General features: G+C 38.4%; 1 pseudogene; it reads left to right on the forward strand.

The window, feature by feature from the left end:
• Window positions 1–11212: 11212 nt before the first annotated feature.
• Window positions 11213–40990, forward strand: LOC128314364 (RNA-binding protein EWS-like; annotated as a pseudogene).
• Window positions 40991–72089: the final 31099 nt, after the last annotated feature.

Genomic DNA, 72089 nt, shown 5'->3' on the forward strand with positions numbered 1-72089 from the left:
CCGAATGGGGAAATAAAGACTCAGAGTGAATCATGAAGATGCTGTTATAATACTTTAGGAAAGATTCAAGCTAAAGTAGAGGCTATCTTAATTGGAGAGGAGGAGAATGAATTTAAAAGATAATTGTCCATAGTGGAAAATGTAAACAAAGTGTTGAAACTTAAAAATGCCAATCAGTATGACTGAGGTTCCTTGAAGTTATCTCCAAAAAGTTTCTGTGCCTTTTTTTAAAGTGTATTTATTTATTTTGAGAGAGAGAGAGAGAGAATGAGGGAGAGAGAGAAAAAGAGCGAAAGAGGGAGCAGGAGTAGAGGAAGGGGAGAGAGAGAGAGAGAGAGAGGGAGAATCCCAAGTAGGCTCCCCACTGCTAGCACACAGCCTCATGCGGGGCCCAAGCTCAGGAACCGTGAGATCATGACCTGAGTTGAAATCAAGAGTCAGATTCTCAGTCAACTGAGCCACCCAGATGCCCTGTTTCTGTCTTTTTATATGGCCTTTAGATTCATGTTCTGTGAATGCTTTGGAGACACTAAATCAGATTTGTTTTGGGAACAAAACTGAAAACTCTTTCCGAGATTCAGTTGACACTGACGCAGCTTTCTGTAGCCACTTCTCCCCCCGGGAACTGGGAAACAAAACACATTGGTAAGAATCAGTTTGACAGAGTGGCAGCTGGGGCAGTAAATAAGGGCCCCCTCCAGGCACTTACTTTCTGAACCAGTCAACTTTTTTATTATTCTGTATTCTCACATTTTAGGTTTTTTAGGGGCATTTGTTTGTTTGTTTTGGGTTTTGCCTGTCTCTTCTTCCTGGTTAACTGGGAATAATCCCATCCTGTGTGAGCTAACCCCTAAGTTACATAATATGTTTTCTGTCCTTATGGCATATGCCTTCCATGTCAGGGATGACTCCAGAGGAAGCAGTAAAAACACAACCTGGTTTTGCTTTTCCACACTTGCATTCTAGCATTCTATCAGCCTTGGGCACTTTGGCCTCGCCAGTGTCCGTCTGGTGTTTTAATAATTGAGAAAACAATAGAAATAAGAAGAAAGGGCATTGTGAAAATCACTTTCCAAACTGACTTGTACTGAAATGGCTTCAAATCTGAGTCATGGAAAATAATAATGATTAGGATAATGTGGCACATTGCATTCAGTGACAGTTAATCCTCTTATTAACTTCATGGTAATACTTTGCTTCTTTGTCAGATCGGAGGAATTGTGTGAGAATGTTGTGGCTCCTCTCTTCCTCTGTTCATCGGGCACATTGGGAAAATAGCTGTAAAAATAGAAGAGTTCCAGATTGAAATGCATTTGAGGCTGACTTTTCCCTCTGGAGATGTGTGTTTCCCTCATGTACTTCATCCATGCTTTGAGTTTGGGTATCCATTCTTTGAGGCCTCATCATCTTCCCTTCAGAGGGTTTCCTTTTCACCTGAGCAATCATCAGTCAGGGAAAAGTCAGTGGGGTGGTTCAGCTGTGCGGTATGTTGCTTTGCCAAATGGAGACAGAGCATCGCTCAGGCCCTGTGAGCCGGAGCAGCCTACAAAGCATTTCTGGCAGTAAGCCAAAGAGGTGATCCCTGCTCCAGGAAAAAAAAAAAATCAAAACACAATGACTCTGAGATTACAGCTCTGCATCCCTTGGCTGGGCTGATTCATACGGCAGCATTGACATTGAATCTCCGGAGAACTGTTCTGTTCCTAGTCCAGCTAAAAATATCTGAATTTAGATTTATAATGACAGGAGCTGATAAATTTGCTGGGAAAATGCAAGCAGTGTCATTGTCTTGCTAGGAAACCTGCTCTGATAAATTGATGAGGAGAAAGAAGTTGCCCAACATGGCATAGGCCCCTAGTATCACTCCCCCCGGGTCTGGGAAGCAAAATGAACCTGTTTTCCTCGTCCTCAAAGTTCCCTTTCTTAAACATGGTGGAAAGTAGAAGGCACTAGATTAAACAAGAATACAGAAAGTATCTATTTGATCAAATGGATGATGTGACAAAACACCAAATCTTATCTTCTGTAAAATATTTTGGCTTTTCTGTCCAGAAAGGAGCTCTCTTTTAAAATACTCCTTTACTCAGATAAAATTCCACTTAAATAGCCCTGCATTTCAGTGGTGACCTGTGATTCAACCAGGATCTATTAATTTTTGGATTCAGTGAGGAATAGCCTGTTGTTGCAATTTTGTTTGGAGTTCCAGAGTCCAGGCTCTTACTACTGTCTGCCTCTGAGCTGCACTTTTTGTCTTTAGTTGGTCAACAGATTCTCAGAAGGAGTCCCAGAGAATGCCTCCTTTATACCACTGGCACAAAAGGATTTCGCAGGTCTTTAATTTACTCACCAGTCCTTGAGCACCTACTAGGAGTCGAATATCCTGATTGGCATTTTCTAAAATGAAGAAGGTGCAGTGTACTAACGATGGAGCAGACATCTGTGTAATGAACTCATTATAAGTCAGATCATAAATGTAACTGACATGAACAACTACTGTGAGGAATGAATGGAGGATATGCTTCTGGTGGGAAGGACTAGGAAGCAAGAAGCAACCTTTGTTGCTTTGGTTGATACAGTAGATGGGCACTTTTGCCAAGGAGGGAGTATTTCTAACACGTAAAACAGCATGGCACTGAGATAGGAAAACTATCTGACATTGGGACTTAAGATTATTTGAAGGGTATACACACATTTTCCCCCCTTCACTTGATTTTTAGCTTTGCCAAACAACTTGCAAACAACTGCTACATTTGCTATAATTATTTTAGATCATTAACTCTGAAAATTACTGTTTGTATTATTTTCTACCTTGGCTTTGTGCCCATTATGAGCTGGCATCTAATGAACAGGTGGATGGTACAGGCCTGGAGGTTTGCCCTTGTCACATGCTTGATCCAGACTGAAAAATGTCATGGTAGCCTTCCCTAGACCTTGTGGATTTAAGTCTCAGTAATAATGTTCTAATGATCTAATATGCTATGTTGTCATTTGTCGATTTATAAAGTTGTGAAGCAAAAGCTAACAGGATTATCACTGTCTCCTTGAAAGAAGAATAAAGACTGGAATTTTAATGTTATGCAGTGTTTACTCAACATAGTTTTATGGATTTGAAAGTGTTTCCATCTTTTATTCTTCTGTTCCTACCTTCGAACTTGTTTTCTTCTGGATCAGGCAATAATCTGTAGATTTGGGACTTCAATTTAAATAGCAAATGACCACCCCAAAATCCATAGGAGATAAAAAAAAGTTGACATTTTGTGATTCAATAGGAAATACAGTATACAAAGATTTCATATAATTATAAAAAATAATGTAGCATAGATATGTCTGTTGAAGTACTTAGAAGAAATGGGTAGATGTCTGCATTTTATTTTGAAATACTTCATCAAATATAATGGATTAATGAGGGTATTGGGGGATAGGTAAATGGATGAATGTGAATAAAGAAAGTAAAATGTTAATGGTAGGATCAAGTGGTGGGAACATGAGTATTGTTTATAAAATTATTTTAACTTCTTGGAATGTTTGAAATTTTTATAATGTTAGCAGAACACAGATAAAGTAGCACAGACCAAAACTGGTAGAGTCATTGGAATAAAAATTATGATATTACTAAAAATGAAGAGAAATTTCTATGAGTTACCAAAATGTAGACACAGATTTAAAAAAAGCTATATCTGTGAGCCAAAGATACAAGTCTTTCTTTACCATTAGCTTATGATTCTATTAGAAAAAAGAGCATTCCAGGAAAAGAGTAGTTTACTTTAAGGTCCAGATCTTTAGTATTCTCAACACTATAGAAGTGGATTTTCTGTAGTTGTTTTCTGTATTTAAAATGCCTAAATTCTTCACAAATAAGGAAAAATCTGTCTTTTCAGTTATTTCAGTATTTATTGAATGCCTCATATATTCCAGGCATGGTGCTTGGCATTGGAGCTTCAGGGAGGGAGCACTTCAGAAAGTTTAACATCAGGAAATAGAGAAAGGTGATAATTGAGATAAAGTGAATAGAAGTCTTCCAAAGTGCTGTCACGGGTTTATTAGCTTTGGGATCTTGGGATCTGGGATAGGTTACTTAATCTCTTTGTGCCTCAGTATTTTCTCTGTGAAACATAGCTAATAATAGCTGTTAACCTATTGTCTGCTAATAGCAAGACCTAACGAAAGGTCACTAATATCTTTAACCTAGAGAGGAAGACCCAAACAAAGAAACGACAAAACTAAAACCAAACCATTAACCCATAATAACTGTGAGATTTTCTTGACAGCTATCCTTTCTCTCTCCACCCTCTATCCCTTTGTTGCCCTCATATAATTACACTCTCACTTTCTTGGAATTGAAACAGACCTTGTCATGAATTTGGGACACATCCTCTATCCTGTTCCCTATTGAGAAACTGTTGACTTGAGAAAAGTGACTTGCCTCAGTCACACAGCTAGTATGCAGCCAAGTGAGGAACACTTGGGGTAATAAAGCTTGTACTATAGAGAGAAGTTTAAAAAGGTTATATTCCTTCAGAAATATATTTTATTATTTCTTAGGAAGAAAGAGAAAATACTTAAAAATATTTTCATGTTCTTAGAATATGTTTAAGGGTATCTACATACAATGTAATAGTAGATTCCTAGGAAGTATTAATTAAAGTGTTTTGTACCAAACCCTTCCTGCTCAATTGTTTGTATGGCATCGCTAAACCTCGGTATGTAGATGAATGCTCTATTAATTAAAATATTTTTAATTAAACTATAGATTGATAGGTTTCTCCAGTGTATACATATCTGATGAAATGTAACTTATAAATGAGGCATAAAAAGCAATTAATCATTAATTAATAAAATAGAGGAGGTATAACAATATACCATAACAAAAGTTATATGGCTAGGATTTCATTTTATTTTTATTTTATTTTATTTTATTTTATTTTATTTTATTTTATTTTATTTTATTTTATTTTATTTTATTTTATTTTATTTTATTTTATTTTATTTTATTTTATTTTTTAATTTACATCCAAGTTAGTTAGCATATAGTGCATCAATGATTTCAGGGGTAGATTCCGTAGTGCCCCTTACCCATTTTGCCCATCCCCCCTCCCAAAACCCCTCCAGTAACCCTCTGTTCTCCATATTTCAGAGTCTCTTAGGTTTTGTCCCCCTCCCTGCTTTTATATATTTTTGTTTCCCTTCTCTTGAGTTCATCTGTTCTGTGTCTTAAAGTCCTCAGATGAGGGAAGTCACATGGTATTTGTCTTTCTCTAACTCATTTCGCTTAGCATGACACCCTCATGACACCCTCTAGTTCCATCCATGTAGTTGCAAATGGCAATATTTCATTCTTTTTGATTGCCAAGTAATACTCCATTGTGTGTGTGTGTGTGTGTGTGCATGCGCACGCGTTTGTATACACACCACATCTTCTTTATCCATTCATTCATTGATGGACATTTGTGCTCTTTCCATACTTTCACTATTGTTGATAGTGCTGCTATAAACATTGCAGTGCATGTGTCCCTTCAAAACAGCACATGTATCCCTTGGATAAATAGCTAGTAGTGCAATTGCTGGGTCGTAGGGTAGTACTATTTTTAATTTTTTGAGGATTCTCCATAATGTTTTACAGAGTGGCTGCGCCAGTTTACATTCCCACCAGCAATTCAAAAGGGTTCCTCTTCCTCTGCATCCCTGCCAACATCTGTTGTTGCCTGAGTTGTTAATATTAGCCATTCTGACAGGTGTCAGGTGGTATCTCATTGTGGTTTTGATTTGTATTTCCTTGATGATGAGTGATGTTGAGCATATTTTCATGTGTCAGTTGGCCATCTGGATGTCTTCTTTGGAGAAGTTCTATTCATGTATTTTGCCCATTACTTTACTGGATTATTTGTCTTTTGGGTGTTGAGTTTGATAAGTTCTTTATAGATTTTGGATACTAACCCTGTATCTGATAGGTCATTTGCAAATATATTCTCCCATTCCATCAGTTATCTTTTACTTTTGATGATTGTTTCCTTCACTGTGCAGAAGCTTTTTATCTTGATGAGGTCCCAGTAGTTCATTTTTTGCTTTTGTTTCCGTTGCCTCTGGAGACGTGTTAGGTAAGAAGTTGCTGCGGCCAAGATCAAAGAGGTTTTTGCCTGCTTTCTCCTCGAGCATTTTGATGGGTTCCTGTCTTACATTGAGGTCTTTCATCCATTTTGAGTTTATTTTTGTGTATGGGGTAAGAAAGTGGCTCAGGTTCATTCTTCTGCATGTCACTGTCCAGTTTTCCCAGCACCATTTGCTGAAGAGACTGTACTTATTTTATTGGATATTGTTTCCTGCTTTTTCAAAGATCAGTTGGCCATACATTTGTGAGTCTATTTCTGGGTTCTCTATTCTGTTCCATTGATCTGAGTGTCTATTTTTCTGCCAGTACCACACTGTCTTGGTGATTACAGCTTTGTAGTATAGCTTGAAGTCTGGGATTGTGATCACTTCTGCTTTGGTTTTCTTTTCTAAGATTGCTTTGGCTATTCAGGGTCTTTTCGGGTTTCATAAACACTTTAGGATTCTTTGTTCTAGCTCCATGTAGAATGCCTGTGTTATTTTGATAGGGATTGCATTGAATATGTAGATTGCTTTGGGTAGTATTGACATTTTAACAATATTTTTTCTTCCTATCCAGGAACATGGAGTATTTTTCCTTTTTTTTTTTTTTTTGTTCTTCAATTTCTTTCATTCATAAGCTTTCTATAGTTTTCAGTGTATAGGTTTTTCACCTCTTTAGTTAGATTTATTCCTAAGTATTTTATGGTTTTTTGTGCAATTATAAATGGGATCAATTCCTTGATTTCTCTTTCTGTTGCTTTATTATTGGTGTATAGGAATGCAATGGATTTCTGTGCATTGATTTTATATCCTGCAACTTTTCTGAGCTCATGAATCAGTTCTGCCAGTTTTTTGGTGGAATCTTTTGGGTTTTCCATATAGAGTATCATGTCATGTGCAAAGAATGAAAGTTTGACCTCCCCCTGGCCGATTTGGATGCCTTTTGTTTCTTTGTGTTGTCTGATTGCTGAGGCTAAGTCTTCCAATACTATGTTGAATAACAGTGGTGACGGTGGGCATCCCTGTCTTGTTTCTGACCTTAGGGGTAAAGCTCTCAGTTTTTCCCCATTGAGGATGATGTTAGCATTGGGTCTTTCATATATGACTTTTATGATCTCAAGGTATGATCCTTCTATCCCTACTTTCTTGAGGGTTTTTATCAAGAAACGATGTTGTATTTTGTCAAATGCTTTGTCTGCATCTATTGAGAGGATCACATGGTTCTTGTCCTTTCTTTTATTGATGTGATGAATCACACTGATTGTTTTGCAGATATTGAACCAGCCCTGCATCCCAGGTATAAATCCCACTTGGTCGTGGTGAGTAATTTTTTTAATGTATTGTTGTATCCGGTTGGCTAATATCTTGTTGAGGGTTTTTTACATCTGTGTTCATCAGGGAAATTGGTGTATAGTTCTCCCTTCTAGTAGGTCTTTGTCTGTTTTTGGAAGCAAGATAATGCTGGCTTCATTAAAAGAGTTTGGAAGTTTTCCTTCCATTTCTATTTTTTGGAACAGCTTCAAGAGAATAGGTGTTAACTCTTCCTTAAATGTTTGGTAGAATTCCCCTGGAAGGCCATATGGCCCTGGACTCTTTTTTTGGGGGGGAGATTTTTGATTACTAATTCGATTTCTTTACTGGTTATACATCTGTTTAGATTTTCTGTTTCTTCCTGTCTCAGTTTTGGTAGTGTATATATTTCTAGTAACTTGCCCATTTCTTCCAGATTGCCCATTTTATTGGTGTATAATTGCTCATAATATTGTCTTATTGTTTTTGTTTCTGCTGTGTTGGTTGTGTTCTCTCCTTTCATTCTTGATTTTATTTATTCAGTTCCTTTCCTTTTTTTCTTTTTGTTCAAACTGGCTAGTGGTTTATCAATTTTGTTAATTCTTTCAAAGAACCAGCTTCTGGTTTCATTTATCTGTTCTACTGTTTTTTTTGGGGTTTGATAGCATTAATTTCTGCTCTAATCTTTATTATTTCCTGTCTTCTGCTGGTTTTGGGTTTTATTTGCTGTTCTTTTTCCAGCTCTTTAAGGCGTAAGGTTAGGTTGTGTATCTGAGACCTTTCTTCCTTCTTTAGGAAGGCCTGGATTGCTGTATACTTCCTTCTTATGACTGCCTTTGCTATATCCCAGAGGTTTTAGGTTGTGGTGTTATCATTTTCATTGGTTTCCATGTACGTTTTAATTTCCTCTTTAACTTCTTGGTTAGCCCATTCAATCTTTAGTAGGATGTTCTTTAGTCTCCAAGTATTTGTTACCTTTCCAATTTTTTACTTGTGGTTGATTTCAAGTTTCATTTTATTGTGGTCTGAAAATATTCACAGTATGATCTCATCCCATTATGTGGTCTATTCTGAAGACGTTCCATGTGCACTGGAGAAGAATGCATATTCTGCTGCTTTAGGATGAAATGTTCTGAATATATCTGTGAAGTCCATCTGGTCCAGTGTGTCATTCAAAACCATTGTTTCCGTGTTGATTTTCTGTTTAGATGATTTGTCCATTGTTGTAAGTAGGGTGTTGAAGTCCCCTACTATTATGGTATTATTATCAGTGAGTTTCTTTATGGTTGTCATTAATTGATTTATATATTTGGGTGCTATCATATTTGAAGCATAAATGTTTATAATTGTTAGGTCTTGTTGGTAGATAGAAACCTTAATTATGATATAATGCCCTTCTTCATCTTTTGTTACAGTCTATTTTAAAGTCTAGATTGTCTGATATAAGTATAGCTACTCTGGCTTTCTTTTGTTGACCATTAGCATGATAGATCGTGCTCCATCCCCTTACTTTCAATCTGAAGGTGTCTTTAGGTCTAAAGTGGGTCTCTTGTAAACAGCATAGAGATGGATCTTGATTTCTTATCCATTCTATTACCCTATGTCTTTTGATTGGAGCATTGAGTCCACTGACGTTTAGAGTAAGTACCAAAAGATAGGAATTTATTGCCATTATGTTGCTTTTAGAGTTAGAGTTTCTGGTGGTGGTCTCTGGTCCTTTCTAGTCTTTGTTGTTTTTGGTATGTATGTATGTATGTGTGTATGTATTTCATCTTTTCTCCCCTCAGAGAGTCCCCCTTAAACTTTCTTGCAGGGCTGGTTTAGTGGTCACAAACTCCTTCAATTTTTGTTTGTCTGGGAAACTTTTTATCTCTCCTTCTATTTTGAATGACAGCCTTGCTGGATAAAGAATTCTTGGCTGCATATTTTTCTGATTCAGCACATTTAATATATCCCACCACTCCTCTCTGGCCTGCCAAGTTTCCGTGGATAGGTCTGCTGCAAACCTGATCTGTCTTCCCTTGTAGGTTAAGGACTTTTTTCCCCCCTTGCTGCTTTCATGATTCTCTCCTTGCCTGAGTATTTTGTGAAGTTGACTATGATATACCTTGTTCTTGGTCAGTTTTTCTTGAATCTAATGGGAGTCCTCTGTGCTTCCTGGATTTTGATGTCTGTGTCTTTCCCCAGGTTAAGAAAGTTTTCTGCTATGATTTGCTCCCATAACCCTTTTCTGTTTTGCCTCCTTCATCCTTGCCTCTGTGGCATCCATTGGAGATTGCAGCTCAGTTACAGCATTTTATATCTCATTCTGACTAGCTTTAACTTCCTTTATCTCCGCAGAAAGGGATTCTAATCTGTCTTCAACTCCAGCTATTATTCTTATTACCATGATTCTAAATTCTGGTTCAGACATCTTGCCTGTATCTGTGTTAGTTAAGTCCCTGGCTCTAGTTTCTTCCTGCTTTTGCTTTTGGGGTGAATTTTGTTTTTTTTGTCATTTTGAAGGGAGAAAAGGAATTAATGAGGTAAAAAAATTTTTTATTTAAAATTAAAAAATTAAAAACAAACACACACACAAAATCAAATAAATGATATTAGATCCTGCGTGTATTTTGGTCTGGATATTAAAAAGGGCTTGATACATTGGAGAATAAAGGGGAAAGAAAAAAAAAGAAAATCATTTGAAAATTTGAAAAAATGAATACACTGAAATCGAATAAAATGAAATGATGGAAGCAAACTATAATTTGAAAAAATTTACACAAAATTTAAAAAATATAGTAGGAAAAAATTAAAAAGATATTTTTAATAAAAATTGAAAATAAAAATAAATTTCTTCTCTTTCTGTATTCAAGAAAAAGAAAAATGAAAAAGAGAAAAAAAAGGAAAAAAAAAGAAAACTGAATAGATGGACCAGCAAACAGACTGACATATGATTGAAATTACTTTGTTTTCCCCTAGAAGTCAAACTCTGAAGCACTTTATAGTCCGTCAACTAAGCAGGCAGAGAGACTTGTGTTCCTGTAGAGCGAGGTTGGCCCAGTTATGTGGGGCTTAGTGTAATGGCTCTGTTTCCACTAGATGGCGCTGCTTAGCTCCCCGGGTGGATTTTTGTGGCGCTTGTAGGTGCGTATGCGCATGTGTGGGAGCAGTGAAAATGGCGTCACCCATCTACCCAGTCTCTAGTATAGGAACTCTCTTCTCCCCAATCAGCAATCGCACACCCGTCCTTTGTCTTTGTCTTCTGTCCACTCCCAGCTTTTATACTGTCCTTGACCAAGCCCCAGGCAGTACCTCCCTCCTGAGTTTTATCTCAGATGCGGCCGTGTTTCCTGACCCCTTACTTCTGAGTGACTGCGGCTGTGACCCGTTTTTCCCCTCTGTGGGAGGGTCTCATGGAGCAATGGCTGGGTGCTGACCGCATCCAGGAACATTTGTGGGTCCGTGCTGCTGCCGAAGCCCAGAGACTGCGGCCAGGTACCTGCTCGCCCCAGTGATCGTGTAGCAGCAGCATTTCAGGGATTGTAGCAAATCAGAACACACATCTTGCACCAGGCTTCACCCCCAGTGACCTTGTTCCAGCGCCAGTGGATGTGGTTATTCTCCCAGGTCCACTGAGGCGTTTGCCTTTGGGGGAGGCACACAGCGTATACCAGATGTCCTCCTAGCAGTGGAACCGCTTCTCCCTGTGTGGCCCAAAGATCTCGGGCTTCGCTGTGCTCCTGGGGATTCGCCCATCCCACCAGAGCACTGCCAGGTATTAAGCTGTGGAGTTTCAGACTCTGCCTTCCCCCTGTTTATAAGTTCTTAGTGGAATTTAAACCCTCTCCTTTCTCCTTTCTCCCTTATTAGTTCAGTTCCTACGGCTGTTTGCACTTTTCCACTTTCTCTCCAGCTGCTTTTGTCTGTGGGGGGGGGGGTGCTTTTCCTGTATTTTCTCCCATCTCTGTCCTCTCTCTGCAAGCAAAAATAGCTCCCTGCCGCTTCTCTCTCCCCCGTTTCACCTCTCTGCGCATCATACCTGCTGAGTTCTGTGGTTCAGGTTGTGCAGATTGTTGCGTTAATCCTCAGATCAGTTTTCTAGATGTGCAGGATGGTTTAATGTTCATCTGGCTGTATTTCATGGACACAAGACACACAAAAAACTTCCATGCTGTTCCGCCATCTTAGCTCCTTGATCTGGGATTTTGTAAGATACTTTATTGCACTGTACTCATCCTTCTTTTTTTTTTAATTTTTTTAATGTTTATTTATTTTTGAGAGAGAGAAACAGAGGGTGAGTGGGAGAGGGGGAGAGAGAGAGAGAGGGAGACACAAAATCCAAAGCAGGCTCCAGGCTCAGAGCTGTCAGCATAGAGCCTGATGGAGGGCTTGAACCCATGAACCGTGAGATCACGAGCTGAGCTGAAGTAGGACGCTTAACCTACTCAGCCACCCAGGCACCCCATGTATTTATCCTTCTTCATGTTATGATGCAAGATGATGAAATGTCTATGTGATGAGATGAATTGAGGTGAATGACATAGGCAGTGTGAAGTAGCTTGAGGCTACTATCAATCTTCTGATGCCGTGTGGGAAGGAGGTTCATCTGCTTCCAGATAGAGGTTGACCAATGGGTACCTGAAACTACAGAAAACAAAATCTCAGATAAGGAGGACTCCTGTCTATCTTTGAGTCCCACGTAGGTTTGTACAGAGTTTGAAGTTGTAAAGATGTCTTTGTGAAACAGGATGACTACTCTATAACTTCTCTACATGTGTATGTTTTGGATCTGTGGGCCGTCAACATATTTTCCTTGACCAGACGGAGGTGGTCTAGGAGATTTGCCAATTCACAACTTTGAATTAAGGTCTCTGGGTGTTTTGAATATTGTATCCAATGGCCTGCACTGGCTTTGAACTCAAGCACCTTTGCTGGACAGCTCAACTCAGAGGTAAAAAAGGAAGTTATTATATACTAGAGGAAAATATTTCTTATTGCAGAGGGAAAGGGGAGTAAGAGAAATAGGGAGAGGAAGAGGAGAGAGAGGGAAAAGGAGAGAAATAAAATGGGAAGAAAAACAGAAGATGAATAAATGAATAAAAACCATTGATGAGATTTTTTTGCAGAAAAAATTTACATTATTGGGTCCTTAGTACTATTAAATTTCATAAAAATAAATGTTATAAAGGATTAAACAAGATTAGGGTAAATGAATCAGGTGAAAAATCCATGAAAGAAATAGGATCTCCCTCAAGCAACAATGCAGAGTTGTAAGAAACACTGGAAGATTTTTCTAGAATGCAGTTCACGTCCTTATATGCTTCCAATGAGAAGCTGGTATAAGTAGAATATTGAATACTCAAGTCTCAAAGTCATAGAGAATGTATGTCTAGAAAACATGCTAGAGCCCATTTCTTAAAAAAATGCAGATGCTTTACTTGGCTGTTTATTGGGTTTTGCTCTCTTGAGCAAACTTAAAAAACTCTGTTGACTCATAAGTGAGGTGTTGGGTGAGGTGGAGACAGAGGTACACATTTTGGGTCATCGAGGCTGTTTGGAGGGAATGGAAACTCACAAGTTAGTCAGGGATTCCTTGTAACACTGGGAAATAAGTGATTCTCCCATTGTTTGCTATTCTTTCCCAGCTTCAAATAGTAAAGAATCAGGCAGTTGTTTTTAAGGGTATGTTTAAGCTTATAATCTCAACCCTAGAAATCTCTGTAGTTTCATCCTAAGCGATATTCAATATTTTGGTCGTTAGGAAAAATCACATTTCTTAAATAACTGAATGAGCTGATAAAGTGGCCCATAATTGTGACTTCCTCAATCCCAGCATTTCAAGAGAGAATCATTGTTGATAAATATGGTGTAATATAAATATATAAACACAGGATTGCTTAATAACTTGGAAGTAAGTGAATTAATTTTAAGTAAGTTTTCTATGTGCCAGGCACTGTCCTTTGTCTGCAGTACTTAATCCCCACCAAATCCTTCAAAGTAACATGATAGTGATGGTGATTCTTCTAAGCAGCAGATCTGGGATTTGAACCCAGATCTGTACGACCGAGGTCCCCATTCTTTTTCTCTTACATTGGCTGTGTACCCTCCAGCTCATGACTTTTCAACCATTAGGTATATAAAAGATGTAAAATTAGTTGAAACTCAAGTCATTATACTTTGTCCTGTATTAGCTGCTGTGACTGAAACTCTTGGCTAAAACGAGGTTTGGAGAATAGGCATGAATTTTGATTATTCAGTCCCCTGGTGAGAACTGGCCAAATCCTATTATTTCTACAAGGGAGAAATGGAGGAAAAAAAAAGAAAAAAAATCTCATTTTAGAGAATATTGACTCTGGAGTATAAGGCAGATTTAGATGTTAAACATGAGAAGGAGGTGCCAAACTTCTCAGGTGCTAAAATGTTCTTTTGTGTAAAAAAAAAAAAAGGAGGACTCATTGTTAGAAAATTCTAAGAGTCTTACCCTGGTCAATTCACATTACTAGAGTTTTAGTTTTGTCTTATTTTTGGCCAGTTTTTCAAGAAGGACCCTGAGAGAAGTTGAAGTAAGACCTACAGGCAATTCTTGGTATAACACACACACCTCCATGTTAGCTTGGCCTCACATAGTCACCTGCTTGCCTCGTCTCATGAATCAGAGAAAACAAGCTTGCCAGATATGGTTTGCCAGGCCATGGGTCCCACATGTTCCTTATCTGCCTCTTTTTTTAAGCGGTTTTTGCATTGCTTACTAGCCTATTATCACCCCAATACATTCTATCCAATCTGTTTTAGAGCTCAGAGCGCCAGAATGTCTTCAGCATAACTGAACAGCAGAAAAATCATTTGAGCCACATATATAATGTGAACTTTCTAGCAGCCACATTTCAAAAATGTAATTGTGTCCCAAGTTATCATTTCTACGTTTAACATACATAATTATTAGGGAGATATTTTACATATTTTTTCACACTAAATTGTTCACAGTCCAGTGAGCATTTTGTATTTATAGCACATCTGATTCAGGCAAGCACATTTCAGGTGTAGTAGACATATTGGGGCCTATGGCTCCCCTGTGGGTCAGCACAGGTTTACACTAGGAATGCATTCCCTCTGTGCTCATGGACTGTATTTTGTATAGTCCATCACCTCATCTACTTACCTGTAGAAGGAGCCCACCATTTCCATTCCATGAGAGAGCATGAAGGTCTGGAGAGGATGTAACTGGATTGCCTCAGGTAAATCAGGGTATTTAGTTAAAGGAAACCACCTCCTCTTTTCTCAGGAAGTTGAAATCATCATCATCTCTGTCATCCAGTTTCATACCCATACACAAGGCAATAGAGACTGTGTATATCTATATATAGATACAGATACAGATATATCCCTGAGTACATGTAGAATTGGCACACATCCCAGAATACAATACACTGAAAGTTCCGATTGAAGATAATAGGGAAATGAAATGAACATCCAATAAAAACCTGTTTGTGTTTCTAAACAGAATTAAAAGACTAAAATTAGAACAGAATATACGAAGAAGTAGGAATAAATTCCGGGTAAATTATGGCAGTGATTTCCAATACTTTACGATACTTGGAATACAATGCTGGGGATAATTTACAACAAGACTAAATTATAACAGTAATTACTTCGGGTAATATTTTGTTACTTCCTGGCCTACTGTAACTTAAAGATCATGGCCCTCAGGCACATGCCTTATCATACCAGAGCTCAATTCTTCCTGTTCTTTTTTCTTTCTGTGGCTCTATTACATTTTTAAATTTGTCACAGGTTACTGGGTTTTGGCGCACAGAGATGTAGACTCGACTAAGAGGCAGGCGTGGGGTTTTGAGCATCCATTCTCTACAGAGCATGTAGTGACATTGCTGTTGCTCTACATGGAGATAGAGTCTTGCGTGGCCAGAAGCTTCTAAGGTGTTCACTTGAGCCATGTGTCTTAGTGGATGTCTATGCAGGAGAACACATGAGCCTAATTTTGAGAAAATGTGCTCTGTCATTCTGAATATATATATGTATATGAAGTCTTTTTGAAGTTTTAGGACATCCTGATATAAAGGTTAGGAGAAATTAATAAAAATTTCAGGTTATTGTATACCTGTTATACAGTCAAATTCTTATTAATTTTTGACTCCTGGATTCATTCATCAGGATTCCTTTAGGAAGCTAAACAGACTTAGAACTACCAGGCCTGTCATTTGGATTTGTTGTTATTGTTGGTGTTCCGTTGCCTACAAAAAAAAATAACACGTGGAATAATAGACTTTCTGTCAAGCAGACGTGGTTGAAACCTGGCTTCTGCTATATAGCTGTTCTGAGGAAATCACTCAATCTCTCTGAATCTGATTTTGTTTACATCTGTTAAACATAAACACCGCCTCACAGCCAGTGAGGAAGACATAAGGGTATTTATCTAATTTGGCGGGGATAAGACCTAGCAAATACTGGTTGCCCAAGAAGTACCAATGTCTCTGCCCTTTACTCTTCCAAAAACTTCTTGGTAGCATTTGCACCCATGACTCCAGTTATTCAAAAGTTCTTTCTGCACACAGATTGGACTTAAGTTAAAATACCCTATTGTCTAATCCATTTTTTGTTGATTCATATAATTAATCTGATTAGAGGCATAAAACCATCAGCTGATTTTCTAAATAAACAAAACAAAAAAAACATTAAAACAAATACCTATTAAGTACATACTTTATTCTATTGCCAGAGCTCTGGAAACACAAAAGTAAATTATTACTATAGCTTTTGCCCTCAAGGAGCGTTACACTAATCTTGACTGTGGATCACAGTTACCAGGCAATGTCAAGTCAGCCTTGTATTGCTGAATAGGGAGAGGTTCATAATCCCAGGAGAACACAGGAGTAACTCCTGACCCCTTCTTGATGGGTCAAGGAAGAATACCAGGTACCATACTGAATGGTAATAATTCCAGTAGTTGTTGTTAATGTACACAGCCTTATCCAGATAAATTCATGATTAATTGTTAAGCTTCCTTGAGAAGCTTGTTGAGAGTAGCCTTCTGACCCCAACTGACACTTTAACAATCCAGAATGCAGAGATTCCGAGTCAGCTACCATTTTAGAGTATACACGACCCAGGTTTTGTGAATTGAGAGTGGGTGTAGAGAATGACATAATTAGATTTACCTTAGAAACTGGTCTGCAATGGCAGTGTTGCAAACTAATTCAAGTGAGAAATCACGGTAGATTTATAATGAAGCATGACTGAGAATCAAGAGGAAGGGGTGGGTTCAGTAGGCTTACTAATGACAGGTTAGATAGAGGATGCCAAGGAGAAGAAATCTGTACTTCTCTGATCCGTTAAATCTCATTGGTGTTTTACACACTTGGGGTGGGTTTATTCCAGGCTAGCCTTAATGAGTTTGGCGTTTTTCTTGATGGCTGCTGAAGCCTTGGGGACAAATGAGTTTTCAAGAATGAGAAAAGAGGAAGAGTGAGAACGAAACAGTCAAGAATAATATGCCAAAGAGGAAGTTACAAAGGAGATTCACTTTCTTCTAAACAGCTTCTTTCAGCTTTAGATTGCCTATGGCCTTTCACCAGCTGTTGATGGAAAGCTCTTCTCTCTGATGAAGCCTGATCATCAAACCTGGGAGTTTATTTTAGTCTGCTCTTCTGAGTCCTGTTAGGCTCGAGAGTAATTAACTGTTATTTTCCCCAAACCTTGCATCTCTTTGGGAACGTCCATAGTGATTTTGGTTTCTAGTCTAGAGCGTTACTTTTGGTAGCTCATTCATTGTTTAAGAAAGTGATAATTTTTGGGGCGCCTGGGTGGCTTGGTTGGTTAAGCGTCCGACTTCGGCTCAGGTCATGATCTCACGGTCCGTGAGTTCGAGCCCCACGTGGGGCTCTGTGCTGACCGCTCAGAGCCTGGAGCCTGTTTCAGATTCTGTGTCTCCCTCTCTCTCTGTCCTTCCCCTGTTCATGCTCTGTCTCTCTCTGTCTCAAAAATAAATAAATGTTAAAAAAAATTAAAAAAAAAGAACGTGATAATTTTCAGACTACTATGCTCAAGCTCAACTGATGATCAAAACCTTGATTAATGGAGACCTCAGCCCCAAACACCTGGGGACTCCTTTCTTTCCCCTCTCACCCTCTAGGCAAGGGAGTATACCTAAAAGCAAACTGTATACTTTACAGTAGGATTTAATAAACATCATAAGAGAAGGGTGTTCTCCTCATAGGTAGTTATAATTTGCTGCACTTGTATTCCTATTCATATACCTTTGGTTTGCTTTAGATATTTCTAGTTAGTAGGTATGTAATGATGCGTCTCTCTGTGAAACTTTAGAGATGATTTTCTGTCATCGGAATATTGTTCACAGGTTCAGAAAGCAAGACTTTAGAAAATGGTTTGTGTTAAATGCTTTGCGTGGATTTAAATTAAAAGTAGCATAATTTACTGAGAGTAGCAGAGTGTGGCTCATTTAAAATGGTGGAGACATACAAACTACACTTTGGAAGTCACTATAAATGAGTGTAATAGAGCAAAAAGTATTCACTGTTCCCTTGCTGTTCCTTTGGGAAGGGTTAAGACTAGAAGAGAATCCAAAAACCTTACCCTAAATTTAAAGACATTTGTTCAAGTTCAAGTGAATATATCTTGCTCTACATAGTATTAATAAGAAATGTTTACTTAACTAATATGTGAGTTCAGTTGTTGATCCCCATCTAAAAACCTTTATCTGGAACACTGTTTTGAACTTTTGCAAAAGTAGTATCTTACTTCTTTACGAAATAGTTTGTATAGACTATGAGTAGTCTTTCAATTACTCATAATCTGTACAAAAGTTATATTCTCTTTCATTTAGATAATGACCTCCTCTGTTCAGCCATACATATTTAAATTGACAGCAATAGGGGCGCCTGGGTGGCTCAGTCAGTTGAGTGTCCAACTTTGGCTCAGGTCATGATCTCACAGTTAATGAGTTCTAGCCCCACATTGGGCTTGCTTCTCTCAGTGCAGGGCCCATTTCAGATCCTCTGACCCCCTCTCCCTCCTCCCCTGCTTATGCTCTCTCTGAAAAATGAGTAAACATTTATTTTTAAAAAACCGACAGAACTATAACAGATTTACAAACTGATATATTCAAGGGATGCCATAGTTAGGGGTGTAAGCTTGGGGTCTTGTCTCTTCCCTTTACTAGCTGTGTGACCTTGGGCAACTTACATGACCTCTCTGAGACACCCTTTCCTCTTCAGTTCAGTGGAGTTAATAATGGTACCTGCCTCTCAAAGTTGAAGTGAGAAGCAAATGAGATAATGCATGACAAGGAATAAGAGAAGGAAGAAGCAATGTGTGTTGGCCTCACTCGAGACATTCCTTACTCGGAACAAAATTAGGGATGCTTTTCTTCACAGTAAGAGACTCTTTGCTTTTCCAAATGAGACTCGAGCATGGTAAATGGAATGAAAGGTGAAGGGAAAATTAGGAGCTACGTTATTCTAATATTTAAAAACAATTGTAAGAATGCTCATTGTTAATTGTACAAATGGCCAAATCTTTTGATGAGGCATAGTGGCCAATCTGACACATACATAACAATATATCACTTTGAATAGTACTGCAATTAAAGTTTTCAAGGAAACAGACTGCCACTAGTGTTATTTTGTGTTTGGATTTGGTTTTCATATATTTTATCTATTTCTGTTTCATTCCAGTGGGACGTTATGTAGGCATTGCTCACAGGCACTCAGCTTCAACATATGTTTTTGGAAGTGTGTGAGAGAAAATCTCAAAGCTGGTTACTAAAAGGTTTTGAAAGTCATGTTAATCTTCAAACCACATAGGGATAGCTCTTGGGGGAAAAAAGACTTGTAATTTTCCTATAATAAGGGTTACAGAATTACCAAAGTTTAATGAAGAGCCCTTGCTTTCCAACCTTGCAAATTACTCCCATTAGTTAATAAATTAATTAATGTTTTTTTATCAAGAAGCGCTCAGTGATGGTTTGAAATATCACTAAAGGGGATGTGAGAGAATTGAAGCTTGGAATAAATGACCTATAAGGACCTTCAAACTAAGGTTTTTGTACTTTCAAGAATTATTTTCATTGTCATTTGACGTCCGAATCCAATCCCTTCTCTAGGGAACCAATTCGGATTAAAAGAATTTCAAAAATACCCAAGCAATCAATATCTAATTCATTTAAGTCCTGTTTCTTCCCAGGCCTACTGGGTGTAAGCTTGGTGTTGCCTGCCATTTCTCTTACATTCAAGCACTTTGGGAAAGGAGCCATCTTTTTAGATCTATTTTCTTCCTGAAGCTTGGAAGCCGTATCTATATGAAAAAGGGTGACATACTAAGCCTAGGGTATTAAAACCTTTTCTAAGGGAATCAATATAACTTTGGAAAGGTTCATTTATATTTAAAGGAAGAAAGAGACAAAAGTATAAATGGATATAGCCTGTCATATACAGACTGAAGAATGTAAGAAAGGATTGAAAAATGTCAGCTTGCTCTTCTCTTCCCAGCATCTATTCTTATTTGACTTGGAGGGATGTTCTAGATCTCTAATTGAATGTGTTCTCTTTGTCTACATAAAGATAAATTTTGATATTTATTATTTTGGTATCATTTCCCTGAAAATTCCTTTAGTAACCGATGATGACAGAGATCATAGGTTGGAACTAGTACAGGCTGTCTCAATGAATGAGTAGGGTCATTAGAAATTATGGAAATGAATCCTTGAGTTCATTATCCTCATGTTCCAGTCAACAAAAGGCCTCAGATAAATTACTTTGTTCCACTATCTCAAATGAATAGGTTGTGCTTTTATATTATCAGGTTTTAATTTTAGTAGTTTGAATATCTGATTTTTTAATTTTGGTTTGTCTTAGAATCCACTAGTGCCTCTGGGTACAAATAAGTTATTAATAGTTTGTGAGCCAATGAAACCAATAATTATTGTAGAATCAACATTAACTCATATTAACTTGTGTAAAACACTTCAGTATTCTCACACTTATTGGTGGTTTTCAAAATCATCATAAGGTGAGCCAGTGCTTATGACAGACAATCATATGTCACCTCTCTTCTCTTTTCTAAAGAGATCTCTCATTTCATCCTCAAATGTGTTTTACTTGGCTCCTTTCAGCTTGGTAAAGCAACCATATACTTTGTAATTTCATTTTCCAGCCATCAAATGCAGCAAAATGAAACAGTTTGTGCATTTATTGTACTTTCCACTATCAGGGGTCTCCCATCTGTAGCTAAGTAAACCATAGGCCACCATCAAAGCTGGGGAAGGTCATTAGTTGAGAAAACCTGGCAGAAGTTACTTCCATAATGCACCTCTAGGTCAGTTGTGCCATTTTAATAGGTGAGTTGTCTGGGGAATTCAGTTTAGAATGATATCCAAAGACAAGTTTGACCTCACCAGTAATGGGTAGAAAATTTTTAGAGGAAACTGAGATGTTTCAAACTTACATATTCTCTTTCCTGAACATACCATTTGGCCGGCTGTGATGTTACCTGACAAGGGAGCAGTAGGTGCCATATGGAACCCCAGACTTCTGGCATGGACAGTGGGAGATATCAGACTGGGATCTGTCTGACTTCAAAACCTACATGCCACTAGACCAAAGCTCATCATGGTGAGTCATAGAAGAAAAAAGGCTGAAAGGCAGAGAAGTCTATTCAGCAGGGTAGAATGTGATACACAGTATCTGTGAGAATGGACAACAGATGGCAATAAGGATTCTATATCATGGAAGTCTAGAAAGATACAAGAAGATGCCCTGATAGGCAGAGATGAAGTAGATGTATTTGGAGATAAAGGCAAATCAACATTGTCAGAGTGCTTTATTATAAAGAAGACGGACTCTAAAATAGGACTAAGGGTCCATGGAGAGACTTTATTTAGTCTTAGCTGAGTGATTTTCAAGGGCATTACTGGACCCCAGTACTTTCCATGACCAGATTTATAATAATTACAGAAATAGTGCTATAGAGATGGTTTTTTTCCTCCTAAAACTATGAAGTGTGTACTTATAGACTTTTCATTCAACAGATGAAGGAACTGAGCCCCATGGAAGTTGTTACTTGTCTAGAGTCATACAAAGTGTGCAGAGGGGTGCCTGGGTGGCTTAGTCGGTTAAGTGCCTGACTTTGACTCAGGTCATGATCTCACAGTTCGTGACTTCGAGCCCCATGTCAGGCTCTGTGCTGATAGCGCAGAGTCTGGAGCCTGTTTTGGATTCTGTCTCTCTCTCTCGTTCTTTCAAAAATAAGTAAACATTAAAAAAATTTTAAAAAACACAGTAGGGGAGAAAGATTTTCTTTTCCTGTGCTTTCTGTAATTTACATACATCTTATTATTTAGGAATTTAGAGAGACCACAAAGACTCATTGAGCCTCATCATCTTTCCTAGACCTACTTTTGACTCCTGAAGCAATAATCCAGCAAAGGCATTAAATTAAAGGTATATTTACCATTGTCCTTAAAACTATCTGTAGAAAAACACATGAGAATTTCTACTTCAAGGGACCTACATGAAGACCTTTAATAGCCCCAATTTAAGAAGAGACACTCTAGCATACTAGGCTGGTCTGTAGCTTTGTCCCATTAGTTGAAATTGTACTTACATGTGTTTGAGGTATTTTTCCTATTATCCATTATTATAGTTTCCCCACTACAATTCATTGCCCAGTGTTTCTTAAGGGAGTTGCTTAATACATTTCAATTTTAGAAGCCATTCTGAACTTCATTTTCCCACTGAGTATATCTGGCCCATTCTGGATCTAGTGAGAATAACCTATGTATATTACACTGAAGTAACATAGATGGGCTATCATTAGTAGAAGGAGGATGAGTAAGTGTTGATATTGAAGAAGCCTCATGAAATATGTGAACACAATCACAGTCCATACCCAATTCTCAGTGGTTGTTTTTATAGACCATGAAATCACAGCTAAAGTCAACTGTGGTTCTGCCCTAATGGAGAGGAACAGTGGCACAAATAACCCTAAACCATACAGAATTCAAATGCATTTATATTTAGCTTTTGAATGCTTTCTATGATAATTTTCACAGCACATTGTCCTTCTAATTATGTTTTGTTTTGGGTAATACTGAAATTAGCTTATATTTAGTGATTATGTGCTTTCTGATTGGATTAGAGAGGAGCCCCAGGAGTGTGTTAGAAAACCCAGCTGTGTATGATCCTCAATACTTTACACAAAGGTAGTCCAAACACTTAAAAGGCTTATAGAAATGGAAGCGATCTGACTAGTGGGCAGATAGCTCTAGGATCTCAGTTGCATGAAATTTTTTCTTCTTTCTTTCTTTTCTTTTTTTTTTCTTGGAGGGATGGAAAGTAACTCAAAGGGAAAGGAGAAATCTAAGTACATTAGCCCTAGGCCTTGGGTAGTAAGGAGTGCTTAGATCTAGGTAGCCTCAAGATAGTGGTGGCAAAAGCTACCTGAGCAGTCAGGCATGAAAGTAAGGCAGTGGGTCAAGATGGATTAGCAAGGAAAAAGACCTTGGTAAGTAATTTCCATAGATCTAAGCAGGGGCCTTTCTTAAAGGCTTCATATACAATCAGACATAGTAAGACCAAAGCCTGACAGAAGACACTAAAGAAGAAAATGGCCAGCCACTTATTTGATTGAAGAGAATGCCAAGAGCACCTGAGTACCATCTTTAAGACACTTGATTAAAATAAGGCCTTACACCCTCCCAGAAAAGATCACAGTGAGGAAAATGTTGGAGAACAACAGAATTGTTTGTACAGCAGGCATTGGGGCCACCACCTGGAGGCACAGCTTTCAGTTTAAATTCTTTCCAGTGCTGTGAACAAGACTGGGTCTAATCCCTGGGTTCTTCGAAATCCGTTTGAAAACACTGGCCAGAAGAGAGGGACTTCCCTCCCTTTTGTTGGTTTTCTCTAGTACTACTAGGAATTTTCCAATTTTTCCACAAATGGTTAAGAAAAAATAAAAAGGAAATAAAATAAGAGAGGAAAAAATAGGTTTGTATGTCAAATATAAGATAACTCTGGTTTAGGTTTCCAGGAGCTGACACTGATGAAATCTTACCGGCTGTCAGGAGTGCTGGGTTGAGAAGGGTTCAGCAGCTGAGAATGCCATAATTGATTTGGCAAATGTCTTCTCCACTGAAGAAAGGGGGGTGGTGACAAATTGGCTTCATGTTAGCCCCTCTTTACTTTTTTCCTGAAGAGCCAATATGAATTAAGTATCACTTTATTATGCAATTATTATTAGAATATAAGCTCCTCAAGAGCAGAAACTGTCTGACTTGTTCCATGGCATCTAGAACAGGGCATGAAATATGGTAGGTGGTCAGCAAGGATTTGCCTGACTTCTTGCCCTTATTTAATAGATCCTGTCTCTGAAGTGGCAGCTATATTGTATTGTACCAGTGGAAGTGGTTTTCTGGGTCTGCTAAACCCAGAAAGGATCAGCATTCTATTTTTTTCTATCTGTAAAGCAACATCAAATTGGGCACTGTTTCTTTTTCTTTTCTTTTCTTTCTCCTTCCTTCCTTCCTTCCTTCCTTCCTTCCTTCCTTCCTTCCTTCCTTCCTTCCTTCCTTCCTTCCTTGGATAGGCCTCTTCTGCAGCCAGCTGGCATAAATGTGGTAATTGACACAATGAGAGAGCCTTTTATGCCAACCAGGGAAGCGATATTACCCATGATAGGCCTATGCTGTGACTGTATCTTTCCCATCAGTACAGTAGAGGGGTGACCTCCATTCCTCTTTCACTCTCCCCATATTTGAGTCTTCTCTCCCCACTCTTCCTTTCTCAACCATGTTATTGCCTCCTCACTCACATCACCAGTGAGTCTGTTGAAGCCTTCTATAATTCCCGTGTAGGAAGGATTTCCCATGTTGTCTATTTACCCCATGTGGCATTCCTTCCATCTGTTTACTTTTGATTTGTTTTTTCTGTAACTCGGCTTTTCTACAAAGCATGAAAGTGCTGTTGAGCTTCTTCTTAAAGCTATGATATTTCTTATTATGTTGTAGGATAGCCTCAGGAAACATTAAATTCTAAGAATTTAATACCAGTATTATATTGGGATCATTTTTAAAGCAGTGAAAGCCTTTCTATTCCTGTTGTTTCATTTTTCAGAGGAATTCGGAGCTCTTTATTGAAGTAAGGCATTTCATAACCACGTCACATGATACTTTGAGGAAGAAGTCAACTGATTGAGCATCAGCCATTCCTGGAATGTTTGATGCTAGTCATCTCAACAGGGCTCTGTCTGATGTACATTCCACCTGAGCACATTTTACCAACTATTGCCTTTCCTGTTTACTGCTATGATTGGTTCTAGACAGGAAGGATAGAAGCTCATTTTATAAGATGCACAAATCCCTAACCACTACATGTGCTTTTCCTCATATACCTATGAATCCATTCTGATTTTTTTTTTCTCTCTCTCTCTCCTTTGCTACCAAGGAAAGCCTAGTTTTCTTTCTTCTGTCTTAAGATCCTTGTTTAAAAAAAAAATTTTTTTTTACATTTATTTATTTTTGAGAGACAGAGACAGAGGGTGAACAGGGGAGGGTCAGAGAGAGAAGGAGACACAGAATCCAAAGCAGGCTCCAGGCTCTGAGCTGTCAGCACAAAGCCCGATGTGGGGCTTGAATCCATGAACTGTGAGATGATGACCTGAGCCAAAGATGGACGCTCAACTGACTGAGCCACCCAGGCACCCCATTAAGATCCTCATTTTAGAAAAAGTCAGTAAAGCAGCCAAAAACACCCTCTCAAGAATTGAGATGTCTCTCTTATTTCTGACAGTTTTTAAGGTGTGTGTGTGTGTGTGTGTGTGTGTGTGTGTGTGTGTCTGTCTGTCTGTCTGTCTGTCTGAGGCAGGTGGTGGGGATGGTGTGTTTGACGAGGATCAATCAAGCAAAGCACTCCTAGCATTATTCATATTTTCTTTTTTGTAAAACTGAGGCAGGGGTAGATGAACTGGTATTGTCTATACCCAGTGAGTCTCTGATGCACTGATTTGTTTACCCTAATTGAACATACGTAAAATAACTGACAAATAAATACAAATACATGACAAATACATAATAAAGCATACATAAAATAATTGACAAACAGATAAAGGCGATTTCATTTTGGGGCTAATAATGGTATGCTATGAATGGCTGTCAAGCGTATCTTTTAAACTTCCATTGTATTACTGCCCTGGCTATAAAAAAAAGAAAAAGAAAAAGAAAAAAAGATGCTCTGACCTATTTGCTGGTGAAAAAATTCATTCATTCTCCACAAGTGTTGTGGAAACATCAACTTCTCAATAAATTCAGGTATAGCAATTGACCATTTTCAGGATATGATGGAAAAAGGCTAAAAGCCAGTTTTGCCAAAAGCTAGTTACTCAAATGTTTCCAAGTCTCATTCTCCATTCCATTTCCACACACCCTGTAGACAAAGCTACCCTCTCTTTATCTGGGCTACACTTAAATTGTTAATAATGCCGATTTACCTGGCTGTCTTGTCAAAGTTAAGGGCAAGTGAGAGGAGGAGTTGTGTGAGTAGCCTTGACAAGGTGATGATGCCTAGGGAAAGTTCTCAGTCCCTACAGTAGGTAGCAGTATTGGGCTAGAGTGTGGGACATGAGCTTCTAGCAGCAATTCAGCTTCAATTTCTTTGCTCTGCTTCAGACCACTCACCTGACTTGTTACTTCCCACTGCTTTGAGGGCTCCTGACCTGTAGATCTGCTGTCCTGCCTGGCCACTCCATGTGAATGATGGGTACAGTTGTCTACCCATTGCTTTTCCTAAATGCAGGGAACCCAGATGTGGACCACATGAAAACTTAGGGAACATTCCAGGCTGTAGCATCCTCTTGAGCCTTAGTCTAATATTAATACCAAACAACATGAAGACGGCTTAGGAAATCTTCAGGCTAGTCATATATATGTTTTTTCCTTATCTCTAAATTCCCCTGGCATTGTAAGCTCTTTTTGGTTAGCAGACTTCAATTTTCATTTCCTTTATGTCTGCCACCCTACACTCATCCTCCGCTTCTGACTTAGCTCTGTGTCTGTTGGATTGTTAATGAATCCTCTGTATTCTCAACAGTTCATTGCATTTGAAACGTAGGTCTCCTTTATGGACACTGGTTCCATGCAGCCCAATTTCCTTTCTCCCAGCACACATACACACACATGCGTGACTGGAGGATGAAGGTGGCCAGTAACGGGTGATTAGCCTGGCAGTTTCCTCCTTTGCCACTAGAATGTTCAGGATATTTGCCAGACTATGCCCATGTTCACCCCCAAATTGTTCTCTTTGATGGATCTTACCATTGCACTCCATACAATTTATCCCTCCTCATAACTCACATTTAGGGCCCTAGAAAGGCCCTTAAAGGACACCCATAAGTGGATTAGGTCCTTAGTCTTACCTGACTCCTTGAAATGCTTTTGTGTGGTTTCCTCATTTGCTTGGAATGACCCATTTAACAACCTAACTTTACAATTCCTTGATCTCAGCTCTTCCAGAGACATTTGTCTCCCTATGTCCACAGGAATCTACTTTTTCAGGTGCGTCTGTTCTCTCCCAACAAGAGTCTCTCACATCCCATCTTTCCTCTCAAGCATACCTGTTCTTTGACCCCTTTTGTACTCCCCAATCTTGAGTCTTTTATTCTCTACCAGGTTTCAAGCCCCTTTAGGCTTCCTTTTCAGGACCTCCCGGTCACTGTCTTGAATTTCTCGTTCACTAGCTGACTTGATCTTTCAACTCATTCTCTTTACAGACCTACCCCCTAATCCTAGGTCATTTCTTTTATTGACTTTTGCTACTCCTAGAACCAGTCAGAACTGATGTAATGAAGGACAGCACCGGAATAAATTATTTATGCTGATAGTGTGCAGCTAACATCTCATCCTGGTATGGTTTGACAGGTCCTGGAAGTCCATGCTGACCATATAGCTTATGCTGTGCCTCAGAGCCCAAACTAGCAGCACTGAAAGTGACGGAGTCCCCTATTTGGAGAGGGAGATGGATTAAGCTATTGTAAAAGTTTCTGTTGACATGTGCACATACATGATAGATAATTTTATAGGAATGAGAAAATGTGATTATATCTTATGTACAAATTGGTGTGGAGAAATTTAGCATAGTTTCTAGTTTTCCTTTCGGTTTAGTTTCCACTTTTCTTCTCATTGCCTATACATCAAAATCAGCCTCAACTTATAAACATATACCCAGAAAAACTGTCAATAACCTAGATAGAATATGTCTGGGTTTTTTCTTCCAAAGCTCATATACTGAAAGATATATACAAATTCACATATATATATATATATATACACACATTCATATATTCATATACACACATATACACATATACATACATATATACACATACATGCATACTATAGATACATAGGATTTTTGGTACTCCTTTTACAAGATCATAATATACACATTTTGTGTTCTTTTCTCATTACATCTTATCTGTCAGAAATCACTCCAAATCAATTAGACCAGTCATTTTTTTACACTGCATTATTAACTTTGTTACCTTATATAAACTACCAAACATTTATTGAGTACCTATCATGTGCATACAAAAGCCTGAAATTTCTTTTAGAAATTTTTCGATTTTAGAATCGAAAAGGGAATTTATGGCGCCCGGGTGGCTCAGTCGGTTAAGCGTCCAACTTCAACTCAGGTAATGATCTCGTGGTCCGTGAATTAGAGCCCTGCGTTGGGCTCTGGGCTGATAGCTCAGAGCCTGGAGCCTGCTTCCAATTCTGTGTCTCCCTCTCTCTCTGCCCTTCCCCTGTTCGTGCTCTGTCTCTCTCTGTCTCAAAAATAAATAAACGTTAAAAAAAACATTTAAAAACTCATAGTTCAGGGGCACCTGGGCAGCTCAGTCGGTTGAGCGCCTGATTCGGCTCAGGTCATGATCTCTCAGTCTGTGAGTTCAAGCCCCGCGTTGGGCTCTGTGCTGACATTTCAGAGCCTGGAGCCTCCTTCAGATTCTGTGTCTCCTTCTCTCTCTGCCCCCACCCCTCCGCTCTCTGTCTCTGTCTTTCTGTCTCTGTCTCTGTCTCTCTCAAAAATAAATAAAAATTAAAAAGAAAAAAGAAAACAACTCCTAGTTCAGCCATCCTACAGAACATATGAGAAAACTAAGGCTCTGTAAACATCCATGATTTGTTCAATGTCTTGCGGGCAACTAGTGCTCAGATCAGAACCTAGCTCTAGTACCTCCCAAGAACAGTGCTATCTGAATCATACTATACAGAATCCCATAAATTTGTATTAGAAGCCATTCTGACAATACTTACAACTTAATGTGATTGTTTGGTACAGCAGAAGATATGTTTTCAGGCCTGAGGTAGGGAGGAAATAGGGGAGAGCAAGAATTTGGGAAAATTCCTATTCATGTATTGGTGGCTGTGTGGATAGACCAAACTGTTTTTATTGACCCAAACTAATCAACCAGTGGAGACTTAAGAGTGCCAGCATTTGAAGGGGCATCAATAAAATAAATTTGTGTTGAAGAACTATGTAAGATGTCTTGTGAAAGGAATTCACTCCCCATCTTGAGAGAGCTCTTTTCACAGAGGAAGCCTTAGGTAGACTGGTTGTAGATCCTCCCTGGGCTTTAAAGCACATCTGGAAAGGCTCAGCTTTCAAATTAGAACTCCTTTAACAGTGCTGGAAAAATTTGTCTTGAGTGTTAGAAAACTGTTTCCCAAGATGATAAAACCTGTGGCAAAATATGAGAACTTTCATGTGTAGAGGAAAAAACCCCACACTTTTTTACATCACATTTCTTAATGGGGCATATATGGATCTATTAATAAAGAGTTATCCTCTGCCAGATTTTTCTGCCTTTGGTGAATTTCCATTGTCCCCAAAGTACCCTGCGTACCAGTCTGTTCAGTCATCAAATAATTTAGGGGCATGCCAACATTATGCTAGGTACTGAATAAAGGGAGAGTACAGTTGCCCGAGCCTCCCATATCCAAGTGGGAAATGTACTACTGAATATCCTGCGTGCCTGTCCCTGCAGAGAATTCAGTGTGGACTTTATGACCTTCACTGACAAAATAGCGAGAAATGAACAAATGTTCCTTCAAGGCAGCTAATTCCTTGGTTATTATGAAGCTGATTGGATCTTTTGTATGCATTCCAAAGACTCCAAAAAGAGCCCTTGAAGGTGTAATTCTACCAGAAGAGGTTTGCTGCAGACCCCTTGAGACACTCTACAGCAGGGGCCCTCCAGCTGTACGGGATGTGCTTTCACATTGTAGGGCACCTGACAGTTGAGTAGAAAATTGCTTTTGGTACTGGGTTTTCTGTGATCATTCAGAAACAGTACTAGGTTCCAGGCTGCATTGTCTGTATCATCTTTTTCTTGAAGTGCTCCGCATCTTTATGCATCTAATTCTAATAGGATTTGTTTTTCATACGTACCATGTCTCAGATTTTCTACTAGGTAGTACACATTTTTCTGATGCAGTCGCCTTGCCAGTCATATTATCATCCTCACTTCAGAAAGGAGGTTAAGAGAGTTGAGGTAGTTCCCACAATGTCACAGAACTGGAAGAGGCAGAGCAGGAATGAATCTCAGATCTCTGTGTCTTGAAAGTCTGGATTGAGATCCCTGGGTATCCAATACCTCTCTCAACCCCCAACTCTGGATCAAAAGAGAATCAGGAGGCAGAGACTAAGTTGAGGCATGAGCATATTCTGATGGGCCAGTGGTAAACGTAGAGCCTAATTTTCTAAAGCTGAATATTAAATGTTTACAGCATGTCCTTGATGTTAGCATGAATTTATTTCCCAGAGTTGGGATTTTCAGTGATTGCCATTCCCACACCAGTACTGTGAGGAACAGTGGGAAAGGAGAACAGGTTGACTTTTCAGAGAATGAGACAGTTGTTTTTAAAAAAGAAGGCAGAAAGAGGAACTATATAATTCCCAGTCCTGACAGAAAATATCTCTAGGGTCATTACGGCTGGTCCAATGTTTGTTTCTCTGGGTAATCAGATAACCCAGCTTTCAGTGAGTGTGTCTTTCTCTTTGTCTCTTTAGTTAACTATTTCTAAGTATAGGTGGACTGTACGAGATAAAGTAGCCTAAATTCACACCAGATGACAAAATGTCTCTCATGAGACTGTATGCCATAATATAAATATTGTTAGTTACATTTAAACTTAGGCATTCTGTGGCTTTTATATTTGTTTAATATTCATTTTGCACAAAGTCTCCTCTGCAATAGATTCCTGGATGATTGGTATTAACATGTCAGTATTTATTCATTAAAGGAGAGCAACCTCAAGAAGACTAAGTGACCCTTGAGAGCTTTCCCGTTGACTCTGACAGAGCTAGGAATTCAGTGGCTATGAGGTGACACACTGAATGTGATGTTTGTCATAATTTCTCATGTGTTATATCAATACACTCATTAGCTGAGGATGTCAGCATTAACTGAGTAGGTATCCTGATCAATGTTTGCCCATTCTCTGGATAATTACCACTGTTTGGTAAAAGAGGAGGAGTTTTGAGTTGACCTCCCTGGTAACAAAATCAAGCATTTGGTTAAAGCTAACCTGACACAGTTAATGCCTGAGTAATTCCTCAGCCCCTTACTCTCTACCCTTAATCCAGCCTGGGTCATCTTTCATCTTTGTAGGTTTCTTAGCTATTTTGTATTAGCAAGATATCATGATGAACTAATTCCATATATTAACCATGTGCTCTGACAAGAGTTGAGTGACTAAGAGGCCCAAGAACAGGCCCTCAGTAGCATTATCCTCTCTTGACAGGCCACATGTGGGTGTTACTGGGAGACTAAATGAGCTTATTATATATTTTAGAAAGAAATATCAAAGAATTTAAAAATTCTCCAGTCCATCCAGCAGCAAACCTTTTGTTTTCCAACTTTAATTGTATTATAATGGTAAAAAAAAAAAAGCTAATTGTTACTCCATATCAACTGTTTTTACGTGGTGGGATTGGGGGAATCAGTGGGTGAGGATCTGGCATGGGAGTATCTGTGTTTGCCTGCGTGTGTGTGCGCGTTACTTGTGGCTGTTAATTATCTCAGAAAGGCAAATGTTCGAGTGAAGAGAAACAGACAACGGTTCACAGTGATTATGAAGCTGTGTTTGTACCACTGCCAACTCTTGGGGAAAATTTCATATCTGTTGGTAGAGAAAAAATACTGGAAACCTACAAATGAAATCCTGAAAACTGTAAAGATGTATATCTCTTGGTAATTCAAACTAGGGACAAATATTATTTATGAAGATGAAATGTTTGTGTTTCTATGCTACAGTATTTAGTAGTAATAATTATTCACATACAGTGTTTATATTAATCCTGACCATGCTAATTCGGAGTATGCGCTTTTATTTACCTTTGTTTGTGAAGCCAGTTCATTAGGCAAATGTCAATGTAATTCGCTTACTGTCATTCAGAGAACTAGCAATTTTCAAACATTTTAGATGCATCTGTATACAGTGTTATTTTAATTTTATATAAAATATTCTTCTTTACTTGGATGTTACCATATTAACTTCACACCCAATGTGTTTATACTGAAATCTTCACTTTCTAGGATAAACCATTGTCTCCCGCTGACTCTTGGTTTTGTCGACAAAACTATTCCCCTCATCTTGGAACCTCAAAGTCTTCCTTAAGGACTCTTCTTCCTTAAAGATTCCTCTCGTGTTGTGCATATTTATTCTTTTGGAATAAATTCAGGAAATTCTGTCTTGCTAGTACATTTTGCAATTATCTTTTTAGCTTTATTTCTAGCACCTCCATTGCAGACCTCTCCTAATCCATTGAACTTATTTTACATCTCTCTGCCTACCATTTTTCTTCCTCCAATCCATCCTACACATCAAAGTTCCTCCACTTTTTGGTATTGCAAACCACATAATAGACATCCAGGACCTGGATGGCAGACCAATTACAGGTAAAGTTTTAAAATACTGTCATAATTTTTAAACAATAGTAAATAGTTTAAAAGTGATGATAATAGCTGTTTTGAATAATTAATTCATCATAATAATTCAGCAGTGGGAATGAAAAAAAGCAACAATTATATTAATAAGAGGGGGGAGAGTATCTTTACTCCAAAATGAGGATACAGATAACCAGCTATAACAGATTGCATATAGAGTCTATTTCTTCATTTATTCTTTATTTCTGCTGAATTAGAAAGATCTTACTTAAAAGTCATTGTGGGAACAAGAAGGAAGGAGAGAAAATGACATCCACAGATTACAGTACCTATAGCCAAGCTGCAGCCCAGCAGGGCCAGTACTTATGCTACCCAGCCCACTCAAGACCATACAGGCATATGGGCAGCAAAATTGTGGAACCGATAGACAGCCCACTGATGTCAGCTCTACCCAGCCTCAGACGACTGCGACCTATGGGCAGATTATCTGTGCAACTTCTTATGGGCAGCCTACTGTTGGTTATACTACTCCAAGATTTGATCTTGGAAGCATCAGTGGAGGTGGGCGGGAAGGAGTCTGTGGTGGAATGGGTGCTAGAGAGCAAGGTGGCTTCAGTAAGCCTGGTGGACTCATGGACAAAGGACCAGATCTTGATCTAGGCCCAGTTGTAGATCCAGATAAAGACTCTGACAGCATTGCAATTTATATGCAAGGCTTAAACGGCAGTGTGACCCTAGGGGATCTGGCAGACTTCTTAAACAGTGTAGAGTTGTTAAGATGAAGAAGATAATCAGACAACCCATGATTCTTATCTTCTTAGACAAGGAAACAGGGAAGCCCAAAGGCAGTGCTGCAGTGCCCTACGAAGACCTGCCAACTATCAAGGCTGCCTTGGAGTGGTTTGTTGGGAAAAAGGTTTAAGGGAACAAACTTGAGGTTCCTCTTGCTCTGAGGAAGCTTCTGGTGAATAGCATGCGGGGTGGTATGACTCCCTGTGAGGGTAGATGGATGCCACTGCTACTGCCTGGAGGTCCAGAAGGCCCCAGAGGTTGCATAGGCCATGGAGGAGACAGAGATGGATTCCTCAGAAGAGGGTCCCAAGATTCCCAAGGGAATCCATCTGGAGGAGGACACATCCGCCACCAAGCTAGACCCTGGCAGTGCCCCAATCTGGGGTGTGAAAACCAGAACTTCACCCAGAGAACAGAATACAACCAGTGTAAGGCCTCAAAGCCCAAAGGCTTCCTTCCACCATCCTTTCCACCCCTGGGTATTGACCTTGGCAGGGGTGGCCCCAGTGGCATGTGGGGAAGAAGAGGTGTTCGCATGGACCACCGTGGTCCTGGTGGAATGTTCAGAGGTGGCCCTGGTGAAGACAGAGGTGGCTTCCGTTGTGGTTGGGGCATGGACTGAGGTGGCTTTGGTGGAGGAAAATTAGGTGGCCCTAGTGACCCCCTGGACCTTTGATAGAACAGATGGGAGGCAGAAGAAGTGGATATGGAGGATGTGGAAAAATGGATAAAGGCAAGCACTGTTGAGCATGCAGAGACTAGCCCTAATAGACACAGAAACCCCCATGAAGCTGCATTGAATGCCAGAATTTTTTTTTATTTTTTATTTTAAAATTTATTCTGAGGGAGAGCATGTGAGCATGAGTGAGGGAGGGGCTGAGAGAGAAGGAGTAAATCCTCACCAGGCTGGGCACTGTCAACACAAGCCCAGTGCAGGGCACGATCTCATGAACTGCAAGATCTTGCAAGATCACTGCAAGATCATGACCTGAGCTTAAATCAAGCGTCAGATGCTTAACTGACTGAGCCCTCCAGGTGCCCCTACCAGATTTAGTTTTAAACCAGAAAATGTTTTAAATTTATAAATCCATGTTCACAGTGTTGACCACAACATTATGATTATTCCTTGTCTGCACTTGAGTATTTTTCAGCATTTGTGAAGAAACCTTAGAACAAGTTAAATGTTAAAAAAAAAAAAGCCATTGTGAAGAGCAGCAAATATTTGGTGGTCTTTTGACTGGTTCTGGTTTGTCTAATAGTACAAGGATTCAGAAATTAGGGAGAGGGTTTTTGCTGACGGACATCCAGTGCCTTATCAGGAACTGTTTAGGCTGAGGGCATGCTCTTCTGAAAAGTGGCTGGTATGTTGAATTCATCAACACAGAAGATAACGGGCCAGTGGATTTCTAATGAATTTTTGATTGGATTTGTTTGTGATAATTATTTCTTCATATTCATTTTTGGCATTCAGATGTGTTAAATATGGTCCATAACAGCACTGATTTCTTTCTTCAATAAGTTTGGAATATCTTTAAATAGTAAGATAGAAACTCTGGTCAACTAATCTATATCAAAATTCAGTCTTTTTAGAAACTTTTCCCCTCTCTTCCTAAATGTTTAAACTTAAATGCTGTCTATGAAATGATAGATTCAGGATCCTCCAGATATTGAATATACAACTGAGATATTCCACTGGAAATTAAAGAAATCTTTTTGCTGGATTTTTTTCTTCACTTACTGTTTCATTTAACGACCTTTACTCTTGACAGCCAGAGTTCTTGAGTATGAAGAAACAGAATCTTCTGTTCTCAACCCATTTTCTTGCACAGCATGCTAGAAATTCTTGCCTACAATCTGATGATATTCATCGTTTTTTTTATTTCTTTCAAGCTTTAAGTCAAGTTCAGGAGGCACATTTACCTTGAGAACTGTGAACAAAGCAGAGTTGGTTTGCCCCTAGGTGCAGTTTTGGTCATTCATGTGACGCTATCTTTCTTTGTTGTGCATATTGATTGCACTCAGTCAATAGCAATCCCAATGTACCCTTCATGTACACCAAGACTTACAGAATTATTAGCAAATAAGAAATCTCTTCCCCTCTGGCATTCGTTTTTAGTGATAAATAATTGTCAATCATTTCTCCTTGTACACATATGATCTACTTTACACTGTGGATGTCTCTGATTTCGTACAAGTCTGAAGAGAAGTATCTGCTGATAAAAGCCTAATAGCAAATAGTAAATGTTCTTTCACATTGTACACCACTGACATTATCCATCTTCTAACAGTTTTATAAAAAATTTCACAGTTAGTTTACTCTGCTTTTCTCCATAAGGTGACTGTCACTGAACTTATTTGCAACTTTGAGTGATACCTTACTGGTTTTGGTTTCTTCTCTGCCTTGAGTGGGGGAACTCGTCAATATTTTACCTAGCAGCTTTTGTTTTGACTTGTTTTGGAAAAACTTGATAGATATACCTGAATTCTGCCTTGAAAATGACAAGAAAGCTGCAGTGGCTTCATACCACTATTTGACAACCTTTTGCAACAGACAACTCACTGAGGACCAGCAATGAAAAATGGTCAGTCCACGAAGTGCAGTCTTGAGATGTTCATCATTCTACATCCTGTCTGCAGGTTTCCTTTTGCACTGCTCATGAAATTTACGCATTTGTAGAGAACTTTGTTCTGCACAGATTCACTATGTACTTTCTCTATAAAAACTTCTTCACTACGTTGGCGAGTTTAGGTCATAGTATATCATTTATAATGCTGTTTTCATATTTCACTACTTTAATGAGTCCAAATAATTAATTTTGAACCACTAGTTCATTTTGTGTATTGACACGATTAAATGCAATAAAGCAGTTATAAGAAAAAAGACATAGTCATCAGATGTAGACACTCATAAGCAAATTATGTGAGTCATCGGAGATGAATTGCACTTTGTTTGCCAAAGGTTACCTAAGACCACCAATCTTACATATTCCATGTATGTGAGATATTTTAAAGGTAAGTGCTATGAAGAATCATGATATATTTTTATGAGAATCATAACTCATATAACTCAGTGTTAGACTATTGGCAACAACTAGTTGTTCACAAGTCCCACATAGAAAAATGATGCCTTGTCCCTTGGCTCATATTATTTTATCAAATTACCATCCTTAAACCCCCAAAACCAACAACACAAAAAGACCTTTCAGTGGCTCTGGTAGCCTATGTGATAAAATCAGAACTCCTTAGCCTGACACTCTCAAGGTCCCCCTAACGGGGGGCTCCCTCTCCTCTGCCCAGATTTCTGTTTTATCCCTGCAGATTCACCCAGGATGTCTGCTAAAACCCCCTTAACTTTTTGATTGTTAAAGAAGGTTCAGAATCTCTCTGAATGCCAGAACTTGTCGCACAAATGGACCAGAAATCTCGGCTTTTATCTTTACAGTTCAGTTCAAGTTCTCACATGTGAATGGAAGTGGGGATAATGGAGGCGAGGCAAATTTAAACCACGTTTTCAAATCATGTCTCCAGTATTTGTTTTGTGAACCATTCTTTCAAACCAGTTTTTACTCATTGCTTCTCCAAGTATGCCATTTGCTTTCTTTTTATTTATTTATTTTTAATTTTTTTAATGTTTATGTGTGTTTGAGGGAGAACAAGAGAGACAGTGCATGAGCGGGGGAGGGGCAGAGAGAGATGGAGACAGAATCTGAAGTAGGCTCCAGGCTCTGAGTTGTCAGCACAGAGCCAACGTGGGGCTCAAACTCACCAGCCATGGGATCATGACCTCAGGTGAAAGCGGACACCCCACCGACTGAGCCACCCAGATGTCTCTGCCATTTGTTTTCTTATTGCAACTTGTATTTATATCATTCTAATCATCACAAAAGCTTTGTCTTGTCTCCTATTGATTTTCTCACCTCCTAAGATAAAATCTTATTTATCTACCTTGTCTGAATTGTCGTCTTCTCTCTATAATTTCTGTTGAAATTACTTTCATTATAATTTTTTAGTCAGTACGTTGCTTTGAGTCAGTGGGTTGCTCTGAAAAATATGCTTAAATTGTATATAAGCCTTCAATTTGAATGGCTGTACGTTGCCCCAAACTAGATTACAAGTGTCCCGAGAGCAACTTTGCCTTACATGTCTATACATCTATTCCAGGGTTTGGGTACAGTGCGATTCACAAATACTGTATTTGAGTTAACCTGCTTCCCAAGATTGTATCACACATATAAACTAGATGTAAGAATTTAAGAAAAACATACCTCTTCAATAAAGCATTCTAAAACTTTTCATTCAATCTTTGTAGCTTCCTCATCACCTGGTTTTATCAGCAGTATTTAAATTTATGTGTTTACTTAACAAATGCTAATATAGCATACCCAGTGTCAGTCTTCTATGCACTTCACTAATGTTATCTCATTTAATTTTCAAGACACCAGCCTGCAGTAGATCCCCTACTGTTATCCCTGTTTTACATAGTAGGAAGCTGATTTACTGAAAAGTAGCTTGCCTATGGTCACAGTATAAGTCAATAGTTAAGTCAAGATTCAAACCTACATCCTTAACTACTGTGCTCTAGGAATTTAAGCGAGAGCTTTCTCTAAAAAATGGGCTTCTGGCTTTGTTTATGATATTCCTATAGGATGGATATTAAATCACTTAAAGAAAATAACCTGGGTGTCTGGGTGGCTCAGTCGGTTAGGTTAAGCATCCAACTTCAGCTCAGGTCTTGATCTCATGGCTCAGGAGTTCTGTCCCCACGTTGGGCTCTGTGCTGACAGCTCAGAGCCTGGAAGCCTGCTTTGGATTCTGTGTCTCCTTCTCTGTCTGACCCTCCCTCACTCATGCTCTGTCCCTCTCTCCCTCCTTCAAAAATAAATAAACATTAAAAAAAAAAAAGAACTACCTGTATTTCAGTGAAAATAAATTGACACATTTTAAGCTGGCATTACATCAGAGCTTAGTGGACATGAAATGACAGGAGTCCAAATCCTAAGAAATAGTCTAATCCAAGTCCTATGAGACTTTCTGTCATAATGACCTTTCTGCCATGGGATATTATCCTGACAATATGCCTTAGTGTCTCAGTTGTTTAAAAGTATAATACCTTTTGAAACAATCAACTTAAAAGGGAGTTCACAGACAATGGCCTCCTAGAGTGGATGGCACCCCTAGCCTGTGTTTCACTGAAACCATTCCTGCTTAGTCATCTTCTTTAGGACCAGCTTTTCTGATTGGACATGTATAATTTGGTGCCTTTCAATCTGTGCATAAATTGGACTGAATAATGAATGAAGCAGTTCTGCCTCTTACTAATTAAATACTGGAAGTTGTTTATAAGTTCTGTTAGCTCAGTCCCTCCTTGCTTCTCACTTAAGAATTTTTCTGGGACTCTCTTTTAGTCTCTGGTGGAAGGTACCCTTTGGGTTCAGGCCGCCATTCCCATTGCCTCAAAATCAGTTTTCCTTTTTGTCTCTTTCCTTTTTGAAATTTAAGGTTCTTTGGATTTTTAAATTTAGACATTTTTTCTTTTTAAAAAAATATTATTCCCTTTATGAATATGGCTCTTAATTGCTAAGATTTTCTAATAACTAAAGGAAAATGGCAATTTTGGTTTTGCAATTTGGTTTAGAAAATGATTTCATCTGGGAATATCCACCAGGTGTATTTATACAACAGAAGTAAGTGTAGAATAGAGTAGTATTGGAAGTATTAGAATAGGGTAAAAATCAAATGTGGTTAACTTTATTACCCATAATGTACCCATAATGTTTTTTTCTAAAATTATCATAAAGATCTAGGTCTGGATTAGATAATCACTTCTAGTCAATCTCCTTTGGAAGTTGGAAGCCAAAGAGACTCCATGTTTTCTCTATGATATTTCATAAATTTGGCATAATCATTAACAGTCAAATATTGATATTGACTTCCTGTTTTCCTTAAAATATATTTCACAATGATTTACCTCATTCTAGATGAAACAATAAAGAATTGGTAGATAGTCTTCTACGAAGAGTTAACATACTGAAATTTCCCTGTAATGGAGTGTGACAGTGTTGAATGTAAATAGCAATCTAGGAATGACTGAAAACAGATTATTTAATATGCATATGTATGAGGAAACAGTTCTACCTGCCAACTGCCCGGAAGAGCAGCGTAGTGATAAGTGGAGGACTGAAACAATTGCTGCACAATAATGGTTCTCATGTTTTGGAGCTGAGGGGCTAACCCAAAAGACGTTTACGTCTTTGTCTTGAAATCTGTGGAGGGAGCTATATTTTTGCAGCAAATGTGAAGAAGTGGGGAAAAAAGGTAAAATGACTTAATCTCACAGAGATTTGAAAATTCTGTAACTTGGACCTTGGTATGCTAACGGTGAAATCTTCTCCTCAGGATGCCTACATCTATAGTTGCCAATTGTGTCTTTCCAAGCAGCCCTTCTCTTAGAGTCAGGATGTTCTACTAGGGCTCTCTTCCTTGTTGAGTGACTAATATAATAATATAGCTGAGGATGGAAGTCAGTCGCTAGAATCTCCATTTCCCCTTCCCGCCTTAGGTAAATCGCAGGTGCTCTCCTGTTGACTGTAAGATGCTCCCTGTAGCTGAGCTCTGTGGTTCTTATTTTCAGGTTCAAAATCTCGTGTAATATTTGATAGATAGATAGTATTCTTTTTAAAACTCTGTCTTAAAACCCTTCATTTTGAGGGCACTACATTATATTGCCCCTTTCCTATTTCTCTGTCTGATCCTTCTTGAGTTTTTTACTGGTCCTTTTTCTTCTGTTTCTAAATATGGATGGTAGGCCCTCAGCCCTTTGCTCTCTTTCTTTATATAATAGTTCTCAATCTGGGCATTGGGCAAGATGGGGATGAGTGTGCAGAGAAGAGTATAGAGTATAGTGAATAGTTTTTTTAGACCAGCACGTGTCCAAACACCTCTCTCCCACACTAAGAGATTAATGGAGACAGGAGCAAGGACTGATATATTTTCAGATTCTCTCATAGGTATGCCAGCCATATTGAGGGACACTATGAAAAAATTCTTGAGTATTATCTTATTCATTTCCAGGTCTTCAGCTCTTGCTCCAGTGAAATGACTTCTCTATACCAAGTTTTCCATCTGCTAAACTTTTCCACATGGTTATTTCACTTATCTCACTGAACTACTTTCTTTTTCTGTTTTTCTCTTTTTGTTACTGGAGTTACCAGCATTCTCCTGGGCATGTGGGCTTAGAGGTAGAGTCATCTCTGAGTTCTCTCTTCTGTCTTCCATCAGCCCTCCTGTCTTCTGTCAATTATTGAATCTTGCTGAAATTTCCTTTCCCTTTCTCCATTATCTACCCTTCTTTTCCATTGTTACCAATACCTTCTTTGTTGAGGCACTCTTTTTTTTTTTAAATACCATGACCACCTCCAATTTGGACTTCCTGTCTCAACATTTTTTACCTCCAATCCATCCTGTGACTCTCTCCAGATTAGTATTCTGTCCCAGCCTTTTGAAAGTTGGAATAAAAATAGCATGGTCACTGCTGTCATGAAGCTCATAGTCCTGTGAGGGATTCAGATATTAATCAATTAATCTCCTAATTTAATGTAATTTTAAATAAGAGCTTACAAAAAAAAAAAGGAATATGGTGCTATTTGAGCCCAGATAAAGGAATATTATCCAGTTAGCAAATCTGTTTGTGCCAGGGATAGGGTTGATATTTAAATAATGTATGGGAGTCATTTAATGAATGTGGTAGAGATGATGGGTAAGGAAGGGTCTTTCATGAAAATGGAACAGCATGTATAAATATCCCATTATGTGTGGAGGCATAGAGGTTTTGAGTAAAGAAAGCTGTGGTCACAGCTTTAAAAGGCGGTAGGAGAAGGGAATTCAGTGAATTGTTGTCATAAGAGCTAGCAGGGTCCCGTGGCACATTTTAAGCTCTGATTAGGATTCTGTCTATATCTTTAAAGCTGTGGAATCTCACTGAAGAGTCTCAAGCAAGTTAGTGACATGATGAGATTTTAAAAGATCATTCTAGATAAAAAGCACAGCATAGGGGATATAGTCAATGGTATTGTAATAGCATTGGATGGTGATAAGATAATTGCTTCATTTGTGGTAGGCATAGCATAACCTATAGACTTGTCAAGTCACTTTGTTACAACAAAATGTAACATTGTGCGCCAACTATACTTCCATTAAAAAAAAAGAAAGGAAGGAAAATCTCTTTCCAGCTGCAATGGAGGGTACAGTTGGGAGAAAAGTAAGTTATGGGGAGACCATCTGAAGGATATTGTGAAGAGAAATTCTGACAGCTCATATGAGGTGATGGAAACAGAGATGGAGATTGAAGAAAACGGACCAGAAACCCAAAGTGGAGTAGGGAACCGAAGTAGAGATACGGGGAGAATATCACCCATAGCTTTAGAACAAGATGGGCTGAAAGCATGTTTTCATGCATCTAGAGAATTGGGAGGGACTTGAAATATCTGGAGCAAAGTTTGTTTGTTTGTTGGGAGTGGTGGCGTTGGAGAGGCAGGTAGAGACCAGATTATGAAAATCCTTTTGTGTGATGCTGAGGGAAAAGAAGAATATCTGAAGGACGTTGAGTTGGGCATCACAATCAGAAAGGGAATCTAAAGAAGGCTTCCTGGAAGTATGGAGGATGGCCTTTGTGGAAGGGGGCATGAGACAGGAAGAAGTAATGGGAGTATAAACTAAGGTCACGGCTTTGGAAATGAATAGGAGGGATTATATCCAATAAATATGAAAGAAATGGAATCATTAGTATTTGGTCACTGATTGCATGTAGAGAGTGAGAAAGAAGGTTGCCCAGGATGAATCTGTAGTTTCTGATTGAGATGGGCAGGTGGATAATAGTGTCACCCACTTTGATGGGCACCACGTTAGGAGGAGATTGGGAAGAAAGTGCGGAGTTTAGATTTGTTTAAACTTCACTTCTCAATACCTATTCATCTCTGTAACTTTTTCTGTTTCTCCACTTGGCATCCATGGCCTATTGTTTTTCTTAGTTGTTTGGTTGGCTTTACTATGAACAAAAGTACCTAACTGTTCATCTCTTGTTCCATGCCTCCTATGAAATTAATTGAGAAACTGATATTTTTCATGTACATCTTTTAATTACCTTTCATTTCGCTCCAAGAGGCTGTTGAGCATGGATGCCTAGTAAGAAATTGTTAATAACAAACATGATTATTTGGGGCATGGCAATATGGAAATTTATTCCTGCCAAATAATCAATGCCAGTTTCAACCTGGCAGGAGTTTTGAAAGACTGAAGAAGGGAGTCTTTTGCGTCTGCTGGGAGAGGGCTATGCCTTTCTCTTTGTTACAGAGTCACTCAGTTGAGATTGGCACATGGTATTTTAATCAATTTATGTAAATAATATCATGCAGTTTTAAGCCTAAAATGGACATCAGGGGTTACCTAATCCCTTGGATGAAATCTTCAGAATATTTCAGGATGTTATTACATATATTATATCCTTGGAATGTTCTCAAAGCATTGAATCAGTGGTTGAAACACCAATAGAGATCTGTAGTCGCATTTCCTGCATATTCATTGTTCAATCATCTGTGAAAAACTTTTAAAGTGTTTAACTGCAGACTTCAGCTGCAGAGTACTTAACTAGTATCATGTATAGTCCCTGGAGTTAAACTCCTTGTCTCAACCCAGATCTATTAATTTGTAGAATCTGTATTATGGACAAGTCATTTTAACCAGTCTGAGTCTTAATTGCATCATATATGTCAGGTCAGGTTCTCTTGATATTTAATTAAATGTTAGCAATCCGAATAAATTCTACTGTTTTGAATAACTAATGTATACAATAAACATTTGTGGAGCACTTTCTATATGCTGAGTTCTGGACCAGGTTAGTGAAGGTAATACATAATTCTTTTCCAAAGAGAATTCTTGAACTGATGAGGGAAATAGACAAGAGAGCAGGCAATGATAAAGCAGTGTGAGACATTCAAGTATCCACACAAAGTTCTAATGGAGCAGACTATGCAAGACGAGTGATCTTGATTTAGAATTCAATATTGAAGTGACATAGTTCATGCAGACAAGAAGAGAGGTTTTTTGTTTGTTCTTGAGAGAGAGGCAGGAGTGGGGGGAGGGGGGAGAGAAAGAAGCAAGGCTTATCCAAAGTAGGGCTCGAGCTCACCTGATCCAGGGTTCGAGCTCACGAACCACAAGATCATGACCTGAACCAAAGTCAGATACTTAACCGACAGAGCCACGCAGGCACCCTGAAAATAAGAGTGATTTTAGAAGACCAAAGTGGAGAGACAGAAAGATAAGATAAAGTAAGTGACTTAGTTTCTGAGTAGTGTGAAAGGCTAGAAAAGTGGGCAGAGGACATATTATAAAAAGAGTCTTACATCCAAAATGAAGGAGTCTCTGACAGATAGCATTAAATCCTTGTCTGAAATCTTACAAATAACCAAAGAGGCATAGGGGATATACCCTTCAATCTCAAAACAAGAAGCTTTTATTCTCTAACAGAAAAACTTTTACTTGGAAAAAATATGATAAAATATAGAATAGAAATTCTGAAAGATACAAGTTCTTCTTGAATTATGAGCAATGTGAAAATAATAAAATTACTGTCATGATAATAACTTTACAAAAGAGAGGGAAGACTCTGACTGTTGTACCTTTGAGCTCTCCATCATGGAAAATAACTCCATTTATGCCTGACTCTCAATCCTAATAATTGTAGTTTCTTCCTCAAGCTATACTGGATAAAATACTCTTAGAGTTCTGAAATGCAAGAAAATACCCTTCAAAATGGTGATGCTAAGAAATTTGGAACTCGTCCTGGAACCTGAGGTGTAGTAGAGCGGTTATCAGCCCCATTTCCAAAGTTCCTGTGTTGGGACACCCAAAGGAATATTGGCTCTGCTCACTGGCCTTTCAGTAGTAGGCACACTGCCCCTCTGTACTTTTGGTCAAAAGGCATGAGAGGGATTTTTGGCATCTTGCATTGTAAGCACATACTATATTCATTTGAAGAATTTTGAATTTTTGCGGCTCATAGTAACTGCTCAGCAGTGAAATTAGCTGTTAAAAAGCATATACACTGGGGGTCAGTTTGGGGAAGAAAAGATTTCTTACCTTGATCTCTAAGACTGTTCCTTCCATGGAGGTTTGCCCACCCCAGACTCTACAATAAGATGAAATAAGTCTTTTTTTAAAAAACTAAGAAATGATATCGAGTGCTATAGAGAAAAGTATGAATGATTATTAATATTCAAGTGCCAGAGAGTGTTTATAAAGGAGAATTGTGAGGTTTGTGATCCTTCTTTAGACAACAAAAAAAATGTAAATAATTACTTGAAGGCATGATTAGAAGAAGAGGAGAAAAGGAGAGAAATAGAGGTTAATAGATGGGGAAGCCCTCAGGAATTGCAGTTCTATTTTTGGTTTTCTTTTATACGTCTTGCACTTTGCCCTAACGTAAAGGAGTTACAAAATTTCAGGCTAGATTTTCTACCCATAATGGGCAAGCATGTGTAGAAAGAGGCAAAAAGTTGTCTCAGGTGAGTAAACATGGTACATTCGAAGAGTAATAATGCACAGCTCTAGGGAATGCGTTTCATGGCCATTAAAAGAAAGGCGTGATTTAATATAAGTTGTGATTATTTATTACTAAGAGGTACAGCAATAGATAAATAGAAATTACTTTTTCCATGCCTTCTTCTAGTCTCAAATGGCTTAAAAAATTTGTTTTACATACTCAGAATAGAATTTATAAAGACATTTGGGAGTATCTCATACCTCCAAGGAAAACTATAATGATAGTTAGTAGTTCCAAATATTTCATAATATCTAGTTGGTTCTGTGTGTACTTATACTACATGAAAAAAAAATCCAATTCATTGGTTGTCTTCGAAAACTTTTGCTTTCTGCATAGACTGGAGTTTCAAATGTGTTTTAACGATTGCAGCATTCATATTGCTCATCGTTGGGGCTGTAGTTATATTGCATTTCTTTGCGGAGTTATTAGTGATGTATCCTCATTCTGCATTATGACACTTGGCAAAACACTGCTTCCTGATTTCAACCTTTCAGTGTAACCTTCAGGGGAAATGGCTCCATAATACCATTGCATCAACTTTTTTAGTAAATTATATTATCAGATCTCCATTTATAACTTCTCCTCTAAGTGATCTATCTTAGTCCTTATTTGACGGCTTGGTTTCACTTCTATGAAATTTTCTATAGCAATTATTGCCCTTTCGCATCTCAAAGGACAACAGTGTCGATAAGGTTGATGGTTTCTGTGAAGTTCATTTAACCCCTCCTGAGTGGATTCTGTGTAAATCGGAAGGAATTTTCCTTTAGTGGATTTCTCCTATGAGGGCATGAGGAATGTGACTGCCTATAGCACATCAGCAAGAGATCATTGGCTTGTGAGCAGTGCAAAAGGTAGGCAGGCGGGGAGGGGAGAGGAGCTGATGGAAGCATTGGTACATGCTGAGTATCACTTATACCATGTTCCCTACTAGGGACTTCCACCCATGGCCTCCTGTAAATTTTGAAATGATTCTGAAATCTGAGTATTAATCAGAGGCCCAAACTTTTACATAACTTGCCCAAGACATACAGTTGATAAATGATGAAATTGGCATTTGACACAAGTATGACCGGCTCTTAAACTTCACACATTTTCCACAAAGTGATTGGAAACAATGGAGCATGGAATATTTCTTAGTTACAGAGATCCAAGTATCAACTGCTCTCAGTTTTTTGATCAAACAGGTTAAAGGTTAAAGTCAAAACAACAGCATGGGGAATGGATGTGGTATTTTTGTACAAACTATCTGGCTAGTGATACTGTTTTGCATACACACCACAGGCAGTGGCTGAAGTAAGGCACACGCACAGATCAAAACTCGATGTCAGTGCCACTGTGGGATTCAAGTGCCATTTCTGCTTTCTGTGCGTCTCTGGTACTCTGGGTCTAAATCTGAGATAGCCCTAATAATCAGGTCAGTCTGAGGTATTCTCTGGATTAGAAGAACCAGACATAAATCGGTTGACTTTTAAGTTCAGAAAGACAAAAGTCATAAATGGAACAATTCTAGTAAAGTACTGTACTCTGATTCTTTACTATAATAATTGGCAAATACTGTGAAATAAATCAGACAATTAAAATGTATTTGTGTAAAATTTTGCTATTATATAATTTTCCTGTAAGGCAGGAGTTGACTTATCCCCCAACATTAGCATTTTAAACAATTTCTTCTATATCCTTCTTGGGTGAGTAGTAGTAATACAAAAAAACATTATGGAAAGGTAGAGCTGCATCCCTGGATCTTCTTCACTCTCATTTTAAGAATAAGAAACTCAGGTATCTAAAAATAAAGTAATTTATTCATCATCACTTTGAAGTTTGTAGCAAAAAAATACATATTCACAGCAAAGACAAAAATTCAGATCTCTGACTTTAAGCTCAGTACTTTTCCCCCCATACTGCACTGCTTTATAGTACACTAACTATAATACCTTGTACTGCTATTTTGGAATCACCCACATCCTTTTATCCAGACGTTTCTGTCTTACCTTTCCTTATAATACAAATGTAAAAATTTTACTTGCATTTCTAGGCACAAATGATATTATCTGCCGTATCTAGTTCAGTGCTTTGCACAGAGAGGGTGTGCCACAGACACTTGGGTGAATGACTATAATTGGAAATTGGTTGACACTTTCATTTTCCAGAATGTGACCCTACCTGAAGAGAGATTAGCTCCATGAGGGCTGATGTATTTGAACAGGGCAAACATAGTGTCTTGCTCTCCCATAATGTCTTTCTTTTAATGGAAAGTACTTGACTCACAATTTTTACTGAAGGCTCTTCTCCTGTGGTTGTCCCTATTAGTGAATGAGCCAAGGTCACTGACCCAAGACCTAACTGATCAAATCTGTAGATTGGCCCAAACTCTAAAAGGTAGCGTACCATGAAAATTTTTATACAAAAAGGAATGATGAATAACTACGCCTACTTTTCTCTCACTATGGTGCTATTAAGACATAGAAAGCAAGCAAGAAATCTGAATCCATGGGGTAGCAGGGGTCATGAGAAGTCACACACAACTCAGAATGATGAGGAAACAGAAGCTATGAGGTAGGGAAGATAATGCACACACGGTAAAGGGGGTTGTATCCATTAGATACAGCAGCTGTGGTGAAACTGAGACCCACTAAAATGTTGCAGGTAACAAAAGTGGAAAATTATGAGTGTGATTCTGAGAAAATGCTAGTTGGTCTGTATACTTGAGGGCCTTAGATCCTTGGTCCTTCTGTTCCTACTTCTCAAGAAATCTTCCCTTGTACTCTGACACTTGCTGTGAAGTTCCTGAGTTTCAGTGAGATTCCTAATCTTCATTGTCACACTGTCTTTAGAGTAACTTGTCCCTTTCCTTTTTTGAAGATGACTGCATGAGTTCCTGTAACTTAAAATACAAAGAACCTAAATAATACAATTGAACATACAGGACCAACCCTAGATTTTAGGCTTCTAACAGGGATATCATATCCAAATTCTTACTGTTTTCTTTTTTTTTTTTAATGTTTATTTATTTTGAGAGAGAGCAAGCATGAGCGGGGAGGGACAGAGAGAGAGAGAGAGAGAGAGAGAGAGAGAGAATCCCAAGCAGGCTCTGTACTGTCAGCACAGAGCCCAACATAGGGCTTGATTTCACACATGATGAAATCATGACCTGAGCCAAAATCAAGAGCTCAGCCCAACCAACCAACTGAGCCACCTAGGCACCCTTGCTTGCTGTTTTCTGTGTGTTGGTCATACTTGCCATGATCCTGAGTAGCTCACCTTTTCTTTAGGTCCAGTCCAATTTCCATCATCTTTCACACAGAGTAAGGCAACTATGATAGAGATGTTCTCTAGAGTAATCTCCAAGTACCTTTCCAAAACTGTTATGCCTCAAGCACTTCTTTTAAACTTTAAGCATCTGCCTTGCATATGGTCCTCTCGGGCCACTCTTGGCAAAATATTTGGAAGGAGATCTGGAACTTGGTTATTTTTAAATGAAAAAAAGGAATAATTTGTGCATTAGGCAGGAACAGTAATCTAATATAAGTATGCCATTGAAAACTCCTATGCCCTGCTCTTCCTTCATGGCCCCTTGTGGCCCCTTTCTTTTTGATATATTACCTTTGGCAATCCTGTTGTTCCAGGACATGCCAATGAAGTTGGCTGGGTCTGAACCATTTTGGAAGATTGGCTTTTGGCTGGAATTCCTCTTGCCTGTTGATAAATGCAGTGGCCATTCTGGACTGTATGCGTATGTGAATTCTTTGTATCTCAAAGGTATTATGTCTAGAAGCAATCTCTCATAAATTTTATCTGTACAGTTATTGTATGAATCCATTACAAATATAGTCACATTACTGCTGTTTCAGGCTTTGATTTGTTATCCATTCTAATGTTGCCTAGCAACAAGGGAATGCCCCAATTTGTAACTCCAAGGAGTTCATGGTACTAAATACACATCTCATTTATTTTCATTGAGCCAGCCCTATGTAGCATTTTGAAGTCAGATGTTAAAAAGTGTTGTTTTACAGATGGCGAAATGGAGAGCTGGTAACTGGCTTTTACTAATAAAGCAAGAGACTGATACACATTAGTAGAAACTTCATGTTTAGATTCCTAATCTAAATTGTGTTGTTCCAACACACTATGTTGCATTTAAGTTTATTTGAATTGTAAGTGAAATAACCATCCTCGGTTGCCATTTATCAAATAGTTATTACGTACCAGATCATAAGCTATACATTTCAAGTTATTAAATTGTGATATGAACAGAGAATCTTGATATGGCAGGTAGAAATGACCAGTCAAGATAGGTCTGAAAGATACTGTAAATTTATAATTTATTTTGATGTATATGCAAGTAGGATTACTGTACCACGAGCTCTTGTAATATGAGCAGTGTATTACTGGTTGTCAGTATAGGTGCACTACAATGGCAGGAGGTAATTGGACAAGAAAAATATGTAGACTAAGAATAATACATTTTCTTTTTTTTGGGGGGGGGGCGTCATTTTTAGCATAGACAAAACATGTATCTTCCAAAAAAAACATTTTGTGGTAGGCACCTTCCTTCTGGTAAGCCACATGACATCTAGTGGTATCATTTGCTTCCTTCATGGCCACTCTAGCTCTGATCCTAGATTGTACAATGCTTAAGTATCAGCATGAAGTGAAAAGGGTTCTTGTTAAAACGTCCTTGGGATTGCTATGTATTTAAGTCCTTGTAGATGACGGTCGTGCATGGTTGCGAAGTCACTGAAGACACACTGTTAGTATGGTGACCTTGGGCACAGATGGAACTGCAGGACAGAATTCCTTCTTATCCCTTCCATGTGCAGAGTATGAAGCTAATTTAAACCGAGAAGGGTGAATTCTAACCAAGGAAGAATTGGTAGTCTTAGATTGTTGCTTTTTGAAGTCATCCTTTGATTCATGGGTTTACAAGTCAGTTAGAAATGTTAACAGCCTCCCACCCTCTCCCCAGTTACCTTCACTGTTACCTGCTCTTTCAGAAAGAAAATACATACTTCAGTAGTTCTAATTGTAAAAAAAAAAAATTAAATTGCCAATTCCTTTTAATTTCATCCTGAATGTTATGTTTCACTATTTTATGTAACCATAGAATAATATTCTCTCTTCTCTCTGATGATGTGTCTTCTGTTGCATAATTGGTAGAAACCCCTACAACACCCTATAGGAGAGTGGATCCTAGAGCATTTACACTTTTTGTCCTACGAAGTTATTTTCTACACTGGATAACCACTTTTAAGCTATTGAGCAAACAGACTCCCTTCCCTGTTTTCATAGCTGTGGTTTCTCAGGAATGAGTTTGCTTTCATTCTACTATTACCATAATCATAATCATTTCAGTGACCAGTAGTGAGCATCTTCTATGTCCAAGCACTGCTTCAGCCTCTTGACAATTATTGTGCTACTCTTGACACCAGTCTTTAATGTTCGTGCTAGAATATAGCACTTAGAGATGAGGGAAGCGAGGCTCCAGGTCACATTCTGGTGGAACTCAGATTTGACATCACTGCTGTCTGGTTTGAAAGCCCATGCTCTTTCGTGGACCATATCCTGTGAATCTGTATCAAGTTTTCCCCTGTCCTTGGATAGAAGGCCATCTGTTTTTCAAATTAAGCTTCTTCTTTATTTATTTTAGATGGTATTTATTAGGAGCACATGACGGAAAACTTCTCTGTGTCTCTGCCTTGCAATAACATGCTTTTTATCAAAGGAAAAAAAAAAAGAACATGGCATCAACTTTTTCCTCCCCCTTGTAGACCCTCATCAGGAAAGAGAAGGTAGAACACCACAAGTTTATGACACACTGCAGTTTATCCAAGGGCTTCTAAATGTCCAAAGAGGGCAACAGAGAGATGATTTCCTTCAAAAAGAAAATGAGAAGAATTCACGTTTTTATCTGATTGTATTGGGTTACTGAAAGGAAAAGTGTCCTCCAAATGGAGAGTGTTCAGACCAAATGACACATTGTACTACCTAAATGACATTTAAGAACAGAAGTATCTGATACTCAACTTGACGATGCCTGCACTGCCATGATGTCACCTCTGTTTGCATGATCCTGAACTCTAACCATGCGTATCAATCATAACCTTGATATGAGAGAGAATGGAGGGGAACTTAAAAAAGCAGCTTCTGATGGTAAAACTAGGAGGCAAATGCAGGCAAGGCAAACTGTGGGAAGAGGAGAGCTAGAGTTGAAAGGATGGAATTTTCTATGAGAAATACAAAGATTTTTGATACCTGACTCCTGCTTACATTAATTAGAACAAAGAGATGTATCTTTTCAGAAAAACATGCTAATCATATATCACTCACTTTAGTTCCGCATTTGAACACAGTGTTGCCATGAAATCACCTATACTTTCACTGATTGTAGAAATGAACAAACTAAATTGTATAAAATAGTACATTTATCATAATTATTAGCAGGTACAATTATCAACTTCATTATGGAATAGGATTACAGCTGAATGTACAAGTTGACAAATGTGAAATAGTTTTTCTAAGAATAAATGAGTATTGAAGCATTTAAAAGTCTCCAAAACCTCAGAGAAGCCTAAGTGGGATATCTTCAAAAATAATTGTAATAGCAACTTATCATCATATTACTTTGAAATATATGCAATTAACAAAGCAGTTGGTCATCCCATAAATATTTATTAAAGTTCACACTTCTAGCTGTGATACGAGATATAGGAAGATTGTAAGATTTAGAATCATCCTTAATGGAACTTACATTCCAGCACATGGAACAAAAGCAACATGCAGAAACTAAGTTTGAACTGAATTAAGCATGTGGTATTCTCTCAAGTAGAGGGTGATCAGTGGGAACTTCATGGAGGAAGGCAGCACTTGAATGTACTCATAAAGGGCTTGAACAGGTAGAAAAGGGAGCCTCTCAGTTCATGTCGTGTAAGCAAAGTCACAATAGTGGTATTTTATATGATGTGCTTGAGGAGCAGGGGAGAACAAGGCTGACAGGTAGGAGAATGTATATGGAAGAGTGAAAAACAGAGTAGAGTGAAGCTGGTTCATAGACGGAATTGAAGTCTAAGGTGTAGGGTTTATATGATTTATGAGAAAGATAACTGGCATGATATTTTAGGGGGTTAGGAAATTAAATGATGCAAGATTGCATAAGTGAAAAGCTAGAGACAGAGTAAATCTGGGAGGCAAGATCACAAGACAATAGACATCATTTATAGCTAATTTAAGAATATCCCTGATGCAAGCATGGGCTCCAGGGAGCTTCATTTGTGATCCTGGGCTCTGTTGATTTCATTCTTGGATTCTACTTTGGGCCTTTGGACTAAAGATTTTGCAACAAAATCACCCATACTTTTACTGTTCTAGTAATGAACAGGATACCTGCTCTATTGCTTCTTTTAAATGGTGATAAACTTGGGGCACCTGGGTGGCTCAGTAGGTTAAGCATCTGACTTCAACTCAGGTCCTGATATCCTGGTTGATGAATTCAAGCCCCATGTTGGGCCCTGTGCTGACAGCTCAGAACCTGGAGCCTGCTTCAGATTCTGTGTCTCCCTCTGTCTCTACCCCTACCCTTCTCGTACTCTGTCTCTTTGTCTGTCTCTCTCTCAAAACTAAATACACATTAAAAATTTAAAAAAAATAATAATAAAATAAAGGTAATAAACACAATTTGCCCACCCATGCTATACTACACTGCTTCTGATAGTCCAGCCTGATGATATGGAGACCAAATAGCCCATGATTAACATTGGTTCCATTAAAACTGATTAGTTGGATCCAATAAAACAAGAAGTGATTGTGACTTAATCCAAATAGAGTTAAAGTTCAAACCCAGCATGAGGAAATTAGAGAAATGAAAACAGAATTTCTGATTCAGTAGATTTTAAAGCTCAGTCTTTGCAACATTAGAAGTAGTTATATGATGGCTCAATTTTGGCAAGGGCTAGTTGCCTTAAAGAAAGGATATGTGGTGTTATTTAGAGAAACTTTCAGAAATACAGAAAAGAAGGTATAAGGATAGTTCCAGTGCATTTTACACAAAAGACATTGACACTGAAAAAAAAAAAAAAAAGGATGTTGACAGTGTGAATTTATAATAAGTTGTCTGTGGAGTATTCTTATTTTTCAGAAGATTGTTTCAGACTAGGAGAGGGAAGTAGTCCATTAAGAATTAGTCAATAGGAAGACACTGGGACATGGATGTCAAGGACAAAGTTAGGCATGAATTTAAGTTAGGTGTTAGCATAGGTAAGTGTGGCTTCATTAGAAGATTCCATTTGGTTCACCTATGAGAAGGGCGGTTGATAATATCTTGTATTTCCCTTCTGTGATTTCACAAAGAACCCTAACTTTTCAGTTGAGGACTTGGGTAGTCTAAAAATCCTTTTGGATGAAAAAATGTGTACAACTTTGACTCAACTTCATTTAGTGGTGGGAAGAACTCTGCGCTAGAATATAAATTAAGATACTTGGCTTTAGTTTAAAATATGATGTTATCACTAGCTTTTAAATAATACTTTACCATTAAGATATTTCTTCTAACAATGCAGAGATGCAGTGCTTCATGTATTGAATTTCTAAAGCTGAACAGTTTCTGAACACCTAAGAGACATGTTATCTAATAACACCTTTGTTTTTATAAGTCTTATTTCTGAGTTATGTTATACTACCAGAGAACAATGTACTAGGACTATTTGACTTTATACCTCCATAGAAATTCCTTTCCAGAGTTACAGTTTGATGTTTTGTCCTCAGATTTTTTATGGAGATCAATTTAAGAAGTAGCACAGGAGGAATCTATTTTTTTACAGAGCTGCAGTTGAAGACTTTGTGTGATGCAGTGTCCTTTACAGAACAAATTACATGATGAAGTTCTCCTAGGACTTAATGTCCAGAAATGAAATGTTCTTAGAGGTGATTTTATGAACTATCTTTAATAATCTGTAAATAGTTCATAACCTTTCCCATTTTTCCTTGGCTATCAGGGAGCTCACAGCTAAATTTGATTCACAATTAGAAAAACAATTGGAGTAACTACCCTACCCATTAGTTCTGGTACAATTATTTTTTTTTTTCTTTCAGAATAGTTTCTATTTATTATTCTATTTTCTTAATTATCCTGTTATTTATATTTTAACATGAAAGTCCGCATCACATCCTTATTGGAAGAACAGTAGACTATTTTTGTGAGAAGCTAGCCTATAATCTAGAAAAGTAAACTACACATTTGTTCCTCAAAACCTACCCCATAACCAGCCTGCCACTATTCTTCCCTCTGAGTAGACCAAAGGATTTAAAAGGGTCCTTTATAAAATTGAAGAAGACACAAAAAAATGGAAAAAGATTCTATGCTCCTGGATAGGAAGAACAAATATTGTTAAAATGTCAATACTATCTAAAACAATCTACATATTCAATGCAATACCTATCAAAATAACATGGGCATTCTTCACAGAGCTGAACAATGAATCCTAAAATTTGTATGGAACCAGAAATGATCTTGAATAGTCAAAGCAATCTTGAAAAAGAAAACTGAAGCAGGAGGCATCACAATCCTGGACTTCAAGTGGTATTACAAAGCTGTAATCATCAAGACAGTGTGGTACTGGCACAAAAACAGACACTTAAATCAATGGAACAGAATAGAGAACCAGAAATGGACCCACAAATGTATGGCCAACTAATCTTGGACCAAGCAGGAAAGAATATCCAATGGAATAAAGACAGTCTCTTTCAGCAAGTGGTGCTGGGAAAACTGGACAGTGACCATGCAGAAGAATGAACCTGGACCACTTTCTTACCCCATACGCAAAAATAAACTCAAAATGGATGAAAGACCTAAATGTAGGACAGGAAGCCATCAAAATCCTCAAGGAAAAAGCAGGCAAAAACCTCTTTGATCTTGGCCACAGCAACTTCTTACTCAACACGTCTCCAGAGACAAGGGAAACAAAGCAAAAATGAACGATTGGGACCTCATCAAGATAAAAAGCTTCTGCACGACGGAAACAACCATCAAAACTAAAAGGCAACTGACAGAATGGGAGAAGATACTTACAAACGGCATATCAGATAAAGGGTTAGTATCCAAAATCTATAAAGAACTTATCAAACTCAACACCCAGAAAACAAATAATCCAGTGAAGGAATGGGCAAAAGACATGAATAGGACTTCTCCAAAGAAGACTTCCAGATGGCCAACTGATGCATGAAAAGATGCTCCACATCACTCATCATCAGGGAAATACAAATCAAAACCACCATGAGATACCACCCCACACCTGTCATAATGGCTAACATGAACAACTCAGGCAACAACAGATGTTGGCAAGAATGTGGAGAAAGAGGATCTTTTTTGCACTGCTGGTGGGGATGCAAACTGATGCAGCCACTCTGTAAAACAGTATGGTGACTCCTCAAAAAATTAAAAATAGAACTACCCTACGACCCAGCAATTGCACGACTAGGTATTTATCCAAGGGATACAGGTAGGCTATTTTGAAGGGGCACATGCACCCCAGTGTTACTAGCAGCATTATCAACAACAGCCAAAGTATGGAAAGATCCCAAATGTCCATCAATGGATGAATGGATAAAGAAGATGTGGTGTGTGTGTACGTACACACACACACACACACGCACACACACACATACACACACAATGGAGTATTATTTGGCAATCAAAAAGAATGATCTCTTGCCATTTGCAACTACGTGGATGGAACTAGAGCGTATTATGCTAAACAAAATGAGTCAGTCAGAGAAAGACAAGTATCATATGACTTCCCTCATATGAGGACTTTAAGACACGGAACAGATAAACATAAAGCAAAAATAATATAAAAACAGGGAGGGGGCCAAAACATAAGAGACTCTTAAATATGGAGAACAAATAGAGGGTTATTGGAGGGGTTGTGGGGGGTGAGATTGGCTAAATGGGTAAGGGGCATTAAGGAATCTAGTCCTGAAACCATTGTTGTACTATATGCTAACTTGAATGTAAATATAAAAAAATAATAAAAAAATACAAATAAAAGGGGTCCTTTAATAGATATCCAATTGCATAAATCATGTGATAGTCACAAGGATCATAATTTTCATATTTTCTCATAATGTGAGGTTCCAGAAATTTTTCTGATACACTCAGTAATTTTCCTATACCTTTTTATCAGATAACATCCTGTAGGGGATGTCCCAATGGCATAGCCAAGTGACATTTGAATTCTTGGGCCCTGGATGGATAGTTCCCCTCTGTTGTCACATCATCTGCTCAATGTTCCTTTGTTAGTAAGAGATCATTTTGATCTGGATTCGGAAGCCATTTGTGGGACTTTTAGATGTGACTGTTTTCTGGCCATATTTCTAATGCCTGTGCTTATGGAAATCAAGTGGAAATCCTGAATTTTGAATGAAGGGAAAACACCTGGGTCTTTCTTCATTTGGCAGTTCAGCTGGAGGTGGTATAGAAATCCTTCCACTTACAAAATCTTGCCAAGACTTTAAGGCTCAACTTTTTTTTTTTTTTTTAATTTTTAATGTTTGTTTATTTTTGAGGGACAGAGTGTGAGTGGGGGAGGGGCAGAGAGGGAGGGAGACAGAATCTGAAGCAGGTTCCAGGCTCTGAGCTGTCAGTACAGAGCTAGGGTGGGGTTGGGGGTTTGGACTCATGAACCGCAAGATCATGACCTGAGCTGAAGTTGGACACTTAACCGCTTAACCAACTGAGCCACCCAGGCACCCCAAGGGGTCAATTTACTACATCCTCTGTGAAGCTTTTTCTGAACTTTTTCCTCCTTCCCTTTACTCCAAGCTGAATTTAATCCCTTACTCTTGTGTTTTTATGTGTGATTTATACATGCTGCTATTATATCCCTCACAATGTGATATTATAATGTATTTTTCTGTCGTGGATAAATTGTCCTCACACTCTTCTCTTTATTTTATTCTAAAGTCTGTAATCGTTAAAACTTTTTCACTAATGAATTTAGGCATTTTTTTTTTAACACAAAGATCACATTAAAATTATAGAATATCAGCCATCTATGAGATAGGGCACTGAGAGTTCTCTGGACTATCTTCTTATTTGAAGCCAGAAGCTCTCCTGTGAGAGGCTGACTTTGAGAGGGGGACATCTGGGTTATGTCTGACTGTTGGGGGTTTTAAAGCCAAAGTTTTGAACCTACATTTCCTTTATTTCTGTGTTCTCAGATAATTTACTCCCCTGTGTGACTTTTCTTTTCTGAATATAGAGGTAACTTTTTCTCAGTACTAGTTTTAGAGAGGAAACAGACTTAGGAAGAATACCATATTGACATTATTATTGCAGTTACAGAGTAATGTATATGCCTTTTCATTTTATTTACCTTTCTCTTGTCCACATGCTCCCCCTCCCCCCTGCTGGTCAGTTTACATACAGAATATCCTCTTTCTGTTTCATACTACCTGCCTCTTGAAAAAACCCTTTGAAATGCTACAATGAAAAATGGTCTTCTTTTCTTAGTGCTGTAAGCATGCTTATCTTCTGTTTCTTCCATTGTGCCATTTCTTCTACTTCATCTCTCATAAAAGTGTGTATGTTCTTTCTTCATTTTCATGGCAATTATACCTACTTGTATCTTTTATTCTCCTACAATTTATTTTTCTCTCCTCCCCAATTTCTCTTTTCTCTTAGAAATCCAGTAATAAAGTTAATTTCTAAAAATATTTGTTTTTGGGTGAGAAAGAGAGTGAGCAGGTGTGAGGGTGGGCAGAGGGAGAGGGAGAGAGAGAGAATCCCAAGCAGGCTCTGCCCTCTCAGCTCAGAGCCCAACACAAGGCTCAAACTTTATGAACCATGACCTGAGCCGGAACATAGTCCCATGCTCAACCAGCTGAGCCCCCCAGAAGCCCCCAAATTTATTTTTTAATAAAGTCTTTGAACTGTAAAGCACAGACACATCAAATGCTGAGACCTTATCTTTTTCATGTTCATTATGTTTTAACTCCAGTTAAAGTATATGTTCAGAAGAAGATAGCCCGAGAAGCATTTGCAAATAAGTAAATCACTCAGTAGGAGTTCAAAGAATTCTCTCGCAATTGGGAAAACCCTGTGGCCAATATGACATCTCTTCTATTGGTTAACCTATAGAAAGAATCTGTCATTCTGTTGTTAGGAAGCAGATGCAAAACACGAATACCCTAGAGTTGGTTCACCTGAAATGAAAATCACAGTAAAGCTGAAATGACTGAGAACACACTTTGTTATGGAAGAGAGGCATTTTAGGAGAGCAGAAAGACACATAAAGCGGAAGCAAGTGATTTCTGACCTACAAAAAAACCCATATACTTAGCTCAGTGGACTAACAGTCTAAATGAAGAGTATAGATCTTTCAGCTGAAAGGGTCACATAGATTCATTGACTGAAGTATCATTTGCCCACATTGTACTATTTGTACAATTGTATAAAAGGTCTATGAAAGGCCTGTTTTGGTTAGGACAACCTCCTGCCCTCCACACCCCATCTCTGTGAAGGGGGCGTAAGTGCCAAAAGAATCCTTTTTTTTTTTTTTTTTTTTTGCAGATTACATTTAGTAGGGATAGTAATGATCTCAAATTCCATTTGAAATACCACCTTTGTTTAGACAATCTCTTATGTCTAGTTTATTATTACATAAAAAGTAAAACTCATACTTTTCTCTGTTGGTAAAAATAAATTTCTTTAATTTTTTAAATTTCCTTAATCTTTTAAACAATTTCAAAGGCAACAAATAACATGCATATCTTTATTTTTTTAAATCACTTTCCCAGAATATATTGATAAAATACTACACTTCATGTGGTAACTGTCTTTTTATTATGAAGGCATTAATTTCAGTTTATTTTTAGTGCTTGCCCACAGTTCACTTTCAAGAATGTCCTCTAGACTTGTTAGGTTCAAAGTAAAGAATACATTGCCTTTTGATTTAAAGTGTCTATGTTATCATTGGGTACTAATAGTTGAACCAATAGCAGGGTGGCCTGGCACACACTTTTACTGTCCTCCAAGCTAATCACTGGAGTGCAAATGTTCCTCACTGTGCTTTTGATGATGAAATAGATAACATTTCATAGTTTATAATGTGTTATATTTCACAAAGCTCTTTCACATTCATTACATTTAAATCTTCACAAACAGTGCTGTGAACTAGGTACTATTTTCCACACTGAAGTGCAAAGAAATTGATGTTCAAGGATGCAGTGATTTGGTTGATAATACAAAGTTATCGTCAGAACCAGGACTTAAATCCATTCCTTCTTACTGTTACCCCAAGGCCCTTTCACACCATGACATTGTTTCCTTGCACTTGCTGCGTTCTAATCCAGCAACTAGTTAGTTCAGCAACTAAGTGGTTAGTTTCTTCAGTGTGCTGCCTTAGTAAAGCTAACATTTACTGAGAGCCTACTCTGTGCTAGATACTGCTCTGAGTATGTACATGGATTACATAATTCAACGCTTGTAGCACCTATAAAGTAGACAGTGTTATTTTCTCCATTTCATAAACAAGGAAGAGTGGAATTTAAGTAACTTACCCAAGGTTGCATGACCAATAAATGCAATAAGTAGGTCTCAAATCCAGGCAGTCTGCCTCCAATGACTGCATGCTTAACCATTGTCCTCTATTTTCTCGTAAAGTAGAAAAAAACCCTATTTTAAAGGTGACTTTTCTCATGAATATTAGCATTTGGGGTGAGTTTCTAGGTATCACTTATGGCAATAAGAATTTTAACAGTCATTATATTGGTACACTTTCCAAAAAGGATGATCCTCACCACCACCCTCCCCCTCCGCATGGGGTAGGAATTATTGATTCAGGTCTGGGAAAGTATCAAGAATAGTACTGTTGCCATAAATGTACTAACTTTGAGACAAAGATTGGAGTATTTCAGTTATTCAGTCAACTGTGCAAATAGCAGACGGTTGTCCTGTTCAAGGGCTGTGGTAGGCAGTTGGGTAATACCCACATGCAGCTTAAAATCCAGTGAAAGAAATCCACTTGAACACATGCTTGGTAAATCACTAAAGGGCACAAAGCTTCATGGAAACACCTGAAATTCCTTTAATATGGAGAAAGTATGGGAGGCATGAGTGAACCAGGAGCATTAAAGCTAGTCTTGGGGTAAAAGGGAGGAAAAAGCAAATTAGAGTATGTGGTATAGTTGTATATGGGTTCTTCAGGGATATCTCATCAAGTATAAAGTGTTTAAAACTTACTCCATGAGTCAGTAGGGACTTTACGTTATCATGAAAATAAAGTGGGTCCATTTTAAAGCACACTGTACATCTCATGTTAGGAGCTACTGCATTGACGTTTGTTGGAGAAAGGTTGTGGATATAAATTGGGAGTATTAGGACAAGTCTTTCCTATTTCAAAGGATCAATTTTTGTAGTTATTTATATATATTTTTTGATGAGCAAAACAAATTCTGAATGAATTTCTCAGACTTTCACTTTGCTTACTAAGTAGGGCAATATAGATGTGAGTTTCCGATAATTTCTTTTGGAGAGTTTTTCGTCAGTGTCTCTTTAAGACCCTCAAACATGTTCTGCGTTTCTTCCTTTTGCTAACATCACAAGTGATGATTTCTTTATGGAAATAAATTGTTCTTCTACAAGAAAACAACACTGGAAGTATGTTCCAGTGGGAATCAATAGGTATATCGTTAGACCTAGAATCATGACAACACTATTGAAAACATTGTGTTTGAATTTCAGAGCCTCAAGAATATTGTCAATAGTTTAATGAATTTTGTATGCAGTCCCTTCTTGTTAAATGTCCTCACTGCACTTAAGCAGTCCTGTACTCATTTCTTCTCCATATTACCTGTGGCTGCTGAACAATAAAGGCAAGCTTGAATTATGTGTCTAAGTAGATCTCCTCTGTGAGACTCCTTGTGGTCAGAATCAAGTTGTCCACTACTTTTGGGGGGCCTGGGTGGCTCAGTTGGTTGGACATCCAACTTCAGCTCAGGTCATGATCTCACAGCTTGTGGGTTCGAGCCCCACATCAGGCTCTGTGCTAACAGCTCAGAGCCTGGAGCCTGCTTCGGTTTCTGTGTCTCCCTGTCTCTCTGCTCCTCCCTTGCTTGCACACTGTCTGTCTGTCTGTCTCTCTTTCTCAAAAATAAATAAGCATTAAAAAAAAATGTACACTAGTTTTAATTTAGCAATGGATGTATATATTTTAAAGAAGGAGTACAACTTGCTACCCAAAGGATGTACTGACTGAAAAAACTCAGTCCCTGTGATACGCCACATTCACTTTCAGGGAACTTACAGGGGAGGGATTGTGGCCCATATGCTTGACTACTGCAGTCTATCTTTAGTAACATTCAGCAAATAGGTTCACTGGTAATTTCTCCAAAGGAACCCATTTCAGTTAACTCACAGGCTTTATAACATTAATTGCTCTCGACTTTCTGGAAAGCATGGAGTTAAAGAGAGTATCAAGATGAAGGAGATGGTCTCTTCCTTCTGGGACCTTGCACTCAAATTAAGGAACAGATATATGAGAACTGTAAAAAGATAGATATATACCATATGATTATAATATAAGACACATTAAAATAAATGCCATATAGCTTTATAAATAAAGGGCTATAGGAACAACAACAAAAAATGAGCACTTTTTTCTGATTGCTGAAATCTATATGGGATTTGTGGAAGAGGAATTTATTTTTGATCTGGAAATTGAACTATGGTTAAGATTTTTAAAACTGGAGAAACAGAGGAAACATTGGGACAGAGGACTGTATGAACAAAGCGACAGGGATTTGGAAAGGCACATGTTAAACACCAACTGACTGAAGTACAGCTATGTAGCTAAAGAGGTAATTATGGAGAGGTTTATTGAAGTCAGACTGTAAACTTCTTTAAAACCCTACTAGAGGCTCCTGGGTGGCTCAGTTAAGTGTCTGACTCTTGATTTTGGCTCGGATCATAATCCTAGGGTCATGGGATCAGGATTGAGCCCTGCAGCAGGCTCTGGGCTGAACATGGATGGGGCCTGCTTAAGATTCTCTCTCTCTCTCCCTTTCTGCCCCTTCCCCGCTCCCTAGTGATTTCTCTGTCTCTTTCTCTGTTCCTCTCCCCAGTTCGTGCACACTCTCAAAATAAATAAAATGATTTTTTTTTTCAAAAAAACCTAAACAAATCCTACTGAATGTGTGTATCTTGTTGCATAAACAGTAGCAAATGATAAAGATTTTCTGCAGGTTATTATTGACAGGTGCCTAGGGTTGTTGCCTACCTTGGCAACATCAGTAACTTAAGGAAATACCTTAATGACACTTTGTTCTTGATGAAGAGGCTGACGTCCTCAACATTTTAGCCTTCTTTTAATAAATGTATTCAACAGATGTTATGAGTATGGTTAAGATAAGCAATAATACACTGAAAAGCGGTATCTCCTCTTTTGCCCTTTCTTCTGGTTCCATTCCTTAGAGGAAACAACATTTGATCATTAAATTGATCCAGCATTTACATTCTTTTAAAAAATAATCTAGGGGCTCCTGGGTGGCTCAGTCGGTTAAGTGTCCGACTTCGGCTCAGGTCATGATCTCGCAGTGTGTGGGTTCGGGCCCGGCGTCGGGCTCTGTGCTGACAGCTCGGAGCCCGGAGCCTGCTTAGAATTCTGTGTCTCCCTCTCTCTCTGCCCCTCCCCTGCTCATACTCTGTCTCTCTCTGTCTCTCAAAAATAAATAAATGTTACAAAAATTTTAAAAAATAAAATAATAAAAAATAATAATCTAAAACTCCTTTTTTTATATTGATGAACCATAATTTATTTACCAATTTGTTTATTGGATAATGAGTTTGCTTTTTCCATTTTTTCACTATTACAAATAATATTTTGTGGTAACTTTTTTCCCCATTTTTCAAACAAATGTTATTTTTTAGAACAGTTTCTGATTCACAGAAAAGTTGCAAAGATAATAGAATTCTCATATATAGTGTACTCAGTTTTCCCCATTAGAAACATCTCACATTTGTATGGTATATTTGTTACAAACAATGAATAAATATCGAAAATACACTATTTTTATCTAAAGTCCATAATTTTTTCAGATTTCCTTAGGTTTTACATAGTGTCCCTTTTCTTTTCCAGGGCCCCATCCAGGGTGCCACATTACATGTAATTATTAGCTCCCTTAGGCTCCTCTTGGCTGTATCATTTTGTCAAATATTTCTGTGTTTTAAGATCAATTTTGAGGAACACTGGTCAGACATTTTTCAGAATGCCCCTTTATTGGAAATCGTGATAGTTGTTTTTTTTTCAATATTAGACTGAAGTTACGGGTTTCAGAGATTATGGAGGAGCACAGAGGTAAATGCCATGTTCAGCCATTAGTCAAGTGGACATACTTTCAACTGACTCAACACTTGTTGTAGACCTTGATCACCTGGTTCGGACAGTGTCAGGTTTCTCCACCATGAAGTTACTGTTTTTCTCTCTTCCATACTCTTCTCTTTGGTAGGAAGTCACTGTGTGCAGCCACCATTTAAGGAGTTGGGGGTTCTTGTCCACCTCCTTCAGGGCGGAACTTCTGCCTACATTATTTGGACTTCTGTGTGGTAAATTTGTGTCTTCTACTCCATGTATTTATTTATCATTCAATTACTTCTATCAGTATAGAATTAGGAAAATTCATTTTATGCTTTTGTTTATAATGCAGGAGACTTTATCCTAGCTTTGGCCGTTGACTTCTGTGCCCCTTTGATAGTCCCCATCCATGTCAGGTTGTTGTGGTAGTGAAATTTTGTTTTTTTGAGCACTTTCTAACTTTCTAGAATGACAGTCGCCAAGCTTGTCTTGTGTGTTTCCTGCTGCAGCCCTAGAATCAGCCAGTTCTTCAAGGAATCCTGATACCTGTAATTGGAGAATAGTACTGAAGCCAAGTTCTGGAGTGCTTGTTGCTACTAGCAACAAGGTTCTCTGAGCTGACAAAACAAAGAAATAGAGGTGTGCATACTAACTCACCTGTATACACTTAATCTCTAAATGTTTCTGTATGTAGCTGTCTCTACGAGCATTAAGCTGAGCTTGAGTTCTCACATGTGGCCATGTGGACTAAATAGCCGCCTCCTCTTATTTCTTTGTGAAGTCCTACTCCCAACAGTGAGGAGCCTAGTATCTGGCATCCTCCATGCATTTACATGATTGTTAAATTCTTGCATACATACAGAACAGAGCAAAAGTTTTAAACTACTGTATCAGTGTAGGAAAAAAGAAAAAAAAAACACTTTATCAACTAGAGTCCTGGGCTTATGTGCAGTTCCTTTTGCCTTTGGTCTTCCGGATTCTACTCATTTCCAAAATCACTCAGCAACTTTTGTTTCAATCCCTTTCAGTGAGGTTGGTTCATACACTTGTAATATAGTTAGATTCTTCTGGCATAGTCTGCATTCTGTTCTGGGATAAATGCATATTGCAAATTCTAGGGCAACTTCTAAAAAAAAATAAAGATATCAAAATGCAGTGATGCAAGAAATCAGTAGGAATATAAAGTCAGTAAGTTGTCCTGAACAACACTATCAATCAACTTGATCTAATTGGCGTGTATACACTATTCCATCCAACAACAACAGAAGACACATTCTTCTCAAGCTCATGTGGAACGTTCATCAAGTAGATCATATTCTAGGCCATAAAACATGCCTTAACAAATTGAAAAAAATGGAAACCACTTTTAGTAACTTTTCTAGAAAGCGTAAGAAAGGGATAAACAAATGAAACATGTAGATGAAAGAAAAAGTGAAATAGAGGGCAGATGTTAAAATGTTGGTATCCATAAAATAGACATTCTAGAAGCAGCAAAAAAATGAGGATAGGAGATATTTGGAGAATATTATCTTTTTACAATTTTTGAAGTCTGTGTGTGTGTGTGTGTGTGTGTGTGTGTGTGTGTGTGTATATATATATATAGACTAAAATTGAACGGTTTCCTAATGGACAGAATAGAATAAATGATGAAAAACATGCCTACATATGGACACATCACAGTGAATTTTAGGACATCAAAAGTAAAGAAAATAAATGAAAATCTTCCAGGGCAGAGGGAGTAGGTCATCTACAAAGGAACAAAAAATTAGATTGCTATAACATTTCTTATCAGTTATACTGAATATATGATGGTAGTATGTTCTTAAAAGACACTTTAAATATGGAAATTTATATCCTGCCAAGTGTCATTTAGATGTGAAGATGAAATGGACTTATTATTAGTTTTATCACTTAAAATGTGCTTTGAAAATACTATCACAGGTGGTGTATCCATGCAGTGGAATATTACTTAGTGATAAAAAGGAATGAGCTATCAAGCCATGGGAAACAGAACTTTAAATGTTACACTGCTAAACAAAAGAAGCCAGTCTGCAAAGGTTAGATACTGTACAAATCAAAGTATATGACATTCTTGAAAAGGCAAAACCATAGAGACTGTAAAAAGGTCAGTGGTTTTCAAGGGTTCAGGGGGAGGGAGGAGAAGCAGGGATGGACAGGTGGAACACAGGGCATTTTTAGGGCCGTGAAACTCTTGTGTGTGATACTGTAGTGATGGGTACATTTCATTTTGCATTTATTAAAACCAATAGAACTGTACAACACAAAGTGGACCCTAATGTAAATTATTGACTTTAGTTGATAACGTGTCAGTGATGGGGCACCTGGGTGGCTCAGTCGGTTGAGCGTCTGACTTCGGCTCAGGTCATGATCTCATAGTTTGTGGGTTTGAGCCCTGCATCAGGGTCTGTGCTGACAGCTCAGAGACTGGAGCCTGCCTCAGATTCTGTCCTTCTCTCTCTGCCCCTCTTCACTTGTGCTCTGTCTCACTCTGTGTCTCAAAAATAAATAAATGTAATATATAATATAATATAATATAATATAATATAATATAATATAATATAATATAATATAATATAATATAATATAATATAATAAAATATAATGTGTCAGTGTTGGTTCTTGAATTGTAACAAGGGTACCACATTAATGCAAGATGTTAATAATAGAGAAAAAATCTGGTGGGGGGAGAAGGAGTGTGTTGAAACTCTCTATTTTGGTTTCAGTTTTACTGTAAACCTAAGACTGTTCTAAAAACTAAAGTCTGTGAATCAAAAAAAAATTCTCCAGAAAAAAAAAAACAAATAAACAACAACAACAAAAAAAACGAAACCAGGAGATCACAAGAAACTATGGAGATTATAGGTGAGAAAACTACCACTAAGGTTTATTATTTGTAAATAAACAATAACCAAAAGAGAAAAAGTATGTCTAAAATAATCTAGACCAAAACTTCTTGATGATAAAAATATGGCATATACTGTATGTCAGCTATTCTTCACATAAAAAAATGTGGTACAGTGAAATGGGGTGGGAATGTGGGAGAAAGGGCATGGAGAGACCTCTGATGGATCAGAATGTGCTAGAAAACTTGTCTTGGGGTCAATATAAAATCGGATTTATATATAAGCATAGTAAGGGGAATTAATACAGGTATGTTCTTAATAAAGTGGGGGTTACTAAGGAAGAATAAATTTTAAGTTTAATTCATAAACCTGAAGAAGAAAATTTGATATGCCCAATGATAAGAAGCAAAGGTAAGAGAGAGAGCCAGAGAAATGCAGGGAAGGATGGAAGAGGAAGGGAGAGAGAGGGAGGGAGGAGAGGGGAGGATAGGAGAGGGGAGGAGAGAAGAGGAGAGAGAAGCAAGGAAATATAAAGTAAGAAAGCAAGGAAAGGAGAAGGAAGAGAAGGGGGAGGAAGGAGGAAGTAAATGAAGAAGGAAGGGAGGGAGGGAGGGAGAAAGGAGGGAAGGAAGTCAAAACAAAGTAGGGAATGATTGAGAAGGTGGTGCAGCTATTCTGTAGATTGTGTGAATTTAGGGGAAGAGGCTGGTAAGACTTCACACACTAGGGCCAGATGCTAAAGAGTTGTGTATCCTCACAAAATCTTTGGTTTTCCTGAAGTTCATAATTGATTGCCAATGGAAAGCATCTTAGATCTTCTATGGTGTGTTTTGTTAAAGTTTTCTGCAGTATGTAGACAATTACATGTGAGCCATCCCTATAAAAATGGTTAGATTGGTCAAGAATGAATGAATGACAGATCTGTAGGAGAAAAATATAGGGGTAGTAACTTTCGAATTTATCAAAATGATAATTACTGAAAGGCAGTCATCTTAAGAATGTAATGTAACTGCCAGCCTCAACTATTGGTATCAAGTTATGTTATTGAGTGATGATTCTCAACAGATATCAAAAGCAATTTTACATGTCAGGATTTCTTATTTATCTTAAAATATTTCAGAGGCAATTGGTGTGATACTTTAGACACTTGACTGACAGTAAAAGTTGTCTACAGTAATTCAAATGCCTCCTCAGAGTGGATGGGCAGAAACAAAATGTTCCGTGAGATGTGTTAAATTATTATTATTTAGTAGAAAAATGAGCTGAACAACTTTCTTTGGCTGCTGTTATATAACTCCATAAGCTGATACCATTTTCATTTCATTCTTTATATTTGTGCTCGAATTTTTCAATACAATCTAGATCATTAAAAGGAGCATTAAAAGGAGTTTTTGAGTTTCCATCCATCAGAAGTTTCTTTTTTTAATTACTTCACTTAACATATTAAAATTCTTTCTCTGTCTCCTTCTCTCTCCTGTTCAGTACTTTAGGCTAAATATTTGTCTTTTTATACTTTGGAAGCATGCACAAAGGAATAAAGTAGGGAGTTTTGTGGCAATTATCCAGAAAACTATAATTACCTGAAGATAATGACTCCATACGTTTAGGAACAAAACCATTTAGAGTTTTATTTTGTATTCATTATTTAAGTTGGTTATTTGTATGTACTTCAGGTGAGTGTGGATGTGTGACCACCTCAGCTCCAGTTCTGGATGATTTGGGAGTCCCCCCTCTATCAGTATCGATAAGTGACCTTCGTTGGAGGGTCTCAGAGAGGTGGTGTCACCCTGGTGAGTGTGGACATGTGACCACCCCAGCTCAGGGTCTGGGAGATTGAGGGTCTCCCTATGTCAATATTGATGAGTGATCCTAGGTGTAGGGTCTTCCCAGCACACAGATTTGGAGATCCCTCTGTGTCAGTATGACTGAGTGACCCCAGGTGCAGGCTGTGGAACAGGTGGGGTCACCCTGGGGAGTGTGGATGTGTGACCACTTCGGCTCAAGCTCTGGGATCATTGGAGGTCCTCCTATGTCTGTAATAATGAATTACCCCAGGAGTAGGGTCCAGGAGAGGAAGGGTCACAGTGGTGTTGCAGATGTGTGACTACTTTAGCTCAGTGTCTGGGAGATTTGGGGGTCCCCCATTATCAGTAGGGGTGAGACCACAGGTACGTGATCTGGGAGAGGTCGGGGTCACCCTTGTGAGTGTGGACATGTGACCACCCCAGCTCAAGGTCTGGAATATTTGGGGGTTTCCTTGATTCAGTATGGATGAGTGACCCCAGGTGCAGGGTTTGAAATTTTGGAGTCGTCTTGTGACAGAATGGATTAGGGATCACACTGGTGAGTATGGACATATGACAACTTCAGGTCAAATCCTGGGAGCTTTGGGTGTCCCCCTTTGTTAGTATGGATTAGTGACCTCAGGGGAATTATCTGGAAGACTCTAGGGTCCCCCTGTGTCACTGAGGATGAGTGACCCCAAGTGTAGGATCTGGGAAATTAGGGGGACCCACTTTATTAATATGGATGACTGATCTCAGATGCAAGGTATAGGAGATTTGGGATCCTCCTGCATCAGTTTGGATTAATGACCTGAGGTACAGGGCCTAGTAGAGGTAGGGGTCACTTTGGTGCATGTGGACATGTGAACACCCCAGCTCCGGGTGTGGGAGATTTGGGCGTCCCCCTACATTTGTATTGATGAATGATCCTAGGTTCATGGTCTGGGAGATTGGGGGATCCCTCTGTGTTAGTATGGCTGAGTGACCTCAGGTGCAGGCTCTGAAAGTAGTGGGGTCACCCTGGTGAGTGTGGATATGTGACCAGCTCAGTTTCTGGAAGATTTAGAGGTCACCCGTTGTCAGCATGGTTGAGTAATCTCAGGTTCAGGATCTGGGAGATTTAGGGGTTTCCCTGTGTTAGTATGGATGAGTGACTCCCTGGTGCAGGGTCTGGGAGAGGTGCAGTCACCCTTGCGAGTGTGGAATGTGACCACCTGAGATCAGGGGCTGGGAGATTTGGGGTCTCCTTTTGCCAGTATGAATGAGTGACTGCAAGTGCAGTGTCTGCGAGAGGTTGGTTCACCCTGTTGTGTGTGGATGTTTCATGACCCCAGTTCATAGTCTGGGAGATTTTGGGGGTCCCCCTTGGTCAGTATGGATGAGTCACCATAAGTGCAGTGTCTGGGAGATTTCAGGGTTGCCCTGTGTCATTATGGATGAGTGACCTTGAATATGGGTGGATTACATTTCAGGGATGTTCACTGATTTCCCAGTTTGATTGTGGTTGTGTGTACATAAATTTAGTTACTTTTGAATCCTGGTTTGACTATGTGTAAGTTGATTGGGGAGTATTTGTTTAGAGTCCCTACCTGTGATGTACTCTGGTCACAAAAATGCTAATAACCTCTGAATTGTACAAAAATAGATGACGCTCATTTGTCAGTATTTGCATGGATCTAACACTGTTAATGTTTGCAAAAACTGTATATTATCCAAATAGCCCGGCAAAAAGGTCATTGCCGTTTAGGCCTTGTGACTCTAGAAAAGATAGAAGTAAAGCACATATGTTAGAATTTCTAGAAATGGCCCCAAATTCTACATGGCTAATATCCAGAATCTTTAAATTTGGTGAGTTTTCACTCCCTTATGTTATGTGCCACAGTTGACCTTAAAAGGGGAAGATTATCCCAGTGGACCTAATTTACTCACATCAACGGTTAAGAGCAGAGCTCACTCTCATGCTACTGGCAGAAGAAGAAAAAAAGAAGGGAAAGTGGGTGAGTTCAAAGTAGAAAGGACTTTACCTGCTCTTCTTGGTTTGAAAATGAAAGTGTCTTTGAGAAGGATGTTGCTGGCCATAGGTTGCTAAGAGAGAGATTCATAGCTGACAGCCAGCAAAGAAAACTGGTTCTCAGGCCTAGGGCAACAAATATCTGAAATTGGTCAATAATCTGAATGAGTCACTTGAAGTGGCTCCCAGATGGGAGCCCTGCAGGTCAGAACCTTGATTTTGACTTTGTGATACTTTGAGTAAAGCCCACTTGAGCCAGCCAGGACTTCTGACGTTCAGAACTGTGAACTAAGGTTTGCTTCAAGCCAATAAAGTTTTGATAATTTGTTATGCAGCAATAGAAAGTGAATACAGTGGGGCACCTGTGTGGCTCAATCTGTTAAGTATCCAACTCTTGATTTTGGCTCAGGTCATGATCTCATGGTTCATGGGATCAAGCCCTGCATGGAGCTCTGTGTTGACAGCATGGAGTCTGCTTGGGATTCTCTCTTTCCCTCTCTCTACCCGTCCCCCTCTAAAAATAAACAAACTTATAAAAAAATGAATACAGCATTTACAACAGGTAGTTATTTGTGGTTTGAGATGCCAGCATATATCCCATTTCAATGTTCAATATGTCAGAGCTCCAGGCCATTTTTTTCATTCCACTGATACTTTTATTTTGATATAGACAAATAGACTCCTTCAGACATCACAAAAAGGATTATAAGCCTCCTCCATTGAAAATTCTGTTGTTAAGATATATAGCATATAGCTGTTTACTCATAAGGATTCTTGCTAATCTAACCACTAGCTAAGGTAATAAATCATGTTGCAAGAAGCAAAGTTGGTACTAGAAGCCAAAATGCAGGATTTCCAATCCAGTGACTGTTCCCCTCAAGCTGCACTGCCTCTCATCTTCATGTTTTCATTGACCAAGCAAATAATTGCAACTTTAAAGAAATGTTATTTGATCATTTGTCTAATTCTACTCAGAATCCTCCTTAACTGCCTACTGCAGGCAGGGACATTAACTAGAATCAAAAAACAGTATTATAATAAGAATATAATAAACGAATAATATAAAACACCAGAGCAAGCTTGCTTATAATGGATAATTAAATGAAGTCCAGGGGAAATAGGCAGCTTGTTCAAGGTCCCTCTTTGCAGTTGAAAAAACTGAGGCCCAAAGAGGTGCAATTATTGTAAGTTCAAATTTCCTCAGTCGGGTCATGGCATAGACAGGACCTACAATCTGAGTCTCTTGATTTCCAGTAATTTTTTACACTGAATTGTGCCGACATGGCAAGTCTATAGGGTTTGCCCCCAGACCACTTTGAGAAATATGTTCACAGCCCCTGAGTTTTCACTGTACCGCTGGCCAGGGTATTCGTGACTCAGAACAAGACTGTGATATTCTCTGGGGCTACAATTTTTTAAGAGTCATTTTAACCTTGATCTGCCTCCCAGCATTGTGTTGAAATTGGCTGGAAGGCAAACGTACGGTGCTACAGACCCCAAGGATGGCAATGTGGGCCCATAATGACTATGCCTAGTCCTGATACGTGATTGAACTATGATTTAGTTCCTTACTGACTGCCCTCCCCTGACTCCCAAACCCTGCAGGGATTAGAAAGAACATCAGAAGACAGGGTATATCATGAAGATTAAAAGAAAAAAAAATTCTGGGAATAAAATACCTCACTTGAATCAGAATATTTCTAATATTTCTGTTGTTATTTTCTCCATCCATTTTGCAGTATTTAAAGAACGCATCTGTTGCCTGAGTCCCTTCAACCATTAAGACATATCCTATTTCTTCAGCAAATAGGCTGCTTAGAGAAGATGGATGTCAGCTTGCTTTTGTTCTTTCACATATTTATTAGAGTCTGCCTTTCCGGTGTGTAGAAACATGACTTTTTTTTTGAAGCTCGTTTAAACTCTGATGTGTTCCCCACCGAATCAGAGATCCATTGAGAACCAGACATCAGGGAGTTGTTACACGTGTATAACCATTCCTTTCTCACCTCTTCAGGAGTTTCAAACAAGTTTAATTATAAGAGAAACAAAAGAAAACATTTCTTCGTTCTGCACTGGTAGAAAAAAAATAGCTTTCCTGGGAAATTGATTCATTGGAAGCTTTGATCTCCATAGTTCAGTTTCTCAGAGGGAGTATTTCAAGTATTAAATATTTTTATTAGAATATTATATATGTATCATTTATATAAATAGTGAATATATATACTATATATTATGTGTGTATACATATACATACATACATACGTCTACATTCTGTGTTTAGACAATTAAAAAAGATTGGAGTGTTTTTAAAAAGATTGAAATGTTTCAGTGACTCCTAATACAGAAGTGACACTTTCATTTGAGAACACA

This window comes from Acinonyx jubatus, chromosome B1 (assembly GCF_027475565.1).
Source record: "Acinonyx jubatus isolate Ajub_Pintada_27869175 chromosome B1, VMU_Ajub_asm_v1.0, whole genome shotgun sequence".
Lineage (NCBI taxonomy): Eukaryota > Metazoa > Chordata > Mammalia > Carnivora > Felidae > Acinonyx > Acinonyx jubatus.